This window comes from Hyaena hyaena, unplaced genomic scaffold, assembly GCF_003009895.1.
Source record: "Hyaena hyaena isolate Hyena2069 unplaced genomic scaffold, ASM300989v1 scaffold_355, whole genome shotgun sequence".
NCBI lineage: Eukaryota > Metazoa > Chordata > Mammalia > Carnivora > Hyaenidae > Hyaena > Hyaena hyaena.
The window spans coordinates 1,614,805-1,686,893 of NW_024080986.1; the positions used below are offsets into that span (position 1 = coordinate 1,614,805).

At 38.3% G+C, this 72,089-nt stretch overlaps 1 long non-coding RNA gene across 1 annotated transcript; it reads left to right on the forward strand.

Annotated features, from left to right (window-relative positions):
* The first annotated feature begins 18,191 nt into the window (after window positions 1-18,191).
* Window positions 18,192-56,126, forward strand: LOC120243736. Its single transcript, XR_005531382.1, has 4 exons — window positions 18,192-18,391; window positions 18,491-18,658; window positions 26,290-26,292; window positions 55,122-56,126. It is a non-coding gene; the product is annotated as an uncharacterized LOC120243736 (long non-coding RNA).
* Window positions 56,127-72,089: the final 15,963 nt, after the last annotated feature.

Below are 72,089 nucleotides of genomic sequence, written 5' to 3' on the forward strand. Positions count from 1 at the left end.
TTTCCTCTTTATAGTATAATATTTCAGCTGACATTATGATAGTAATCAGTGATGGGGTTATTAAGTAGAAGTAGTGCTAATTTCAGCAGAAAGCAGAACAGTAAGAAGTTACTAAAATGCTAAGAAGCGTTTTGATTTTAATGTCATTCTGTGTCAGAATACCATCATGAAGAGCACAGGGTTAAAACAGGCTGTGGAGTCAAACAGCCTGGGTTCAAGTCCGTCTCTACTGTATCCTAGCCCCCAGACTACCGGAAGTTGCTCGCTTGCCCTTTGTGCCGTTCAGTTTTCTGTAAAGTGGGGGTAATACAGTATTCCTGTCATTGTTATCATATAATCATATGCGGGAATTTTGTATTGTAAGCAATATAAAAATCTATGTTAAAAAAACAACTTTTGGCAGGGCGCCCGGGTGGCTCAATCTGTTAAGCCTTGGACTCTTAATTTCGGCTCAGGTTATGGTCTCACAGTTCTTGTCCAAGCCCCAAGTCGGGCGCTGTGCTGACAGCGTGGAGCCTTCTTGGGATTCTCTCTCTCCTTCCCCCTCCCCCCTTTCTCTCAAGATCAATAAAATCAATAAAGCAATAAATAAACATTTCCTAAAAAGAGCTTTTTACCAAGAGACTTCCAGTTTCTGTCTTTTAAGTAGCAGTTTTCTGGTACATGTAAAATATTCTCTGATTTATGCACATCTTGACTTAGGCACATTTCGGAAAACCTAGCATCTGACTTTTGTCCTCTCTTTTGTCCCATCCAAAAGCCTTAGCTCAGAGCTGGGAGTCCCTAATGGGAGACCCCGTCACTGTGGCAGAAAGGTGGGCTTTGGAAGGGGAAGTTCTTCAGTTCCTTTCTGTTGTCTCCTGGGGACTCAACACGGGAACAGAGTTACTCCACAGAGGGTGCAGATGGAACTGTAAGGTAGACGTGGGTAGACATTTGGGAACTTGAGTAGTGCCTGGAGAAATTCAACCAATCTCCTATTCTCTGATAGAAACATGATGTGGATGTATTATAAGGTAGAATTCGAAATTCACATAAAGACTTTAAAGTAATTTGGTGTTTGAGGTGGGCATAGTATAAAGTGTAAAATGTAGACGTATTTCTCCCTGACATTATGGTACCGCAAGGAAATTATAGAGAAAGACCGTTGGCTCTATATTCCCAAGATCCACAGCAACCCGACTCCACAACGTTCTTAGCTTCATCAGGCTCTTGTGAGACTCATCTTAAGTAAATAGTCATTGACTACTTTTTCATCAGAAAAATAAGTTTTTGCTTTTTTTTTAATTTTTATTTATTTTTTTTATTTTTTTTTACGAATAGTTTATTGTCAAATTAGTTTCCACATAACACTCAGTGCTCATCCCCATAAGTGTCCTCCTCTATGCCCATCCCCCAGTTTTTGCTTTTTATCAATTGTGTTTTTAAAGCTAACCTGGTCAACTGAATTGTTATTAATTACTGGTGTTTATGCTAGTTAATTTAGTGGTTATAATATTATATATGTGTATATTATATATATATATCTATATATCTGATTTTCTCATTCTCTTACTCCTCTTCCTCCTTGTTTTTTAAAACTAAACCAAGAATTAACATTATTCTGGTATTTATGGGAAACAATTTGTCATCTAAGACTATATTAGGTAGCTTTTGCCTTTCAATATGTAATTCATGAATTTTAGGCAAATAGATATATTAAAGAAGAAAATTTTTCTATTTGAGAAGCTACACAATTTTAATTAGACAACAAAATAATTTTCTTAAGTTTAATCTTTTTGAGGTAGAAAAAGAAAATAAAAACTGGCAAATGGGTCGACACCTTGAACTTAATACCTTGGATTATATTTTCACAACAAAAAATTTTTATTACTTTTGAATTACTTTATTACTTTATGGAGCTATTTTTAAACAGCTTGGAGTCTTGACTTTTAAATCTATATAAAAAAAGAGTTGATTTTAGTGAATATACTTTGACTAAAGCAGGGATTAGCAAACTATCGCCTTCAGGCCAAACCTGGTACATGGCTTGTTTGAGTACAGTATAAGAGTTAAAAATGGCTTTTAAATTTTAAAGTCTTGTAAGAAAAACACGGGACAATACACTACACAGACTGGATGTGGTCCACAAAGCCCAAGGTATTTATTATCTGGCTTTTTACAAAAGTTTGCTGACCCCCAAGTCTAAAGGATTACATGATATATTGTCTTTAACTCCTATTAATGCTGTCTTAGTCCTTTTCCAGGGCTCACTGTTGTTTGATTGTCCAGCCTCAAGGAGTAAGGCTTGCGTTAACACACATGATATCTCAGTCCCCATAGAAAAGCTATGGCTTTTCCTGATTATTCCATAGCTTAAGACAGTAACATCTTAAATTCAATCTCTGACCTTTATGCTAACTAGAATTAACCTTCCCAAATCTTAAGTAGAATCTTGTTTTCTGGCTGCAGTTATTCAAGAATTAATCTCATTAGTAGGTGGTAAAGGAAAGTAAGAAGACTAAAGTTTGGAATACTAACCAGTCTTCAAATTATATAAACACAGGTTGTAAAGAAATCCTCTTTTTAGTGAGAAGGAAGACAGAAACTCAGGGGTTAACCAGATAAAGGAAAAGTGCTTTTGCTTTTAAAATGGAGGTAAAGAAAGACAATCCAATGTTCTGGGAAATTGTAACCTGCTACTTGTATTGCTTTTTTTCCTAAGTAGAAATATACGTGTGAAAAACACCATCATCTTCCTTCAGGAAAACAGAAAACCAGTTCTCAATTACACACTCTCTCTTTTTTGTGACCCATGGTGATTTACCCCTCACAGTCCAGAACATGGGCTCCTGCTGACATTCTGGCCCCAGATATCTGACCTTAGTTTGTACCATTTCATGCATAGAATTCCTTCCATTCACCGAAAAATGGCAAACAATCTAGTTCAGAGCAAAAGCAGTAACTAAAGAAAATGCGATCTAGAGTGAGGAGATTTTGAAACAAATAATAATAATAATTAAAAAAGGGACAGATTAATATTGTAAACTGTTATCAGATACCCATCAGTTCTATGAATTATTTCTGGAAGTTTTCTGAGAATTTCTTTGTTTGTTTAAAAAAAAACCCTAAAAATAATCTTATGTATATGTACTGTTACATATTAAGTTTTATCCGGTTATTGGTTAAACCTCAGTTTATTCCATTTACAATTCTCCCCACTGCCCAATTAGATTCTCATTTTGACATTGGGTCTTAATGCGGAAATGAAGAAACAAAGAATTAGATTAACAGTTTTTATAGAGACAGGCAGAATTTGGGCAGGTTCCCTGAAATTCCCTTCAGACTTTGTGGGAATGGTACAATCAACCACAAAGTCATTCCTGGAATATTTCCTCTTGTTCAGCTTTGAGAGATTTTTGGTTGTCACATGGCCTTGGAGAAATGCACGGTCTTGTTTCCTTGCTAAAGGGCCTCTTCCCATGGTGCTGGCTATCGTTCTATGCTGACCTTTGATGGAGGGTGACATCCACTTCCTGACTGCCAGCTAGCAACATCCTCGATCCTTCAAGAAAGCAAATCCCAGGGAATGGATAACCAGGCAAAGGAAGTCAGGAAGAAAGGAAGAGACTATAACAAAATGAAAAAAAAAATGCAATTTTGGTAACTTCGTCTCCCATTTATTACCAGATACATTTTCAGATATGAACATTGCTAAAGAATGAATGATTAGCAAATCAGCCATTCTTTTTCTTTAACGCACAGTGCCACATAACAATGGGCAAAGCGTTGGACCTGGAACCAAGAGATTTGGATCTGAACTATTTAGTAGTTGTTTAAATAATAGTACATCTGCCTGAAGACATATGGGGTAGCCTGTTCTCTTTCAAATTTAAGCTCACCCTTCTTTATCCTCTTCAGACATTGATGGGAAATTGGAAGTTTTGAAGTGTGGGAGAGGGAGAAGTTATGTCATCCAAATTTTGCCTCTTGACTACACGTTTGAGCATGTGTGTGTGTGCACACAGATACAGACAGACAGACACACACACACAGCTCTGGCAGCCCCTCCAATATTATCTTCTCACTACTGTGTTTAGAATAACACCTGCATCATGGAATGTCTTCCGTGGTTGTTGGCTTATTATTACTGTTTACGTACAAAAATGTTCTAGCCCTAATTTGGGAAGGCTGCAACGCCCCTTGTCTTTCTGATGAGATTTACAATAAATATGCCAGAGATCCTTATTTTAAAACCTGTTTAACTTCAGTTATTCCATCATTCTCTAAATCTATTTGAATACCAAAGTCCCCTTCCGCAGATACCTCAGATATCATCTTGTAGAAGTGGGGTTCTATAGAAGATATTTTAGAAAATGCTGGCCTAGTGGGACATCTCTGGAATCCTCAGCCGGAACTGAGCTTAACCCTAGAACTACCTCTTTACTTGTCGTATGACCTGAGTGTGCTTCTAAGCTTCAGTGAATCTCTTTTTGATTTCTCTGTAACATGGTTGGTTACTATACAGAGATACTTTAGGGCGACCCTCGGTGAGTCATGCCCTTGTACAATCTCCTCTTGAATAAGACTGGCATCTAACCAATACAAAACAGCAAAGATGGTGAGTTGTTGCTCTCCCGATTATGTTTCCTCGTGTGAAGAAACATCGTTTGTCTGAGCAGACTGGAGAGAGGCTGTTCTGCTGACCTTGAAGGAGTAAGCTGCTACCATGTGAACAGTCAAGAGAGGATCGTGTGGCTCGGTACAGTGGGCAATTCAAAGGCTCTGGGACTCCATGATACAACAGCAGGAACATGAATCCTGCTAGCACTTCGGAGTTCCTGGCAACTCTGGGGGCCCACCTGGTTAACACGCTCATGGGGGCCCACCTGGTTAACACCGACATCTCAGAGAAGCAGGGCTGACAGATTTTGAAGGAAGAGCATGCTGGCTTTTTCTCTTAGGTTCACCAACAGAATACTCACTCTTCCTCCCAAGCAGGGGCTTGAACAGGGCCAGAAATGGGGGGAAGCCAGTGCAGGGTCAGAGTCTATCTTGATGTAAATAAAATTTTGATATTTTGTTCATTATAGGGTTATTTTTTTTACATTCATTTCAAAAAATTTTTTAAATATTGCATTAAAACATTTTTTTGATTATTGAGTTTTTTGGCACCTTCCTAGATTTTGTACCTGAGGTGAGTGACTCACTAGCGTCATCCTAGTTCCAACCCTGCAGGAAGCTCACAGGATAACATTTACGAAGGCTTTTCTAGATAGAAATATAGGGGACAGAGGATATATTTCTACATGACTAAATATTTAGTAGCTTCTTCAGCCATACCTTATTGTAATTGTGCTAAGTTACTCAAATAGTCTCAGAAACTTGTATTTCTTTAGTCAATATGTTGGATTTCTGTTGTCAGGAAAGGAAAAACAAAATGAGTGTCAGGGGTGCTGGGAAGTGATTATAATATTCAGTGAAGCAACCAAATAAGGTTGGTTCTAACGGTCTTCTGAACCAAGTTGTTCTTTGAAACAAATACTTGCCGTGCCTTGATTTTTCTTTAATTAAGATGCAGAAAATATCTGGTTACATAAAAAAAATATGAAAAATGTAAACACAGATTTGGATTTGTGGAGCTTACTGCATGAACGTATCCAACTAAGTCTTGAAGTTATTATGTCCATCAGAAGGATTGCCTGTTCTTTGACAAGTGTGAACCTGCCTTTGGAATTCACAACACATTCCAGGAAAATCATATTCTAACCGGTTTGTTGTTTACCCCAAAGAGGCTATTTTTGCACCTCGTTTTTCAACTGTTTAGTTTGTTTACATTGAAGCAAAATATTCTCACACAGGAAGAGACTAGATACTCTTTCTCAGTGGAGAAAGGCTTCTCTTCCCAGGGTCAGGAACTTCATGTCTTCAGATTTAATTATCGTGAGATTGTAGACCAGTCCTCCAGGTTACATGTCTGTGTCTCTCACCTTTCCAAGGGCACAGTGCCACTAGACAAACCACTAGATAGGCAGAGGATGGAGTCTAAGTTGAATAGCCTTGTTAACTTGTTCTGATACTGCTACAGAGATTCTCATTAGAACTCATTTTTGGTGCATTTTAGAGAGCTTGGTTCAAAAGGTGGAATAGTCTAGCATCAAAATCCTTACCCAATTAAGTGTGACAACATCTTAAATTCTCCCAGCCAGACCTGTAATGGAGAGCCTTTTACATTTAGACAAGATCTAAGCAAGTCATTGGACCAAGCTCATCAATTTCGTAATTTTGTAAGCTTTGACACATCAAAAACATTATTTCTGATTTATAGCTTACCTTTAAGGAAGGTCTAATATCATGGCCATTGGGCACATTTCAGTCAATTACCAAAGCTTAACAATTGAAAATAATTTTTCTTTTTTTTTTTTTTTTACAAATAGTTTATTGTCAAATTAGTTTCCACATAACACTCAGTGCTCATCCCCACAATGAAAATAATTTTTCTATGTCTCTACCTTTGGATGGCTTTCACTAACCGTGCACCTATACCTGTGTTCTTTAATGTGGTAGCTGTTAGCCACAGGTGACTACTGAGGGTTTTCAGTGACTATTCCTCTGAATGGAGATGTACCATAGGTATAAAATACACATGAGATTTCAAAGACAGTGGAAATGATGATGTTTTGGCTATAAAGGACTAGATAAATATATATTATAAAAATTGACTCTCCCTGTTTCTTTTTACTTTCTTAAGTGGTGCCACTAGAAAATTAAAATTCACATATGTAGCTCACATTCTATTTCTATTAGACTGTGCTTATCTAGATGTCATGGAAGTGAACGTCATGGAGGGAGACTTCAGAATACTTTGTGCATTTACACTTCCTTTGAAGTACTCCAGAAACAGCATTCATTTACACAAAACCCCTGTGAGGTGGATAGAAAAATGCCTCTTACTAGCATTTCAAGGAAAATAACTTCAAAGGAAATTGTCATCATGACTATGATTCATAAGTAAGAGAAAACTTTTGAGTTCATGCTTCAGAGAATAAAGCATTCAGGGTCAGCTGTTTTCCTCACTACCAACTCTTTCTCAGGTCCAACTGAAACCAGAAAAATCTTAGGGTGGGCGTGGGGAGTGGTGTGGATTTGGGCTGTTATGTGTAGGTAGTAATTTTCACAGAAATACCTGGCAGCGAGTAGGTTTTTAGGAAATGTTTGTTACATTGACAAAAGGGGACTCATGAATTTAGATTAAATGCCTCATGTTACCAAATTACAACTGGCTGCATGGAAAGCTGTGGTGAGACATGGCAATTGAATACCTTGTTGCAGTACCAATCATTCCTGTCCCTCTGTGGTGTGGTGAGGCTGGGTCCAGTGCCAGCCACACAGTATAAGGTCACTGGGCAAATGGCAGGCATGTGGAGTCCGCAAATAGTATAGAGAAGTAAAGTTCTGAGAGACTAGAAAGGGTGAGAGGTCAGAAGTCTCCATACATCAAGAAAGCATTAAAAATGCATGTTGGACAGGAATTCAAAGTGTTTCAAACAGATGAGCTTAGATTAGTGAGAGAACGGCACCCAGAGGTCAGTGGAGGTACAATATTGAATCTGACAGAAGAGTAGGTAATGGTGCTATCGGTTAAACCCTGTGAAGAAAAACTTAGTTCAGCCAAGTGTCTCTGATCTACTTCCTGCCTGAGCAGTGACTGGTTCCGGGTCATATGTAGGTCTGAATGTTTCAGTGCCAATAGAGGCTAATGTCACCTGATTGCAGATGGGATGATTTAGCAGCTGAATGTAGGTTCCAATAAAGTTTTTAAGGGTTTGGAGTTTTGCCCTTTAAAATGTGAGCAAGCTCCTTTAGTTGCTCAGTGTGGCTCTGGATGGGAGGGAAAGGGCCAGAAATGAGGGCCTTTGATACTCTCATGGCTCTTTTCATGACTGATAAAGCAAAACTCAGTTCTTGGGTGGCTCATTCAGTTAGGCATCTCATTTTGGCTCAGGTCATGATCTCATGGCTTGTGAGTTCAAGCCCCGCATCAGGCTCTGTGCTGACAGCTCAGAGCCTGGATCCTGCTTCAGATTCTGTGTTTCCCTCTCTCTTTGCCCCTCCCCCTCTTACAGTCTGTCTCTCTGTCTCTCTCTCTCAAAAAAAAAAATTTAAAAAAAGGAAAACTCTCTTTTTCCAACATTACCACAAATACAAGTCACAAGCTACTAAATGATCTAGATGTATAGTTAAACACTCCCCTTTCCTTTTCTGTTTTTAATTTTTTTAAATGTTTATTTATTTTTGAGAGAGGTGGAGTATGAGCAGGGGAGGGGAATAGAGAGGCTGATCTGAAGCAGGCTCCAGGCTCTGAGCTGTCATCACAGAGGCTGATATAGGGCTCGACCACTTGAACCACGAGATCATGACCTGAGCCAAAGTCAGATGCTTAACTGATTGGGCCACCCAGGTGCCCCAATACCCTACTTTTCTTTGTCTTCTTTGCCTACTTGGAGAAACAGAAACAAAATTAAATGGCATATAGGAAATTATTGTATGTAAGGACTCTCTGCTTTCACTGTAATAGTCTACCAAATAAGCTTACTTGAAATGAACTTATCTCAAAATGGTTGTAGGATATCAAACTTGAAAGCTGATCTTTTTAACCTTGATCAATATCAATGTATAGATGAGGCTCAGGAGTGTAAATGTCTTTACACTCTTGTGATAGTAATCTGGGTTGAAATAATGGCTTTGGTGATGTATTGATATTTTTTTAAGATTTCATTTTTTTAAATGTTTTATTTATTTTTGAGAGAGAGATAGAGACAATGTGAGCAGGGGAGGATCAGAGAGAGAGGGAGTCACAGAATCCGAAGACAAGCTCCAGGCTCTGAGCTAGCTGTCAGCACAGAGCCCAATGTGGGGCTTGAACCCACAAACCTTGAGATCATGACTTGAGCTGAAGTTGGATGCTCAACCGACTGAGCCACCCAAGTGCCCCTGGTGATGAATTGATTTTGAACAAATGGCAAAATTAGTAGTTTAAGTAGCAGTTGCCTAAGAGATGTAATCACTCTGTTGCTCTGGAGGAACTAATGGGATCTTTGTGCTATTATTGGTTTGAAATCAAAATGGTGACCCTATGCAAGCTAACAGTCGGGCTGACACCATCATTAATAATTTAGTGATGGAGTCCAAATAATAAGTGCAATCAATGTCTTGTTTTCTCCAAGATTCTGAATCATACTTTTCCCCTAAATAGCTGCTGGACACAACTGGTCTTTCTTAAAAGGTACCCTTGTCTTTACCTCCTTACCAGCGATGTGGTGAGTTATAAAAATAGATAACAGCTCTCAGATCTGACAATTTAATACTTTTCTTCAGTACTGGATTTACTTAGAAAGTGGACATCTTCAAATTCTTGGTTATGGAACATCTGAATAAGCACAAATACTTCCACAACCCATAATTGCCAGTTTGGACCAAAAAAAAAAAAAAAGCATGGCTTTTTGTGGATTAAAGACTTAGATTTCAAGTGACTCCCCCCTACCCCCATCTCCCACTACCAAATCCAGCAGTCTTATAAATACAACATAAATTTGCATGCACTGTAATTACTGTGGTCAATTATGCTACAGCAAGCACATAGTTTTTCCTCAAACATTTTCATAAGCAAGGAAGAAATTGCCTTTATGACTCATTTTTAGAGATGGGCCAACAAATTTGGGTCATGTGAGAGCTGACTTGCTTTTTTTTTTTTTGCCTGCACACTTAAGATGTGTTCATGTTTAGGGGAATCTAACTAAATCAACTTTCTATTACTTTGATTGGGTCCAGATGAAAAGTAACTAGAAAATAGGTCAGAGTTTTTAAATCCTGAGGATATCTTTATAATAAGCAGACCCCTCGCTTACGAAGTAGTTTATGACTATATACCTTCTCATGCAATGCAATTATTTAAAAGAAAAAAACAGCTCAATGGGAGTATAATTTACATACCACAACATTCACCCATCGTAAGTACACAACTCAAAGATTTTTGTGAATTTATATAGCAGTGCAACCATTACTGTATTTCGATTTTATTTTTTAGATGTTTTTTAATTAAAATTTTTTTCTTTTGCATTTATTTAGTTTTGAGAGACAGATTGAGACAGAGCATGAGCAGGGGAGGGGCAGAGAGAGAGAATCTGAAGAGACAGAGCCGAAGTCGGACGCTCAACTGACTTAGCCACCCAGGCGCCCCCGTATTTCAGTTTTAGAACATTTCCATCACCCCTGAAATTTCCCTTGTGCACTTTATAAGGCCTTCCTGCTTCTACATCCAGCTCCCAGCAACCATTGATTTGCATTTTCTCTCTACAAATTTTCTTTTTCTGGACATTTCATATACATGAATTAAACAGTAATTATGCCTCTCGTGTCTTACTTTGTTTTTGGGATTCATCTAGGTGCTAGCATGTATCAGTTATACTATCCTTTGATTGCTGAATAATATTCTATTTATGGATATGTCACATTTAGGAAATCCATTTGCCAGCTGATGAACATTTAAACTGTTTCCAGTTTAGGGCCATTATTAATAACGCTACTATGCACATTCATTGATATGTCTTTGTGTGGACATATGCTTTCATTTGTCTTACATAGATTCCTGAAAATTGAATTGCTTTGTTGTATAGTAAGTTTATGTTTAAATTTTTAAGAAACTATAGAATATTTTCCAAAGGATCCATGCCATTTTACATTTCCACCAACAATATATGAGAGTTCCCATTCCTCCACACCATCGTCAATACTTGGTATTGTATTGCCTGTCTTTTTGATTATAGTGATGTTAGTAGATGTAAAGTGGGATGTCATTATGATTTCAATTTGCATTTTCCTAATAACAAATGATGTTTAACATCTTTTCATGTGCTTACTCAACTATTTGCATATCTTCTTTGGTGACAAGACTTAAAATATTTTGCCCCTTTTGGTTTTTTTACATTTATTTATTGTTGAGAGAGAGAGAGCACGAGCAGGGGAAGGGCAGAGAGAGACACACACACACAGAATCTGAAACAGGCTCCAGGCTTTGAGCTGTCAGCACAGAGCCTGACACAGGGCTCGAACCCGTGAACCATGAGATCATGACCTGAGTGGAAGCCAGACACTTAACCAAGTGAGCCACCCAGGTGCTCCATTTTGTCCACTTTTAAATTGGAATGTTTGTCTTATTACTGAGTTATAAGTGCTTTTTACATATTTGGGTACAAGTCCTTTATCAAACACATGATTTGCAAATATTTTCTTCTGGTCTGTGGCTTGCCTTTTTATTTTCAAAAATGAGGTGCAAATGTTTTTAACTTTGATAAGGTAAAAATAATCTAAACTTTAATGAAGTTCCGTTTATCAGGTTAGCAGCTTAAAATTATTCATGGACTCTCCATGAACCACAAGGGCATAGTCAAGAATCCATAGCACAACATACAAAATCGTAGAAAGACATACAAAGTCAGATCTGACTTCTGTGCATCCCTGCATGGCTTTAGTCCTTGACCTGATTTTGTCTGTCATTCCATGTTTTAATCAGAATGTTATCTCCTGCACTCTCTTAATTGACCATTTCATTTCTGCTCCCTGTGCTTTTACTCAGGTTGTTTCTTCTACTCAGAACAACATCTCATATCCCTTTCCCTCTGTGGCTAAATTGTTCTTTTTCTAACTCTTTTATAACTAAGATCCTCAGGAAAACCTCCCCTATTCTCCCCTCCCAGGCTGGGTTGTGTGCTCTTCCTAAGTGCCTGCTTCAGTCTTCACCTATTTCAGTCTCAGTATATCTCACATTATTCTGTAATTTTTACTATGTTGTCTTTCTTATCCATGAATAAAGTGGTTTAGATAGGGGCTAGTTTTTAGATAAAGGGTTAGTTTTTCTTTGTATTTGTAGTGCCTAGCATAACTATAGTCTTATGATAAGTGCTTAATAAATATAGATTCAATATATGCCGTGTTTTGAAAATTCATTAAGAGTCTGCCTTTCAAGAAAGCAGATCTGTTTAGTGGATTATAACCAACCAGAGATAAGCATTCATCAAACCTACATGTTCAGAGAAATAAGATTATCAGGATTCCAAATTCAGTATCAAACCATTTATTCAGTTTATATTCTGTAAAGACACTGAACTATCTGGTTTGCAAGAGTTTTCTCTAACTCACAACATCCTCATGTAAGAGAGGTAACTGTTGATGTCCCTGTTTTATAGGAAAGAAAACTCAGACTAAGTGCCTTGACTGAGACCACTTAGCCATTTGTAATGGGAAAGAGAGCAGGTCATTATACACTTAGCATGATAAGAAATCATGGCTTCAGAGAATACACTTAATAAAAATAAATGTTCAATGAACATTCTAGGAGCTATGAATTTAGAAGGAAAAGAGGAAACAACATTTTTGTAGTCACAGAATTTATAATCTAGGTGGTCATGCTATTTCTATTAAAACAATGGATGCTATTCTAACCAACATGTTAAGAGAGAAAAATTCTGAACTTTCAAGTCACTTGAGATGGTAAAGACAGGAAACGATAAAAATTGGAGTCATACAGTCTTGAGAATGCTTATTTTATCCTTCATTTTTCTTTTCTAAGTGGGAGTTGAGAAACAAACAGATTTTCATATACACAGCAGTTTGCCAGCAACATAGACATCATACCTAGCCCTGGCTCTGGCCCTGGAATGGCCAACTCCTTGGCCATGATATTTGTCAGAGAGACCAAGCAATGCCTATGTGTACAGTGCCATGTTTAGGAAAGAGTCAGGAGAGAAAAGAAAATTGGAAAAGGTGGAAAGGAGGTAGGAAAATTGAAAAGGCAGTGGGGATGAGAAGGAACAAGGACACAGTCAATGTCAAGAGCAACAACCGTGGGTCCTCTCTGCATCTTGAGGATGGGGCCCTGCCCATATTGGTAATTATTATATGACATGGGACCTAGCACAATGCCTATCCCTTGGTTGGTGTTTACTAAATGTATTAGAAATATGACTTATTGGGGCACCTGGGTGGCTCAGTCGGTTGAGCGTCCGACTTCGGCTCAGGTCATGATCTAACGGTTTGTGGGTTCAAGCCCCACATCGGACTCTGTGCTGACAGCTAGCTCAGAGCCTGGAGTCTGTTTCAGATTCTGTGTCTCCCTCTCTCTCTGACCCTCCCCTTCTCATGCTGTGTCTCTCTCAGAAATGAATAAAACATTAAGAAAAAGAAATATGACTTATTGAAATACATCTGTTCATTAAATCAAAAAACGTTTGTTGATCGCTCTGATATCCTAACCATAGTGTGAGGTCTTGGTCCCTGCCCTCAAGGGATACACACAATATTTAGGGAAAGAAACAAAATCAAATTATTGAAAAGAAAGTATGATAAGTACTATGACAGAGAGGTGAATAAAGTGCTATGAAAATACCAGAAAGAGATACTTGCTGTGTCTCAGAATTAGGGGAAAGCTTCGTGGAAAGTCTGACATTTGAGCTAGGAAGGTTATATAAGGCATGGTCTGGAGCAACTGGCCTGTTCGGGATACAATGGGAATGTCACAGTGGCTGGGGAGAAAACACATGGACAGAAGAGACTGGGGACATGGGAAATTTACAAGGTCAGGCTAACCGTTTTAATTATCGTCTGAGGCATCCGGCAGGCAGTGGGGGGACCCATTAACTCACCCTCTGCTTTGCCATCTGAGCTATCTTTTTAAAAGTATGTTTTAGGGGCGCCTGGGTGGCTTAGTCGGTTAAGCGTCCGACTTTCGCTTAGGTCATGATCTCGCGGTTCGTGGGTTCGAGCCCCGCGTCGGGCTCTGTGCTGACTGCTAGCTCAGAGCCTGGAGCCTGTTTCAGTCTGTGACTCCCTCTCTCTCTGACCCTCCCCTGCTCACGCTGTCTCTCTCTCTCCTAGAAATAAAATAAAACATTAAAAAAAAATTTAAAAAAAAAAAGTATGTTTTATGATGTTAATACCCCTCTCAAAGCCACAAAGTCACTCAGCCACCCCAAAGTATTATGTAATATGGGTTTCCACATGTTGATGAGGCCTCCAGATAGACATGAACATGAAAGTCATATTGTGGAAGCACTAGTCCACATAAGTCATTGAACTTTCATGGCCTTGGCCCTACTTCCTGGTATTCATGCCCTGGTATAATCCTCACTTATACTGAGTTAGTATAGGTCTATGTGTCAAATGGAACATACAGGAAATGATGGTATGCCACTTCTAAGGCTAGGTCCTAAAATATATTGGGGCATCAGCTATTTTGTTTCCTCTTCATTTATTTGCTCTGGGGAAAGCCAGTCACTATGTCATAAGGATCCTCCAGTAGCCTACGGATTGGCCCCATGTGGCAAGGAACTAGGCCTCCTGGTAATAGCCATGTGAGTGAGCCATCTTGGAGACAAACTCTTCATCTTCAGTCAAGCCTTCCAATGGCTTCAACCCCAGCAGGAATCCTGACGGACTTCTGAGTCAGAGCCAGCAGTCAAGCCACTCCCAAATACCAGACCCATAAAAAGTTTTAGGTAATAAATGTTTGTTGGCTTAAACCACTGAATTTTAGGATGATTCTTTAGGCAGCAGTGGGTAATTCATACATCATTGATCATATCAAGTCAGAGTTAAAAGGGACTCCAGCGATTAAGTAGGGCAAGCACTGATAATTGGGTTTACCATTTCCCATGAGGCTGGAGGAGATTTGATCAGAGCTGGCACATGTTGAGACCTCTTTACTATCCCTGATTCCAAGAGATGCAGGGCTTGGTCCAAGCTTGCATATCTAATTAATGATAAGAACTCCATCCCTTGATTGTAAGTCCAGATCTTTGCCATTATAGTGTGCTACCATTCATAAAAGTGACTTAATTTAACCTTTTTAGTTTTTAGAAGACACCCACCCACTTGCTGAAGATCAGTCACTCAGCTTGTTAAGGATTACTCATCTGGGAAGAAGGTACTATAGTGTTTAAGGAAGTGGAAGATAGTTTGAATGTGGCAGGCTAGATAATGGGCCCTCGGAGATACCCAGGCCCTAATTCTTAGAATCTACACATGCCACCTCATATGGTAAAAGTGATTTTGCAGATGTAGTTAAGTTGAGGATCTTGAGATGGGGAGATTATCCTGGATTATCTGGGCAGAATAGAATCTAAATGTAATCACAACTGTCCTCATAGGTGGGAAGCAGGGAGCAATTTGATAAAGAAAAGGAGAAGGCAATGTGCTGCAGGATTAGAAGAGAAAAGATGATATGATGCAGGGCCATGAGCCAAGGAATGAGACCAACATCCTTCCTGGAAAAGACAAAGAAATAGATTCTCCCCCAGAGCCTCCAGAAGGAGCCAGTCCAGATAACCCTTTGATTTTAGCCCACTGGGGCTGATTTCACATTTCTGACCTCCAGAACTGTAAAACAATCAATTTATGTTCTAATCCATCTCCTAGGCTTGTTAGTTTGTGCATGAGCATCTTTCAAAGACTCTGTTTTGTCCTCTGAAAAATGGGAATAATAAAATATCTATTTCACAGAGTAACTGTTAGATTTTGATCATTCATATAAAATGCTCAGGACAGGACTTGGCTCATGAAAAGTTCTTTATAAAGTTGGCCACTGATTTGGTCTAGACAGGAAGATTGCAACACTTTTTGCCTCCTTTTGAAAATGCAAGTAGAGTACTAAGTAGCTCTTGGGATACAGAATGGATTGAATATTTATTAACTGTTCTGATGTCACTACCCTATCAGGCCCTCTGGCCCTATGCTGGCCTTATTTCCTTCATCCTCCCGATTTTCTTTTCTCAAGAGTTGACTGTAAGATATGGAAAAGGCAAATAGATGGAAGGACTGGAAAATAACCCATGAATGAGAGAACTAAAGACAATTTTGAAAAGATTTCTTTGCCTATTATTTGCTTTCAGGCAAAGCCACACAAAACAGGTGAAAAGTTATCCTGCTTGTAAAGCTCTCTGGAGAGAGAGCGCCCACAAGCTTTGCGAGTAATTTCCCTTGGTGCAGATGAAGGCTGTTCTTGATTTTCAAAGCAGACTGCACTGAGGTCTGTAATTCTCCTTTATAAAAAGAAATAGAATGGTTTTGTTTTTGAGAACTGCTTAATACACAATGCTACCTAAAAGGGTCTGTTGTGAAAGAGGCTGTGTGTCAGTTACCTGGTCATGTCTCTGGTTCGGTTTCGGGACCACTGAAGGTAAGACACAGTAAAGCTGTGCAGAGCTTTTCTTCTCATCCTGGATTACATTTCAAAATTTCACGAATTAGAAAGAGAACATATAATAAATATATTCATTTACATTCTTCATCCCTACACCTCCATTTTCTGTAGACACTTGTATTTTCTATTTTTTTTGTGGATTTGGCATTTGTTTTCTGTTGTTTATATGTGCTGATTACATTTGCATAGATAAATTGCTCTGTGGTTTCTACCATGAGCCCTAGAGGGCAGGAACAGCTTCTATACAATTCTCTTATATGGTGCTTGGGGGAACTCCTTGTGCCCCAGGGCTGTATTGTGATGATAGAGATGACACTATACAACAAAGGCAAAGGAACACTTTTCTTTTTCTTTTATGTATGTATGTATGTATGTATTTTCAAAGAAACATTAAAAAATTGTTTTTTAAGTTTACTTATTTTGAGAGAGAGAGAGAATGAGAATGAGCGAGGTAGGGGCAGAGACAGAAGAAGACAGAATTCTGTCCATGGAGAGCACGACTTGGGGCTCGATCCCACGTACTGTGAGATGATGACCTGAGCAGAGTCAGAATCAGATACATAACTGACTGAACCACCCAGGCGCCCCTCAAAGGAATATATTTTTTTAAGCTAGGGTCTTGTGTTGTTGGTCGTTAGTGGGTGGCTCTCCATTTACAGAGTAAAGAACTGAGGAAGAAGTGCTGTATCATCATGACAAGCAACTATAATTAAATGGCCGAGGTCAGTGATTTTTCTAAAGCCCTACAAAATCCTAGCCCTGTTAGAGATGGCCATGGAAACAAATGAATCTGTTCACTGACCTGGCCTCTAATGCCAGACTAAGGTTTACCCGAAGGATGAAAGACCAAGTTCTCTTCTATCTCTGAACATGTCTCAACCCTGGAGATCTTCCATCTCTGTCGTTGAATCCCAAGTTCGCCCACCCACACGGTGAGCAGCTCATTGGAGGGGAGTACATTTTCCCCACTTCAGCCTGGATTGGCTGATGCTTGGTGAGCTAACAAGGTGTGGTACCTGGTACAGGAGCAGAGTCAGTCTGAAGTCAGCTGACTAGGATGTCCTTCTCTCCGATGCAGACTCAACTACCTAAACAGGTAACGGAGCCAGACATCTCTTAACTGAAGTGGCCTTGTTTAGCCAACAGAGATTGGCAGCTGAGGTGGCAGTAGGAGGTTTACTGCCTCACAGGTGCCATCTGATGGTGGCAGTTGAACAGAACCTTAGTAGGTCCTTCGTGACAGCTTTGTAAGATACTGACTAGAAGCCATGCACAAATTACTTTTTCATAGTTAAACATTTTTTAAATCTTTATTTTTGAGAGAGAGAGAGAGAGAGAGAGGATGAGTGGGGGAGGAGCAGAGAAAAAGGGAGATACAGAATCCAAAGCAGGCTGATGTGGGGCTCGAACCCACAAACTGTGAGAGATCGTGATCTGAACTGAAGTCGGATGCCTAACCGACTGAGCCACCCAGGCGCCCCTCTTTTTCTTATTTAGATGCTCTCATTGTATGAGGAAAGGTGAGGAATGAACAAAGGCACATCCAGAGGGTGATGCTCAACCTCTCCCCAGATAAGAAGCTCACATCAGCCTTTTGCTTTTGTGGGGAATCAAAATTTAACATATAATCTAAAAGTCCTCCCGGCTTATGGAACTCAGTTCACAGGTTCTGGGAGAGAAGATGAAACTTTCATTTATCTTTACCCTATACATGGAGACATACTGTTTGGCATAACTGCTTAAACCAAAAGCTCATAGATTTTGATGCATTTTTATCTGCTTACACAAGATCAACTCCCACCGTAAGCACTGAATTCTGTTTACAGCAGAAGGGCAGGATCCGTGGGTAGTATAACCAGAGTGCTCCATGCTCTTTTTTTTCCCTTTTCTCAGAGACTCCAGAAGAATGTGCCTTTGCACCGCCTCACTAGCATCCCTAAATCATGATTAATTTAAAGCTCTTTCTCTCCTTAGTTAGGCCTGACACATGCGACTGCTTTTCTGTCACATCGATTTTTCTGTTCCTGCAGATTCAAAGCCAGGGTTGAGTCCTCCTAACAGGGCGAGTTCTCTGACAAGGAAATTTTGCAAGCGAATTTTACAGCTGGAGTCAAGCCTGGCAGTGAGGGCCAGAGGGGAACTGTCGCAATCCGCTGGGTAAGTATGCATTTAATAGTGTTTATCCAAGCAAGTTTGTGATTTCTTCACTCTCTCCAACAAATATGTTATTTGTAATACCTATCTTCTCTAATCTAGGTGTTTGAAAAATGCCTCTAATGTGTGTGGGCTAGACTACATTTTGTTTTTCTGTGGGTATGCTCACTTAACAAGGACAGTCTTTGAGGAACTATCAAAAACTGCTTGTCATCTTTCCAAATCATCTCTCTCTGCAGTGACCATGACTTAATCCTGAAGGAAAACAAGGTAATCTTTTCAAATAAACATTCTCAACGATGTTTAGAGAGAACCCAGTTGCTAGTACACAGGACCCTCCCGGTGACTGAAAAGTTATATTGAAGGAGTCCAATTACAGTAAGTTGGAGTGTTTGTAAGCAGTTGGTATTTTCAGACAATTAACAATAATAAGCTAACTTGCAAGCAAAGATGTGTGTGTGTGTGTGTGTGTGTGTGTGTGTGTGTGTGTTGGAAGAGTCACTTAGGATCTTGTTCCCTGGTGCTGCTGGTGGAAAGTGAGGCTCAAAGTGGTTAACCACTTGCAGTAGGTAAGGGAGTTGGTGAGGAACATCAGAATATTTAGAACCTAAGCCCATTAGCTTTCTAGGTGCTAACTTGCTTCTGGTCAGAGTAATGAAGGGATGAGGGAACATTCGATCATGAAGTAAAAAGGGAGTCCTGAAGCCACAGCCATTGGCTGTATGCAGCTTAGTAGTATGCTATTCCTTGTCTTGAGGAACTTGGCGTGAAATAAAAGGAGGAAATGTTGAGTATGGATTGAATAAACAAAACTTACTTGGATGATAGAATTAATTAAATCAATACAGACCAGGGACACGGAGTTTATTGTATTACTGACAACATTATTTTATTACAATTTTCATTTTTTTGCCAGTCTTTTCTCATCTGGTCTCTGGGCTCTTGAAGGGCCTTCGGGCCTGAAGTCCTAGGACATAATGTTGATCCTGGCACCACTGAGGGCAGGAAGAGGTGAATGAATAAATTTAGTTTTGAATTTAGTATTTTTATCTCCTATTGTTTGTGGGCTTGATGTTATCAAATTTATCATTTGTTATTTAAGATGCCCATACATTCAAAGCTTCTTTTGAAATATGTCCCCACTTATACATGACATAAGTACATCATTACCTTGTTAAAAAACCTTATAGCCATGCCATGCAGCAGAAATGCAATGTGACATACCTGTGCAATTTTAAATTTTCTAATAGCCACTGTAAAAAAGTACAAAGAATACTATGTTTTATTTAACTTAACATATCTACAGCATTACCATCTCAACAAGTAAATTAATATTATTAATGAACAAAATTGCTAATGAGATACCTTACATTCTTTTTTTTCACAGTAAGTTTTTGAAATCGAGTGTGCATCTTACACTTCAAAGGCATCTTGGTTCAGATCTACTTTTTAAAAAAAAAAATTTTAATGACTATTTATTTTTGAGAAAGAGAAAGACAGAGCACAAGCTGGGGAGGGGCAGAGAGAGAGGGAGACACAGTATCCTAAGCAGGCTCCAAGCTCTGAGCTGTCAACACAGAGCCTACTGTGGGACTTAAACTCATGACTGTGAGATCATGACTTGAACCAAAGTCAGACATTTAACTGACTGAGCTATCCTGGTGCCCCGAAACTAGAACAGACTTAACTAATAAGTTAAAAAAATACAGGAGTGCAAATCTACTTGGAATTCTTCAGGCTCATAAGAGACATGATCAGAGACTATTTTTCTTTTACATAGCCTTCTTAAGCAACAGGGGTGGGGATGTGCGTGTGTGAGCACGTGCATATGAATAGGTATGAGTGTGTGTGTGTGTGTGTGTGTGTGTGTGTGTGTTCTTTCTTATGCAGCCTAGGAACCTGGAGTATCTTTGTGACAAAGGGGTTGAAAGCAGTGAAATAGCTGCATGCTGGCAATAGCCTATGAATTAGTGGGGATTAAAAAAATTTTTTTATGTTTATTTTTTAGAGAGACAGAGCATGAGCAGGTGAGGGGCAGAGAGAGGGAGACACAGAATCCGAAGCAAGCTCCAGGCTCTGAATGGTCAGCACAGAGCCCGATGCGGGGCTCGAACCCACGAACCATGAGATCATAACCTGAGCCGAAGTCAGACACTTAACTGACTGAGACACCCAGGTGCCCCAGTGGGGATTTTTTAAAGGAAGCAGTGGAGATCTGCTGATTTTCCCTCTCCTGTCTCTTTCTCGCTAGCTCTTAGAACTTTGCCTCTGCTCATGCTTGCGGGTGTTTTGCTCCACTGTAGTGACCTTCATGATGGATCATAAGTCTCATTCTAGGTATTGGAACAATCTATAAAATTCATGAGATCTCCAACCTGTGGGCTAGGGACCCTCGGGAGATTGTAGCCTTGTAAGGTCAGGCATTTGAAAATCCATCCATCCATAGATCTCTTTTTAATCAATGAATAGTAAAAGTGAAATCCTTAGCATGTGGAAGGATAACACTTTTTGACAGCTCCAGGAGAAGACTGAGTAGGCATTCAATAGATATCATCACTACTATGTAACTTGACACAGTTAAATGCCTTATGTGAAGCATTTAACATATGGCATAATATTTAGACTTCATTATTATCTTTGTTGTTTTATAGTAGAAAAACAAATATATATATATACATCTTATTCACTATTCATTTAATAAATTTATTATTTTTTATTTTTTTGATGTTTATTTATTTTTGAGAGAGAGAGGGGGACAGACCATGAGTGAGGGAGGATCAGAGAAAGAGGGAAACACAGAATCTGAAGCAGGCTCCAGGCTCTGAGCTGTCAGCACAGAGCCCGATGCGGGTCTTGAACCCACAAACCAGGAGATCATGACCTGAGCCCAAGTCTGAGACACTCAACTGACTGAGCCACCCAGGCACCCCCAACAAATTTAGTTTTTAAACTATTATGTTCTCAATGAATTTAACATGTGGTAGAGAAAATAAACTTACAAATATATGACTACAAAACCATGCATGACTAAATAAAGAACTAAGAGATGCCACCGCAGAGGAGAGGACGGAAGCCCCTGAGGGCAGAAGTGGGGAGGAATCGAGAAGGGACTTTGAGACAGTCAGAGGAGCTCCCCACAAGCTTGGTGCCCGATGCCTGACACAGTGAAATTCATCTGCTCTATTTCAAATTTCTTTACCTTTTTCCATTTTTCTTTATCTCCCTCCAGATGAGAGTTCCATTATTTCACGATGACAAATGTTACTTCGGTTTTCTGCATCATAGTGACATAAGTGACATAGGGTCATATTCCCAGGGGTGTAGGATTGAGACCCACATCAGGCTCCTTGCTGAGTGTGGAGTCTGCTTCAGATTTTCTCTCTCTCTCTCAAAAAAAAAAAAGTATTTGAGGCTGGAGTTTCCTTACCTGTGAAGTAAGGCAGAATGACCAATTCATCCAGAATAGTATCCCTTTCAAAGTTCAGACACTACAAAGCCTTCAGATAGTGTATTCTGTTTCTGCATTTATGGGCCTTCTGTCAAGATTCATTTCCTGGAAACCACAGTTGAGAATCAAGGTATTGCAGGCAGGCACCAGCCAGTCTACAATGGGAAAATTCCATCTCATTCTATTTATCTATCTATCTATCTATCTATTTATTTATTTATAAATGCTTATTTAGTTTGGGGGGAGGGGCTGAGAGAGGGGGAGAGAGAGAATTCCAAGCAGGCTCTGCACCATCAGCACAGAGCCTGAGGCAGAACTCAATCCCACGAACAGGAAGATCATGACCTGAGCTGAAGTCAAGAGTGAGATGCTTAACAGACTGAGCCACCCAGGTCCCCGTCACCTCATTTTATTTTTACAGAAGTCAAAAGATCATCCCATCAGCTGTAGGATTTCTTCACTTAAATATAGCCTAGGACAGACTGGTGATGATTTGGCAAATCAGAGTACTGATGGCAAAAGAGTTTTAGCAAATGGCTCAGTCTAGCTTACTAGATTTACAAACACAGGACAGTGAGTTTCATCCAATATATAATAAATATCCTGAACTCTCCCTGTCCAGAAGCAAAAAAAAATTTTTTTAAAAAATTAAACATTTTCATATGGATGTAATTTGGAAGCAGATCATCTTAACCTTAGAATTTGGACTTTTCAAGAAATCAGCTTTCTTGTTATAATTAATTTGACTATGCCTGGGAATGCATTTGTATATGTACTTATGAAGTCAGGTAGAGGGGGAAAGAGAGAGAGAGAGACAAAGCATGGGGGGAGATGGTTGTGCTCAGAATGTAGTGTAGGTCTACAGCTTAAAGATCGAAATCATCTTTAAGATTACATGAGAAAATGAGAGGTTAGAAATGGAATAAGTATTTATTGACCCCACTGGTGCACTTAACCTCTGACACTGGAATTTTTTGGTTTCAAAACAGTTTTTAATCTTAGTTTCATTTTTTTATGTAAATGAAAATATCTCATTATGCTCTATGAACACATGTGGCAATTAATACACACTGTATCTCACATTCACCTTAATATCCTTGGAAGATTCTATTTGCCTTTTACAAAATGAATGTTTTGTAACCTCACTGCAGGTTGAAATTGGTATTTTACTTCTCTGCAGGTGAGCATGTGACAGTTTTGCTACATGGTAACTCAATAGAAAGGTCGTATATTGGCGATTACCATGCTCTTCCAGATTTTACATTCATTTTCTTTTTTGAGAGACAGAGAGCACAAGTGAGTGAGAGGCAGAGAGAGAGAGAGAGAGTGAGGGAGAGAGAGAGAAGCAGGCTCACCCCAAGAGGGGCTCAGCTCACCAGCTACGAGATCATGACCTGAGACGAAGTCAGATGCTTAACTGACTGAGCCCCCCAGGTGCCCCAGAATTGTAATGTTTCTTAAAAGGACATGGCTGCAAGATTAAACCCAAAATACTTACTATGGTGCATCTGCAGGGTCATCCTATTCATAATATCAGAATCACAGATCTCGTGACACTCATCCAAGGCCACCCCATCCAACATCAGTGTTTACTAATTATTGGGTAACACTGGAGTGAAAATTGCTGAGATTTCCCACCTAACCTCTTATACTTTAAAAGTAGCCAGCAGGCCTTCATACTGCATCGTGGCTGGCATGTAAAGGCCAGTAGAAGTTGTCACCCAGCATTAACAGAAACTGTCACCAACAACTTCCTGTTTAGTGTGACCGTAACTCCTGCTGCCACTATTATCATGACCATTTATTACACATTCATAGCCTTTGCCATATCAGCAGCAGGTGTATCTCTAAGTCTGACATTCTCTCCATCTCATCTACCCTTTGTGTCCCTTTTTGTCTCACTGTCCCCACAGCTTTGGTTTCACTTGTTCAACCTGTGACTGTTGCTTCAAGGGAGACCATTTTTATGTAAAGCCGAGCAAACTAAACTTGCAAAACTGTTCTGCTATACATTTTAGCCTCTCCCTGCTTGGAATTTATATATTAACAGCATGCAAAGTCTTTGAAACCGAGCGTTGGCACAAAGCTGCATCCAGACCGTGGTACACTGGGCTGTTGAATTTCCACACCCGTGTCACCTCCTTGTCACCTACCTCACAATGCAGTAGGTAACCTACAGCCAAAATTTTAGGTTTCTTTCTTCCTTCATCTAAAGTAAAATACCAGACTAGTGTGTGAAATAACGTGGCTCGGAGGTATGGTAGTGTGACCCATGGGGTTAGTGGCTGTGGAGATCCGACAGCAGATGTTTTAGGACGTTTGCCTCTTCTACTTTCTGTTTGTTCTCTCTTGAATTCTTTCTGCCCACCAGCACATCATTTCTGCCAAGCCAGAGAAGCTCTGACGTTTGGCCCAAAGAAAGGCCGTGCTGTGTAGCTCACTCATCTGGAGGCTGGTATAGAGGGACAAGTCAAGCTTGCCCTGAGTTCGGCTCTGTCAAGTCCCTGCCCCCACTGTCCAACAACAAACCCTGACCCATTTCTTAAGCAACATGGCAAGAGAGAGCAGGGAACCCTCCTTTGTTTGTTTTTCATTCATTCATTTGAGGTAAAGTACAGTCTACCTCTTAGCTGCGAAGCACGGGGGTCTCCATGAGCGTGTGAAGGAATATAGCATCTGGTTCCTGTTCTGTCTGTTACTTCCAGGATACTCCCCACCCCCATTCCCTGACTTACAATCTAATAGTTAACTGCAGAAGGGCCTTCCTCCTTTGGAAATCTCTACTGAATTATAAAAACTGGGGGAATTGGAACTTAGGAACTTTTCTAGATTTGCTTTCTTTTTCTCCCCTAAGCACACCTCACGAAGCAACTGACCTGTACCATTCATTTACCATCACCTGAACCTAACCTGCCCTCGACAGCCTGCAAAACTCATTGAATCCTTGCCTTCTGCACCCAGCACCCTGTGCTGCCCCCATCACTGGGATACACATCTTTCTTTTTCAAATCATATTTCAAATATGTCTTCCTTTCCTCTGGGTAAACTCCTCTTTTGCCTGTGGACCCAGTGAAAATGACAGAGAAAAGAATCAACTTTGAAATCTAAAGGATCTCTGCTCTTGGACTCGACTACTTACTAATTATGTCTTACTGGAAAAGTTACTGGGATTCTCTGAGCCTCAGCTTCCTCATCTGTGAAACAGAGATGATACTACTGCAAAAGAGTTATGGCTTTTTGATGGAGGTAGATAACATAAATGACCCAGCTCGGTATCTGGCACTTGGCACTCCCCAAATGTTAGTGAATATCCCTTCTCAGAAACCTCCACTGTTACATTCCTATTTAGATAGCTGTTTGCAGGATTATGTGTTTGACTCCAAGTGACTTAAGAATAGACATGGTGGCGTATTCATGTGGGGCTCCCTTCAGCCTTGCACCGTGCTTTGTACCTAACAGATGCTCAGACACCTTGGATACACCAATGTGTCACTGTAAAAATATAAATGATCATCGATCTGTGAAGAGCCAGGCACAGTGGGTGAAAAGCAGGTCGGGGTACAAAGCCCAGTTCCTTTAAAGCCTTTGCTGAGCTTTGCAGGGTTCTTAAGGGTAAGGTAGTTGCAGGGAGAAAGTGATCATCTCTGTGTGCAGGCTCAAAAAATTCAGGGCCCCAAGGTGACCTCTTCCCAGGATAACGGGCAAGATGAATCAGGAGAAGAGAGAACAGAGATGGGGCCAGCTGTTCTCAGATCTTAAGACATCCCAAACAGGAGGGAGAGACTCGGTTTTTCCAGATTAATCTTTGGTGATTTATTCTTCAGACATCATTTCAAAGGAGCATTTTAAAGTAAATTAATTGACTTCCCATGACCTTTTACCTGACTTGTATCATCAAAAGAAACTAGATCTTGAAACTGAAAAAAAAATGCTTGATTTATTTTTTGTGACTTACAAACTACCGCAAAATGGCAAGTTTTTAAAATTCTAAATATCCCCCCCCCCCCGCCATTTACGCAGTACGTTGAAGCAGCTCAAGTTTGGAACATCCCAATTTTAGCAAATGAGTTTGAGTGAGTGAGTGAGTGAGTGAGGGGTGTTGTATGTGTGGGTAAATGATAAATGTATAATCTGAGACACACAAAAATGAGAAAGTATTGGCTGTTTTTAAAACAGTCATTTCCCCTTTCAACCGTACTGACTTGATGATATTCTTGAGTTCCCCTCTCTCCAACAATACTTGAGTATTGTTCTCACTGTCTTTAAATAGTGAGTAAATTCTTGAGTAAATTCTCACTAGTAGAAGCTGGTGGCCTTTGAAGTGCGGGTAGCAGTCAGTCTATCAGGGAGTTGCAAGATCAATTTAGTGGGGTTTTCTTTTTTTGACTAAAGGAGTAGAGTAGTATAGAGAGTAAAATAGAAAAGAAAATATCTGAATGCATCACATAGGAAGGATGTATTTTATTTTGTTAAACATTCATTTGCATTTTATATATGAATCATGAAATGTGTTTATGCATGTGGTGAGTTGGGATGTACATGTAATTTTCAGTGTGGACATATCTGTGATGTGATGGTGATGAAGCTCTGGCCAATGAAATGTCAAGGGAGGTCTGGTGGGAAGGGCTGGGTACAGATGGGATCTGGGGAAAGAGTATTCACTTGAATCATGGTACAGCGTAGAGCTACTGTCTTTTCTCTTATCGGATATTGTTGTACCTGTACGTGCTTTCTAGAACTGTGGTACCATCTTGCAACCATAAAGGGAATTCATATGAGATCATGTTGAATTTAGCAAAATGGAGGGAAGGTGGAAGAAATCTGGGTCTTAGGTTTATTGTTAAACTGTGATATTAAATACTTCTGGAACTATTCCAGCTCTGGACTTGTTACATGAGATAATAAATCCCCTTACTGTTTAAACCACTTGAGTTAGTATTTTGTTACTCATAGCTGAAAGAACCCCAAAGGATAAAGAAAGCTTATGTTAGGAAGTGCAAGTAAATCAAACACTGATAGATTGGTCTGGCAGTGGGAAAGCTTGAATAGGTAGAGGGGATCAAAACATGAAGGATGTTGAGTTTCAGGTCCAAGCATTGTTATGGAGACAGTACAGTCTTGTGGTCATGAATACAGACTCAGGAGTAGATTGTCTGAGCTCAAACCTGTGTCCTACTTATTAGCTGGGTTACATGGGGAAAGTAATTTTTTAAAATATTTATTTATTTTTAAGAGAAAGAGAGAGAGAAGGAGAGAGAGCAAGCAGGGGAAGGACACAAAGAGAGAGGGAGAGAGAGAGAATCCCAAGCAAGCTCCTTACATCAGTGCAGAGCCCAATGTGGGGCTCAAATTCACAAACCATGAGATTATTACCTGAGTGAAAATCAAGAGCCAGTCACTTAATTGACTGAGCCACCTAGGCACCCTAGGGAAGTAACTGTTTTGAGCAGTGTGTTGGAATATTTATTAATCTGGTGCCATTGTCCAGAGTGGATTGGAAGTCAGAAGAAATTGGAGGTGGTGGAACTAGAGAGAAGATTGTGGTGAACCATGAGGGTGTGGTTTGGAGGTGGAAAGAAAACCCATAGGAAGGAGGCGTAAGCAGGTGGACTTGACAAACTGGCTATGGGAGACAGGCCTTGGGAAGGACTCAAGTCTGGTATTGATTTCAGTGCTGGAATTCTCCAGCGGGAAAGGGATGTGTGTGGTGCGGTGGGACTCAGGAGTGGGCAGGGGGTAACTTCCCATGATCCCCTTTACGGGATGGTGCTGTATGCACTTACTATTTCCTCATCTCAAGCCCATTTTATGGAAGGTGTGCTGAAGTTACAAGAAGTTAAGAAGCTTTTCCTATGATATAGTAAATGGCAAAGCCTAGATTTAATCCCAGGTCATTTTTACTTTCAATCTCTTGAGAGTCATATGAAATAGCGAAGTCATTAGGAAGAGAACAGGTTTTAGTGAGAAGACAGAATTTAATAGATCCATAATACAGATAAGTAAATAAAGGAAGGATGGTGAATAGGACTCGAAGACAGATATTTTTTAACTGATGTGTTTTTTTTCTAATTGAAAAAAATAAAAAGTCAGGTGAGAAAACAAAGACAACAGAGAAGCAGGAGGAATGGTTGTGAGGACAATGAGAACAGCATAGAGGCAATGAGTCCCATCAGGGAGTGTACAGTGGGAGATGTCCCCACCCAACCTGGGTGTCACTGCTTGAGGAAAGAAGGGAGTGAGGGCTGAGAAAAGAGCACCAGATACAATAGTAAGTGGCTTCCTGGTGACTTTCAATCAAGAAATCCCAATAAGCTTGACAAACATATATGCTAGATTATAGAATATCGGAGTGAGTGGAGAGAGACTATGGACCATTAATGGAAAGTTGCAATGGAAAGTAAAGATTTGACATGAAAGGGAAGATAGTCTCTTGTTTAAAGTAAAAAAAGAAGGAGATGGTGATGGAAATAAGCTGATGATACTTTAGAAACGGAGACTAACTGACGAAACAGGAATCTATAGAAATCTAGACGGAAGGAGGGAGGGAGGAAAAGCAACAGAAGAAGAGGAAAAGGAGTCATTGTCCCCAGAAAGTAGGAAGGATTTTTTTTTTGAGAGAAAGAATGGAAGCAATCTGTGTATCAACTGTTTTGTAATTTAAAAGAGGTAAATATGAGTATAAGAACTAGGTATTAGTATTCAGGGAGCAGGAGAAATTACAGGCTGTGACTTTATCCTGCAACACATAATGCCTTCAGGAGATGGTGAGGAGAAAATAGACACTTTGCAGGGGATGTGGAATTTGCAACCAATTCAAGAAAATGGTACAGGGACATAGTGAATGCACACTGAAGTGATGTCGGTGTTCACCCTCTGGAGCAGATTCTGAGTGGTGCTGTCATTGGAAAGGGCTTAGAATGCTAGTCATGGCTCTGCTGTTATTAGTTGGAAAGTCTTTTTTATTGTATTTTATTTATTTTTTATTTTATTTTATTTTTTAAAATTTATTTAAAGAGAGTGAGAGAGAGAGAGCTAGAGGGGCAGAGAGAGAGGGGGAGACAGTAAGTCTCATGTAGGCTCCCACTGTCAGCATTCAGGGCTCCAACGCATGAACCATGAGATCAGGACCTGAGCCAAAATCAAGAGCCAGACACTTAACCGACTCAGTCACTCAGGAACCCCTGGAAAGTCTTCTTTAAAAAAAATATTTATCTTCTCAGAGCTAGAACAAAAAATCCTAAAATTTGTATGGAACCACAAAAGACCCCGAATAGCCAAAGTAATGTTGAAAAAGAAAACCAAGGAGGGAGGCATCACAATCTTGGACTTTAGCCTGCACTACAAAGCTATAATCATCAAAACTGTATGGTATAAACACAAAAACAGACACAAAGACCAATAGAATAGAATAGAGAACCCTGAACTGAACCCACAAATGTATGTTCAACTAATATTTGACAAAGTAGGAAAGAGTATCTGATGGAAAAAAGACAATCTCTTTATCAAATAGTGCTGGGAGAACTGGACAGCAACATGCAGAAGAATGAAAGAAATAACTTTCTTATACCATACACAAAAATAAACTCAAAGTAGATGAAAGAACTAAATGTAAGATAGGAAACCATCAAAGCCCTAGAGAAAACAGGCAACAATCTCTCTGACCTCAGTGCAGCAGCTCCTTACTGATACATCTCTGAAGGCAAGGGAAATAAAAGCAAGAATGAACTATTGGGTCCTCATCAAGATTTATCTCATCAAGATAAAAACTTTCTGCACTGCAAAGGAAACAATAAACAAAGTTGAAAGGCAACCGATGGAATGGGAGAAGATATTTGTAAATTACATACGGGATAAAGAGTTAGTATCCAAAATCTACAAAGAACTCAACCCCCCAAAAACAAATAATCCAGTGAATAAATGGGCAGACGACATGAATAGACACTTTTCCAAAGAAGACATACAGATGGCTAGCAGGCACATAAAAAGATGTTCAACATCACTCATCATCAGGGAAATACAAATCAAAATCACATTGGATACCACCGCACATCAGTCAGAATGGGTAAAAATAACAACTCAGGAAACAACAGATGTTGGCGAGGATGTGGAGAAACGGGAACCCTCTTGCACTGTTGGTGGGAATGCAAACTGGTGCAGCCGTTCTGGAAAACAGTATAGAAGTTCCTCAAAAAATTAAAAATAGAATTACCCTATGACCAGCACTAGCACTACTAGGAATTTATCCAAAGGACATAGAAGTGCTGATTCATAGGGGAACATGTACCCCAATGTTTATAGCAGCACTACTAACAAAAGCCAAATTATGGAAAGAGTCCAAATGTCCATCAACTGATGAATGGATAAAGATGATGTGCTTTATGTACACAATGGAATACTACTTGGCAATGAGAAAGAATGAAATCTTGCCATTTGCAACAACATGGGTGGAACTGGAGGGCATTATGCTGAGTGAAATAAGTCAGTCAGAGAAAGACAGATATCATATGTTTTCACTCATATGTGGAACTTGAGAAACTTAATAGAAGACCATGGGGGAAGGGAAGGGAAAAAAAAAGTTACAGAGAGGAAGAGAAGCAAACCTTAAGAGACTCTTAAATACTGAGAACAAATTGAGGGTTGATGGTGGGGAGGAGAGGGGAAAATGGGTGATGGGCATTGAGGAGGGCACTTGTTGGGATGAGCACTGGGTGTTGTATGTAAGCGATGAATCCTGGGAATCTACTCCAGAAGCCAAGAGCACACTGTATACACTGTATGTTAGCTAACTTGACAATAAATTATATTAAAAAAAATAAATAAAGCACTTTTTAAAGAATAAAAAATTAAATATTTATCCATACACTCACTCATCCATTCATTCTTCAGTTTATTTTATTTTTATATTAGAACACATTGCCTATAGCTCTTTACTGTTTTATTGTGGAAATTCATCAGGAAGACAGAAATGATGAAGATGAAGATGAAGATGAAGATGAAGATGGCGAAAAATGACAGCAAGAGGAATAGCAATAGCATCTGATAATTATTTGACTCTTCCTATGGTGGGCCACATAGTATTCTAGCTTTCTATGTGCATTAACTTATTTAACCCTCCCATCAGTTCGGTGACTTTATTAAAATTGCCCCCCGGCTTATAGAAGAAACACAGATAGAGTGAATTTAGTGGCTTAAATTTAACAACTAAGAAGCGACGAACCAGGATTTAGCCCAAGTACCCAGGCTCCAGAGAAAGAATTGTGCAAATATAAAGCCTTATCTTTTGCCAAATATCAATACAAAAGAACCAAAGTATTACATTCTTAGAACAGGCTAAGCAATTTTCAACAAGGGACATTTTTTAAATTAATGAATTTATCTTGATTACTTAAGGTATCTGTTTTCCTAATCCCGTTAGCTCTTGATAATGTTGTGTTGCCACGGTTTTGTTTGTTTTTCCACTTAGAAAACAGCACATCCCATCTTCATGTGGTTTCCTAAGGAAGATAAGCCTCTGATGTTGTTTTGTGGTTTTTATACGTAGAAGCAGCAGCAGCATTGCTCTTGGAAGAACGGTCTCCTGTGATGGATGGCTCCTACATGCCAGCTATGGCAGATGCCGTCTCAAGTTCCCTGGCTGACCATGAAGCGCTTGGTGTATCAGGCAAACATGACAGCATTGAAAGGAACACAGCTTTGTAAAAGCTAGAGAAAATTCTTTACCATATCGTAGAAAGGTGGCATAAAATCTTAAATGGATTTCCTCAGACTGTCACTTTAATAACTCCAGCCTCAAGTAGTCATTGAGCAAGATTCTAAGCAAATTGTGTTGGGTGAGTGATATTTTATACCGAGAGCTGAGTAGCACCAACAGACTCCAGACTGCTAGTCGAGCCTTACGAGGCTGTTCCAAGCAGCCCACCGTGCCTGGTAGGAAATTATTTTGTTTAATACTGCCACAGCTGTGGAAGCTTATTTGTAATATCTTCAAACTCAATTGGCTGCAGTTTGGAATTGCTATAGCTTACCTGGGAATTCGATCAAAAGGAAAGGTTAGGAAGTTAAGTGGGGGTCACATACTCTGTTGGCATCACGAAGAAAGCCCCCGAAACAGAGCTTAATCGCGGTATTGCACGTGACTCCCTCAGGGACCGTGTTAGGGGCCCTGCTGCAGGGACACCCACCCGGCAGATTTGGAACTGGCCACGAGAGAGTCAACAAATGCTAAGCTGGCGCTCTGGATTCGTGCGTTTTGTAACTCACATTAAGGTGCTGTGGGGGAAGATTTGCTTCTCCGTTTCCATACATGCCAACACTCACAGCCACATCCCGGAACTCTACAGGGGGAGCAAGAGCATTTTGGGACTCAGGAAAAGTGCACTTTCTCTTTCTGGCCTTGCTCATATGTTTATGAGGGAAGCTTCAGTAACAAAAAGCTATTGATTCAGAGCCACAGGAACTGGAGGGTCAATAGTAAAAATCATGTAGAATCCAGGCAACGAGGCCCGGTGTTGACATGGGCCCGCACAGCAGTCTCAGAGAAGGGTTAGACACCTCGCGCTGTGTCTTCAGTGATATGACCATTTAGGTCCAACTGCAAGCAAGCTGATTGCAACCTCAAAGGGCCTCACTGGTCTGCAAACAAGGCCTGACCCTTCAGGGGGTCAACGCTACCTCCTGCTCAGGTGCTAGCTTGATTCTATAGCACATTTGTTGAAAATCCATTTCCACACCTTCTTCCTAGGGTTTACTCCACAGTTTTGTCCAAAATATATATATGTATATATTTTACATCAGACTTGAAAAAGAGAAAAAAGCATCTCCAATGTTAGAAAGGCTGTAAACATACAAAGGATTTGATCCTAGCTCAGTCAGGTGTTACTCAAAATTGGTGGGAGTTCTGTGGGCTTCCTCCTTTTGATATTCCAGGGGTTCTGCAGACTTTTCTTAGATGGTAGATTTCCTTAGATGTTAGCTAATTTTATATATGGAATTTGCTTAGGAATACCATGTGTTTTTATGCTCAGAAATTCAGGCTAAGCTTGGCTTATAATGTATTTGTGTATAATGTATCTGCACTCTATTCTTGCCCCCACCCTCACTCCCCTACAAAAGATTTGGGCCCAAAGAGTTGAAGTTGTGCCTAAAAGCTCCAACTTTCACCTCGTCTCCATACAGAATATGCAAGAACATACTTCCAGGCTGGATAGACTTTAGATTGTTTGAAGCCTAAAATGGATCTTCTAAAATTTTCTAGACTTACTTTTTGTTAGCAGAAAATCTGAAGTAAACACATACTCATACAACAACCTGTATCAATTCTTCCCATTTCAGTACTTCTGCTTTTCAGCATTATTACTATTCTATTTTAAGTTCCTTTTGATGACAGAGGCTTCTCTTGGTTATCAATGTCTCCTTGATTTTTAAAAAAGTATTAATCCGATTGGGGCACTTCTCTGCTTAAAACTATTTGTTGACTTCTCATTACACTGGGTAAAAACACTCATTCTGTTCATGGGTCTACAAACCTCCATGGCATAGACTTTGCCTCATTGGAGGCTTCAGCCCTGGTCGCTCGCTCTCCATTCAGACTGGCCCATTCTGCAAGCTCTTTCCCATTGTAGGCTCCTCACACATGCTTGTTCCTCAATCTGAAATGCTCTTTTGCAGAGATGACTTCCTTTTCTTTGAATGCTGCACCTTTAGCTATTGTCTTCCCCAATTATCTTATTTAACTAGATGCTTTCCTCTCTTCCACAAGCCGCATCTCCATTTCCATATTCAGGAACAATTTTGTTTCCTTAGAAATGCTTACTATAGCGCATCTATTTTCTTGTTGACTGCCTACCTTCTGCACTTAGCCATGAGCTCTATGAGGTCAGGAACCACACGCCTATGATATTCCTGGAGCTTAACAGAGTCCATGCGCACAGTAGGTTTTCAACAACCAGTCATTGAATGAAGATGTGCCTGGGGTGGGGGGTACATGATGATGAATATGCTACATATTTGCCATCTTCAATGTAGCAGGATAGAAAGACAAAATTGAAAAAGTGACTTGAATCCAGATTATAGAAGCGCTCAATATTCTATTCTGCAGTAGGTCACCATCAGTAAAGCATTTTAAAGCAGGGGACTAATGTCACCTGGCCTATAATTTAGATAGATTGATCTGTCAAAAATCATAGCAGGTTTGGTTGTAGTAGAATTGGCCTTGAGGAGACCAACCTCAAGGAGAGGACTGATACTGGGGGAGGGGCTTGAGATCCAGAGTAGTGTTGACTAAACACTTTGATAAACTAAAGCAGGTGGATGAGAGAAAACTCTGCCTTTTGGTGGCTAATTCACTCAAAGAACATGTTTTGGGAAGGTGGTTAGGGAAAGTGGAATAAACAGTTATTGCCTATCCCAACTCTCCATCATGAGGGGTTACTTTCAAGTACACAACCTGATGTAGTTTGGCATCATTTGGTACTTTTGTTCTATACGGGTCTTCCAGTTACATGTGGGGTAAGAAAGTTAAGCCGTTGTTTTGTTGTTGTTGTTGTCTTTCAGGCCTTTATATCTTTAAGTCCAGAGCCATGTTAATTGAGATGCATTTGATTTTGTAACGCTTTTTTATGGAGTATCGTGGGGAAAGAGGGCCAGGCTGCATTTCTTTGGGAAAAAACGATCTCAATTGGTGGAATAAGATTTTGAATTGGGACTTCCTAGGCTTGGGCCCTGGCTCTGTCTTGCACCAGCTGACTACAATTGGACAACTCATTTAACCATTCAGAGCTCCATTTTCTAATCCACAAAATGAAAATGAATCATATCCTAACTCACAGTAAATGCTTTAAGACTATAAGCTACTCCACAAACCCCAGGCACTGGGATTCACAAACACTGTGTGTCTCCATCTAGCTGCATGTCAATATTTTAAGTTCTGTTTATCCAGAAATTAGTGGAAGCAGATATACAGATATGAAGGATAGAGGAGGAAGAGAACACATCAATCAAGCTAGTGTGTCCAGATGATGGAAGACCAGTGGTGCAGGGTTCATGGGCTGCACACTTTCCTTTACAGGTAAAATCTTCAGGAAATTATCAGCACCAGTCACGAAATTATCAAGTATTGCAATGTGTACAACTTTTTTTCCTTCCCTTTAGTGAATGTGTAAGAGTGTGATGGGTAGGGAAGGAGGGATAGGGTTTTCCTGTCAATCTGTCACTGCTATTGAATACACTATTATCATTGTAAGACAGTGGTATCTGAACTCTGTTTGGCCCGGGACTCTTTAGAGTCTCTGATGAGACGGATACACTCTAGAAGAATTCCCATGTACATATTCACCTCCAGTTTTGCTTATAACCTATCTAGAGAAGTGGCCATTCGTGGAACCCCAGTTAAGATACTTGGTCGTAAGACAGCAATTGAATTTTCTGTTATTATTTCAGTCTGTTTTCTATTTTGTTTTGCTTTGTTCTGTTTTAATTTAATTTTCAGTGGGATTGTTCCCCTGGCACATAAGCCGTCATGGATGTCTAGCTGAAGTTAGGAACTTCCTCAGTCTTTAACTTTTTTAGTCCTTTCAGTAATCCTACTGGGTATTGGGGTTTGTTGTTGTTTGTGTAACATTGGTGAAATGACCAACCCAAATATTTGGGATTGCCCATGAGTGACCCTGGGGAACTTGAGTATAGATTCTATCAGGAGACCATTAGCTACTTGAAACCTTTATTACAGAGCAAAATGTACCCTTTGGTCAAGGCTGCCCTTTTCTATCAGGTGTACCCTTGGAAAGATCCACATAGCGCAAAGGAAGAAATATTATTCGTAGAGTACTCTCACTGCTGGGGTATCTTACAATATGGCAGACCACCATTAAACCCAAAGACTTTGTGTGTGTATATATATTTTAAAAAAGTACAAACAGTTCTGCTACTCAGATATTCAAGTTGGAAAAATAGCAACAACAAAATGCCTACGTTTTATTGAGATCAGACAGATTTCTCCAAGATTTGCTTTTATAGGTCATTAGAATTTCTATCCTTGCCTAGAAAAGAGATGTAAATATCTATAGTTGGTTTGGTACTTCTTACAATAATAGATGTTTAACTCTGATAACACCTATAATCAATGCCCAGAAAACAATCTGTTTCTGGAACATCAAAAAGTGCACAGGTATTCTTTAAATAAGCTAAGCGTGTAAATCGTTGAAATTTTAGAAGTGAGGGATTCTGTGTTTTTGATTAATGCTGATATTTGAAGCAACTTTACAGAAGTGGTATATACATGAAACAGCAGATTTATTTGGGTAAGATCAAAGTAGTTAGCAATAAAGTCCTCTGAGATGCTCTGAGTAAAGACACTACAGAGGCATAAAATATCATTATTATGATCATCATCAGCATTAATAGCTAGCCCAGTACTTAATGATTTTCTTCAAGTTGCTTATCGGTATTATTGGCATTAAGTTTTCAGTCTTGGTTGCAATTAGGGCATTACAAATTGCTGATTTGTGTTAACTCTGGGAATAAAAAGAAAACAAACCAACTGAGTACCACCAAACCAGAAAACCCTCAAGAGGAGCAAGTTTTTCATGCCTCAAGGATACTTTCATATTTATTTCTAAATGTACCATTTCATATAAATTAACTTCGCAGAAAGGAAAGTTGGTCATATCAGAGAAAAACAGAAACTGTGCTAGGTCTCATAATGCAAGATAACTCTAGGTAGTTATGGGTAATGACCATAGTCCAGGCTGCATTAAATTTGAATTTCAGTAAATCGTGTCAATAGAAATGACATTATCTTGTTCAAAGTCAGAAAACCCAGTGACTCTGAAATTGGTTTTTTGGAATGGGTCCACATGGTTAGTTAATGTGATTTGATACTATCTGGGTGGTGTTCTGGAAAGCAAACTAGCTTTTTTTGCGAAGCAAAGCCAGATTCCAAATACTCACATAGTTCTTTCACTGCATATTGATATTTGGTTCTACTTTCAATCCTTTGTGGATTGAAATGACATAGACATTTTGAATGATGACCTGTTTAGATAAAGGGATAGTTTCCTTAAAGAATGATTACACCACCAAGAGAAACATCCAAGTTGGAACAAAAAGGAAATGATCAGCAATATAAAACCCTTAAGGAATACGACTTTTAAAGGAAAATTTTTAGTCACAAAAAAAAGAGAGAAAGAAATTCTATTAGTTACAAACTGATAAAAAAAATCTGTTACAAGAAGTACAAAATACAGAAAACGTTACAAGTGTTACAATGAACTCCCTTGTTATCAGGTTTTGGATGGACAATTTTACTACTTAAAAACCGAATTACAAGTCTTGGCAACTGGGACCCGCTCAGGGGAAACACAAAATTCTTGACAAGTGGAGAGTGTTGATAAACTAAAATTTCAAATTAAACAGTATTTTGAGGAGTCCGGGTGGCTCAGTGGGTTAAGCCTCTGATTCTTGGTTTCAGCTCAGGTCATGATCTCATGGTTCATGAGTTCATGCTTCACATCAGGATCTGCACTGACTCTCTCTCACTTCCTCTCTCTGCTCCTCCCATACACGTTCTCTCTTTCTCTGAAAATAAGTAAATAAACTTTAAAAGTTAAGCAACATTTTAAGGAGGAAAATATTTCTAAAATTATTTATAAAAACTTTAAAAAATAAGCTCCCCCCCCAATTCTATCTTAGAAAATAAAGTCAGTACAATCAAGAGTTTCCTTGATAATTGGAATGTGCAAAATATAAGGATCATTATTTTAAAAATAAATTTAAGGTTCAAGACAACATACCTATAACAGGATTTTTTTCAAATTGGAATATTCTGTTTTCTTGTGTGTACAAATTCTATGAGAACATTTTTGTATGTGTGTGTATGTTTTCACTTCACTGAATTAAATAATGTATATGTATTGTAGGCCAGATCACCTAAAGACTGCTATATAGTTTCAGGGTCTCTGTTCCTGATACCAATGCTGAAAGATCATCTAAGGACTTAGTATTTAATTCTTAATGTTCTTTGTCCAGTCTAATGTCAAAACAGCATTTGTGTCAAACTAGTCATTAAGATGAATTTCTTTTCCAGCTTTGTAAGTATTTTTTTAAATTAAGTTTTTTATTTATTTTGAGAGAGAGACAGAGAGACAGAGAGACAGAGTGAGAAAACATGAGCAGGAGACCAGAAGAGAGAGAGGGAGAGAGAGAGAATCCCAAGCAGGCTCTGCACCATCAGCACAGAAACCCACAAACCCTGAGACCATGACCTGAGCCAAAACCAAGAGTTGGATGCTTAACTGACTGAGCTACCATGGTGCCCCTCTTTTGGCAATTTTAATTACAGAAATGTTCTTAAAATAGTTAAGAAATTGAAATTTTGATTGGACACCATAAAAGTGAAATTGAGCACTCATTGTTACAGAGTAGTGAAGAAAATAATAGGAGTGGACTCATTACATGAATACACTGTTTTGGGTATATGGGGGCAAACTGATACCATGGAATGCCAGGCAAAAGATGGTTCTACCATAATTGGTGACAGAGAAGGAATGGGAGTTTTGGGCTGTCCTTTGGCTCACAAGATAGATGTTCAAGTGAAAAGAGCAGCAGAAGCAGTCAGCACCGTATTCAAAAGGTTCACACTGTGAAGAAAAGTCCATCATGGATCTTTCTTGTTAGTGTATGACAAGGAAACTTGGGAAAGTTCAAGAGCAATAAATGCGGAAGCAAATATAAGCAAAAGATTTAAAAATTCATTGATATTATTTTTTTTTACTGAATTTATTTTGGCATTCACTGTTGAATTTTATTGATGGTGGATTAATGGTAAAGGTAAATTCATCATCAGAATTTTCCCTTTTGAAGTTGACTCTACAATACTGAAGCTTGAGGAAGACTAATAGTTCAACCTAATTTAGACTCACTCATGAACAATCTGTCAAAGGTGTTTGAAATAAACAAGCAACCTTGATACCAGCTTCTTTTTTTCCTTCCTTCATTCCTTTTTCCTTGGCTTGGTCATTCCTTCCTCCCTACTTCCCTCCTTTCTTCCCTCTTTCTCCATATTCCTCTCTCCTCATCTCTTTTCTTTCTTTCTCTTTCCCACCGCTTTGTCCTGAAGCTGAGAAGAGCAAGATAACACCCAGCTGCAAATTCTGGATAATCAAGATGTTATTCTTATTTTTTTTAAGGTTTTATTTATTTCTGAGAGAGAGAGAGAGAGAGAAAGAGAGAAAGAGACAGGGTAAGCAGGGGAGGGTCAGAGAGAGAGAATCCGAAGCAGGCTCCAGGCGCTGAGCTATCAGCACAAAGCCCAACACGGAGCTTGAACCCACGAACTGCGAGATCATGACCTGAGCTGAAGTCAGATGCTTAACCGACTAAGCCACCCAGGTGCCCCAAGATGTTATTTTTCAAACGGAGATTATTTCTAACACAAATGTAAAATATATTTTATTTTTCTTGGGGTGATTAATTATTAAGAATGACTTGAGTTTCAGGACATATGGGCTACTTTTGCTTTTCTAACTGATTTACTCAGATTCTGTTCATGTAAAGACTCAGAAAGTTGATATAAAATTAGAATTCATTACTCTTCAGGGGCACCTGGGTGGCCCAGTCGGTAAAGCATCCAACTTTGGCTCAGGTCATGATCTGGTGTTCTGTGAGTTAAAGCCTTGCCTCGGGGTTTTGCTGACAGCTCAGAGCCTGGAGCCTATTTCTGATTCTGTCTCCCTCTCTCTCTCTGCCCTCCCCCCCACCCTCAAAAATAAATAAATGTTAAAAAATATAAAAAGTTCAGTTCAGCAAATAATATTTGGGAGCACATTATGCACAAGACACTACCCTGAGCCCCGGGGGTAAAAAGATAAGTTGGATGTTATTTCACTGCTGGGAAGCCTAGAGCCCTGTGTGGAACACTAGCAGGGAAAGGGGAAGGTGAAAGTATTTTCCACATTTTCAAACATATATTTGTGTATTTTGTGCTAATCTTCTATTGTTTTTCTGCTACATTTTATAAAATTTTTCTGGCATTTTTTCGTAACTAAAGTTTTGAGCTTATGAAAGAGATATTTTTAATGTACTGATTTCACAATGCAAGAGGAGAGGCATCATTAGTACGCATATTTTTCTGCAAGATGAAAATATCCTCAGGCTGGGACTAGTGGCTAATAGTGAAAGTAAAATAAGTAAAAAGTGAAACACTGATGAAAGAGGGCTGAACCTCACATAGACACATTAGGGAGTGTTGAATGACAAATGATAACAGTGTTGCGTAGATTTCACTGACAGTGGCAGGGGGTAGAAATGAGAAGCCCAGCTAGCCATGGGTGGGGTGAGTCATTAAGGAGATTTTCCTGGAACTTGCTTTTAATCTTTCCATTAAAAATAAATACATAAACCCAAAGAGTGCAGATTTAAAAGAGAGAGAAAGAGAGAGTGATAGAGAGAAACTATAAACCTTACAATAACTTGGTCCTTAATTACTCTGCTTTGATTTTTTTAAAATGCTCAGTATGAATGGAATATTATGTAAGTCATGCTTAAGAAAACAGGACACATGACTTAGTAAAACAGCTATTCGGAGTCAACAAAACAAAACAAAACAAATGAACAATCAAAAAAATTACCTTCCTGCTATGTCTACTTATGCAATAACATGTGAATAAGGGCAAGAATATTTGGGAAGAGGGCAGTAAATGACAGTAGTGAGCCAAGAACGTCCTCTTTAGACCTGAGTTCATAAAATATGTCTTCATGGGTGCTAGTATCATGGAGAAGAAGTCTGTGATCAAATACGTTTGAAGAACATTGGAATAAATAAAGCTAAACAGACTTGCTTACTAGGATTCACTTGAGGCTTTAATATGCTGATGTGCCCTGTAACTGCTCAGGAGGGGGCTATGGTACCAACATCCCCAAATGCACTCAACTCTGAAATACTTTTATTAATTGATTAATTTATATTTATGTATTTTTGAGAGAGAGAGAAACAGAATATGAGGCGGGGAGGGGCAGAGAGAGAGAGGGAGACACAGAATCCAAAGCAGGCCGTGAGCCCAGAGCCTGATGCCGGCTAGAACTCACAAACTGCAAGATCATCATGAACTGAGCTGAAGTCGGGAGCTTAGCTGACTGAGACACTCAGGTGCCCTTATGGAATACTTTTTAAAGGGCTCACAAGGGAAAGAGGTCCTTGGGACAGTTTTAGAAAATCCTGTGTTAGTACTGAGCATGTGGAAAACCCATTTTCTGCTCTCCATTTTAAAAGAAAAGAAATGATGCCAAATTAATGATCTACTGCATCTAACACGGAGTTAGTATGTTGTCTTGATACGTGTTGTCTCATTTATCCTGATTGTTGAAATGTGTGATTACTCTTCCCCTGTCGTGTACCCTCCCCTCTTCCCAACTGGTAGATTAGGAAACTGAGGAACTGAGAGGATAAATATAGGGCCCTTGTAAGCTGGTAAGATTTAAGCAGGGATTAGAATTTATAGTTTTTTTAAAGCTTGAATTTTGGAAAACTTGAATTACAACTGAAATAAGTTAAACAAGAAACAGACTGAATCCCAGGATCGACTCAGGATTGCTGAATTCAAGGGGTGCCTACATGTGAAGCTCTAATATCACAAGTGATAGAGAAGATGTGGCCCCTTCTTAGGAACTGAAAATTTGGTGGGAAAGGCAGACCCATGAACAAGTAATTTCAATGCAATATGGTAAGTCATTGAAAGAGGAACACACATCTCTTTGCTTTTGTTCATGGTATTATCTCTCCTCGAAGCACAGTAAACCAGAGCCCTCATCCACACCCTTTCACACACATATCAGATGTTTTAAGATTGAATTCCAATGCATGTTCCCTGGGGAACATTTTCTAGGGAGGCTGCCTCCTTCCTACTTTGAATTCATTGTTCTCTTCATTGTGTTCCCATAGCACTTTTCCTTTCCTCCATCAAAGTTTGATTTTCGAAGTGTGATTTGAGCTATATCTGTCTGTTCATCTTCCTTGTAGATTGGGAACTTGTTGAGGATGAAGGTGTCTTAGACATCCTTATAATCACCAGTATCTTAAACAGTGCTTTGCTTGAATGTAGCACACTCTCAACAAATTTTTTTTCATTATTTTGTTGTCTTGGAAGTAGCTTTTTAAGAAGTTTTTAATGTTTATTTTATTTTTTGAGAGAAAGAGAGAATGAGTGGAGGAGGGGCAGAGAGAGAGAGAGAGAGAGGAAGACAGAATCAAAAGCAGGATTCAGGCTCTGAGCTGTCAGCACAGAATCCATGTGGAGCTCGAACCTATGAACTGTGAGATCTGTGAGACCATGACCTGAGCTGAAGTCAGATGCTCAACCAACCATGCCACCCGGGTGCCCCTGAAATAACTTTTTAAAGTTAAATTTTACCATTGTATAAAATTCATTGATAGCTTAAACTGGAGCATCGAGAAAATTTTTAGAGGCAAAAAAGAGTAGAATATTCTTCCTACATAATTTAATTTAATTTAGTTTATTATTTTATTTTGTATTTTTTTTCTACCTCCCTCTGTTTTCTCATTAAGTCATTGAATATGAGGACAAGTAAGAAGAAATAGGGCATGGACTATCTAGCCCATTATGAAACCCACAAAAATTCTCATGAACTCCAGCTCGATTGCCAGGCAATTTTAGCAGTTACAGAAAGAAAATTGTAGACTAAAAGGAAGCCCCTTGCAGAGTCTTTAGGACAAGTCCCTTTTGAAATCTTGAATTGTGGACAACTCCCAGGGATGTTTAAGTCAAGCCTGGGAAAAATAAGATTATTTTAATCAGTAATAATTAAATCACTAAGAATAAAGACATTTATTTCAATCAAATCCTGTCCAGACATTATGGACTTTGCAAGAGATTTAAATGTATGAAAGGTCCTTTCTTACCTGTTTTGAAATTAGTTAATTATTTAAAGGGAAAAAAAAAGAGTTGAAGTGGGGAATCCTAACAATAATACACATGCCTCCTACATAATCAGGGTGATGGGAAGCCTATTTATTTGGGGTTCACAAGTGATCACACTTACAAAATACAAAACAAGTTTAAAAATGTAAATGTGTTGCCTCATGGTTTTATCCTTTAAAAATAGGGGATGTGAACAAGTAGATGTCTCAGAGAAAGTACAGGAATAAACACAGAACTCGTTTTCTTTCAAAGAAAACATTTAGGGACTAGAAAGGTTTGTCAAACCTTTTGGATTTACTTAAGCCAGATTTTAAATCTAGGTAATCTCCAAGAGAATTATTTAAAGCAGGAGTGAGCACATTTTTTCTGTGAAGAGTCAGCCAGTAGATACAGGCTTTGTCGGCACCATGGTCTTTATAGCAAACTATTTAACTCTGCCATTGCAGGGCAAACACAGCCATAGATCATGCATAAATGAATGCACCTGGCTGTATGTAATAAAACTTTATTTACGAAAGCAGGCAGTGGGCCTGATCCAAAGCACCGATACTGCCATACATCAACATTACTTGTGGGATGTTATTGAATGTAGGGATAGACATCTTTGGTTTTGGATGCCCAGAACAGCAGTCCCCTTCTTCTGAGAAATGCTTACCGCACCCTCACACTGCGATGTAGGAGTTTGGGCTTGTATTCTCTCGTTTGATCGAGAATCATCTTTTCCTGAGTCAATTCTTTCTTTCACTGAGTCAATAAATTTGCATTTGGCCTATGCTGATGTGAGCTCTATTTCTGTTTCTTGCTGCCGTGGAGGGTCTTGCCCATACAGATGAGTAGGCACCAACTTCTAGAGCTGGAGATGAGATGGAAAGAGCCAGGTGAATAGCAATTACTTCTTGGTTTCACTGGTTACACCAAGGTAAAGACCTCAGACATCTTCCTGGGGGGAGGTTTGCACAGCTGGTGAAAGCAGAGATTCTCCCAGATAGAAGTGGTTGTAGATGAGGAATCATCTTTCCCTTGTCAAATCCCCCCAAAGAGCTTGCCAGGTAATACCACTCTCAGGGAGCTTTCTGGCATGCTTGCCCAATGTATAGACCACAGGTTGTAAACCTGATCACTTCTCCGTGCTGTGCTGGAATTTACACTGGCTTGGCTACCCTCCAAGTGTCATAAACATTCTAATCTCTCTGGAAAGCTTTTGTAAAGAAGAATATTTTGCTTCACATAGTAGTCACTGGTCCTCTTGCACAATCCTGAACAGCACAGTCTTTGGGAAATTTTCAGCAAAAATGAGCAGGGACCACCTCAGATCGTCCTGTTTCTTCTCGTCCCTTGAATCATTGTCTGCTCTGACTTGCTGCGAGTCCTTCCAGTCCTCTCTCCTCTGGCAGGTGTATTTCTATTTAAAGCTAAGCTTTGAGTAATTGCAACTGCTCCGTGATTTCAGGAGAATACTGTACCTGCATTATCATGAGGTGGACCTCCCAGTAGGGTATTCTTGGTCAACATCCACCCATTCTTTTTTAATGTTTATTTTTTTAATGTTTTATTTATTTTTGAGAGAGAGAGAGAGAGAGAGAGACAGCATGATCAGGGGAGGGTCAGAGAGAGAGGGAGACACAAGCCAGGCTTCAGGCTCTGAACTGGCTGTCAGCACAGAGCCTGATGTGGGCTCAAACCCATGAGCCATGAGATCATGACCCGAGCTGAAGTCAAAGGCCTTACTGACTGAGCCACCCAGGCGCCCCAACATCTACCCATTCCTAAAGCACACTGTGAGTTTATGAAAACAGTTCTGTGGCTTATCAAACTGCAGTTAAGTTGATGTTGACTGTTTTGCTAGGCATCTCACTGAAAACAAAACCTGGGGGCTGATGGCATAGCAACAAATGACTAATACCCATCCAACACGAGGGTAACTAAAGGCAAGTCAATTACAAGCTGGAAAGAGCTCTAATTATTTGTAGGTCCTCGTGTATGATTATTTAAACTTGAAAGTTAATGAGATCTGTCGATACTGACTGGGTTAGTTGTAAAAAAAAAAAAAAAAGATGACATCTGCTTCATTGAACCTGAATATGAATTGTGTCATAATAGATGATGACTTATTAAGTGACGTCCAGTGAGTATTAAGGTAGGCTTTTTTTGATCCTTGATTTGATCCTTCCAACAATCCTTTGAGACAGATGCTGACCTCATCTTGCATTGAGGAAAACTAAGGGTTATTGAAAGGTCAGATAACACGTTCTTGGTCACACCAGTGACAAACGATGCAGCCGGAACCAAAGTCTGTGGAAGGACCAGAAGCAATCCTTATTACCTGACAAAAATGGATCCTCAACTTACTGACATTTTAGGTGCGACTAGGGTTATTTTGTTCTCATGAATTTTGCATCTTTGCTGAAGGCACTTGCAAATCCACAACACAGAGTTTATCTGAGAATCCTAATCAACGGTTTATCCTCTAGCAAAGTAGATTTTAATCAGGAGCAATTTCCTATACCCCCTCCCTCCCAGGGACATTTGGAAATGTCTGGGGACATTTTTGGTTGTCACTGCTCAGTGGGGCTGCTACTGGCATCTTGTGGATAGAGGCCAGGGTGGCAGATTGCTGCTCAACATCCTACGATGTACGGGACAGTCTTCTCTCAACAAAGAATTAGCCTCCTCAAATGTCAATAGTGCCAGTTTGAACAACTCCAGCCTAAATGCTCTGGAAAGTAATAACAAACCCTTGCAAACACTGAGAACATAGACAAGCAGTGTTATACATCTCAACTCCACAGAGAACTTTGTCGTATCTCCAGCAGCGCTCACTTATCAGCCTCTTTAGTACATGTCTTCAGCAGGACTGATCTGGGATGTCACTGAATATTATAGAAATGCTAAACTGATATTCAAGCGGTGCCCTAATGTTTCAGAGAAGAGAACTTTGGCACCCTTGTTCCTTGTTTCTTACTCTATGTCCCTCAACACCCATGTTCTTTTTTTTTTCACTCTTAAACTGAACACTTTTTCCAAACGATGGCAACTTCTAAAACTATGCCTCTTCTTTCAAAAAAAAAAAAGCATTTGGTTGTTTGAGTGCTTCATGTAGCTAGTGTTCCAAATACAGGGATTTTCACATTTGTTTCTCATCATTTTTGACAATTAGCCTCCCTTATTTCGATAAACATCTCACTCTTAAAGAGTAGCCGTTAAGTAGCATTTATCTTTTCCTGGGTGGAGTAAAGATTTCCCATGAACATGCACTTCACATTTTTCTTTGCAAAATGTTTTTCCACATGTTTAACTCTGCTGGAAAACCTACAGGGTAGACAAAAAAAAAAAAAAAAAAGATGTTTTAAGAGTTGAAAGTGTTCTCTAAGGCCTTCTGCTAATTCTTTAGTTTCCACATTAAGGAAAGTCTTCGGCCTCTGAAAACAGTCCTGACTTAACACTGGGGATAGGGCTTCTCTTCAACACAGGCTAATAACATTCTTGTTAGTAATTATCCAGGAAATAGAAAAGTCTAACCTATTTCTGTACAAACTTGAGTTTGATAGCCTCCCACTATATCAAGTGTCAGAAATTAAAGAAAAAATAAGAAAAAAGTTAAAATAATAACTATAAATTTAATTAGAAACAAATAAACGATGGCTGGTGCATGGTTCCTTTTAGCGACTGATAAATTTAATTAAATAACATAATTTCTGAGTCCTGGAAAAACGTGGAAATGGCTGGTTAGTTTAATTGTGTTTTAAAGGTCATGTCTGGGATCACCCCTGGAGATTATGAAATTACCATTTTAGGGGCACTCTGACACTGGTGTCTGAGAGACTGTTTCTAAAGCAGAAGGAAACTGGCTTACCCAGACACAAAGTACTTGTGATCCACATGAAGACAATGAAATCTACCCACTTCTTCCTAACATCACCAAAATCAGACAAAAACATGACATTGAGTCTTTCTACTTCCTAGGTCTTCACCGTTCCCATCTGAGAGTGATGTTTTATCTATATTCCTTTTCAAAAGAAAGGAATTCCAACATTCAAAATATTGTTAACTTGATCTAATTATGAATGTGCACACAGATTAATACTTGCCTAGGGCCTTTTCCCCGGAGTTGGCCCTGACAATAACAAATGAAGGAAATGCCTTTAAACTTATAAATTTAGGAGATTGGTTTAGACTGAGAGATAATCTTTGGCCCCATTGCCCGGACACCTGAGAAACAAGGTTCCTGTATTTACTTTTTTTCCTCACTAAATCAAGGTTGTAGGTACATGTGTAAGGGTATGTGTATCTATAAAATATACAATAATTATGTGGCTTATAGGCAAACTCAGGCAAGAGGTATAATACGAACCATGGCTGGACGTGTCATTTATTCATTCTCCAAAGAACTTTTCATTGAAAACTGATTGTTAACTTTCTCTTTTTGTAAAACTCTTACTGCTGCTTTTCCTCCTCCTTCTCTTCCTCCTCTATTCCCTTCCTCTCCTCCCCTCGTCCTTCTCCTTTCCTTTCTTCCCCTCCTTTCCCCATCCCTTCCTCTTCCTCCTCTTTCTTCTTCTTCTTCTTCTTCTTCTTCTTCTTCTTCTTCTTCTTCTTCTTCTTCCTCTTCCTCTTCCTCTTCCTCTTCTTCTTCTCCTCTTCCTCCTTCCCCTTCTTGTTCTTCTTTATCCTCTACCTCTTTCCCCTTGTTTTTGTTCTTGTTAATCTTCTTCATCCTCTTCCTCTTCTTCTTCCATTCATCTGCATTCAAACTGAGAAGATTTCAGGATAGATCTAATCCTTACCTCCATCACAGTGTGAATTTTTTGAAGAGGCATTTTATAGTCTGGATTTCTTGGTTTGTGATTTTATTGGCTTGCACAGTAGGCTGCTCCTCCCTGGAGAAATTAAGTCTTCAGACTTCTGGTTGGCAAAGTCTTTGAGTCCCTCTGCTGTGCTCCCCTTGGGGGATGGAAATGTCTCAGGTTGGTCTACAATGACTTCTCTCACTGAGCAATGTACTACTGTTCCAGGGGAAACTGCCAGTTGGCAACCAGACATGAGTGGTCTGGACAATTAGCAGGCTTCTGTTCAGTTCTTGGTCTTATTGACTGCAAAGCAAGCATGTCACTCGGATGAGATAGGAATTCAGGCATGTGAAGTAACTGGCCAGGATCCAGTGACAACACCAAAGATGACTGGGGGCAGTGCTTTAGTTCCCTACCCCAATCTCCATAACATACCCTCCAAGCATACCGAATGGTTAACAATCTAAATCAAAACATTTGCATGCAGAAACAGTGAACTTGTTCTGCATGCAAATTCAAGACAAACATGTAGTCCTCTCTTCCAAAATGGATTTTTGCCTGTAAGCCCTTTTTATAGAGTAATTCTGAAACTACTCAGGACAAGAGCTGAGAAGGGAATATTTTCCAGATTAAAAAAGGAAAAAGAATTGTGGTTGTTAAGCTTGTTCGCTGATATCTCCTTAGTCATAGTCAGCTTCCTTGGATTATGTAGCTCCTGAACAAAAATGTTTCTGAACAAAAAAAAATGTATAGAAGTCTTACCGTTTTGAGGGTTATAAGAAGCTGAGCAAACATTCTGACTAGAGGCGTCTTGGATAACTAGAAGAGACATTTAGGATTAAACTAGATTATTAACAGATGGTCGGTGAGCATGTAGAAAAAGAAGCCGTGATTGTTCAGAAATTCCATGGGTTCATTGAAAACCACTTGTACCAAAGAAATACCATTTCCTATTTAAATGAGCTTTGTTGAGTAGTAGATGAAAAAAAAAAAAAAGCTACAGGTACAGTGCTTTGTTTCAGTAGGACATTTGATAGAGTTTCCATTGAGGTGGTTATTGTATAATAAAACAGTCATTGGATTGACTATCAGAAAACTGACCTGCCCTCTTATTTATCAATTCTATAAGCTTTCATAAGTCACATAGCTTTTCTGTAGCTACATTTCTTCATCTCTAAAATAAGCACATTTATTTATGTATTTTCAATCTCATTCCAAAATCACTGGTTTCTTGGGGAAAAAAAACACTGACTTGGATGAAACTTTATTGAGATAGATTCACAGTAAGACTTTTTAAAAAAACTAGGCTTATGTCAATTATACCTCAATTAAAACCTTATAGTAATTAGGGTCAAAGGCCTTTGGTCAATAGATCAATATCAACACTATATAAAGGTCCTAGTAGGTGCCCCACACGACTAAATTCTACCCTACTCCACATATTATCAATACATGTTGTGGAAATATAGAAGTGTTTATTCTAAATGCTTTACATAAGTATGGGAGGATAGTTTCCAATTATAGAATCAAATCATCAAAATATTTTACATCTGTAAAACTGAGCTAAAACACAATACCAGGTTTATTGTGCATAAACATATTATTATGGGCAGACATAATCATTAAATTATAAATTATCACTAACATTATTACAAGATGGGAAGTGACTATAATAGCAGTTCAAGAAAAAAGCACTGAGGAATTTAATCGACTCTATGCCAAATGAGAGAAAAGTTCAGATGAGTTTTGGTTCCTTTCTTCCTCCACTTGTGCAAGTATTTCACTTATTTCAATTAAATAAGCATTCACTGAATTTTCTCGGTCTCTGACCTTGCAGGACTCACACTTAGTTGGGAGGAATTATGCTACTAATTATGGATAGTGCTATCCATGTTGTAATAAAGATATGCAAAATGAGCTATTAGAGCTGAGAAAAGGACAGGAGTGAGACTTTTTGCAGGTGTATGTATGTACGTTTGGGTGTAAATGTACCTGTGTAGGACAGTGGAAGCTATAGAGGCATGTTATGCTGAGTTGGGTTATGGGGAATTAATTGGAGTTACCTAGTTGGACAACATGGGGAAAGACATCTCAGATAAAGGAGATAATGGCATGAAAGTGAAGGCACATTTTAGGAGTATTACAAGTTTTATATGGTCAAAGCATAGATTTGTGTTTTGTATCCAAGGCGGGGTACAAAAAGCTTTTAATATAACAAAATGTTTAAACTTCATCTTGTAGATGGTGAGGAAGTCATCACAGATTTTAAACTGGTGGCATCACTGGATTTATGTTTGATAAAAACAACTCTAGGGGCTCTGTTTGCTGGACTGACCGAAGCAGGGAAACATGTTAAGAAGTAGGTTAGTTGAGAGTCTTTGGTTGTAAGGCATAGAAATCGAACTTGATGTAGTTTGAACATAATAGAGAATTGATTGGATCCTGTACCCAAGGGTATATGTAAACTGGCCTTCACAATGACTCTATAAGAATCAGTGCCCTGAGTGCTGGTTGAATTTTCTATCTCTTGGTTTTACTTCTCTGTATGTCAGCTTCCTTCTCTCGGAACATTCTTCATTAGGCTTAATCTGTGACTATAGGCAGCTGTCTTGCCAGACAGTTTCAAAAATCTTGTGTAAGGGCTTTGTTGGCTGGGTCTGGGTCATGTGCTCACCCATGGAAAAATCAGTGAGGCCACGGGTTGGGCTGCTGACAGTTTTGGGGCTCACCTGCCTATCTAATACCTAGTTCCAACTTCTTAATTGATAACAGAACCTTGAGTTTGTTAGGGATGTAGCGAGCCCAACATCATGCAATTGATCATCATTAGTTTAAGCTAAGTATTACAATCTCGTTCTGTGTTTTTTCTTTTTTCTTTTTGTCACTGGAGATATTCTTAAAACCTACTTCATCCCAATGAGATTCCTGTATTGTACGAGTTTCTAAAAACCTATTGGCTCTCTTGATGAAAGGGATTGGACTGGATAGCATTTTCCTTTTGCTTTTCTTCTTGCCCCTAGAATAGATATAATGCTTTGAGCCATAGTAGCCAACTAGTGACCATGAATTGCAATGTATATGGAAATGTCAGGGGAATTGCGAAGACTATAGGTTATTTTTGAGCCCCTATAACTAATGTGAGCAACTACCTACCTCCAGGATTCTCATTATGTGAGAAAAACAAACTCTATTTGCTTACACTACTATTGAACAATTTTGGTTTCTTGCAGTCAAATGCCTTTTTTTTTTTAATGTTTTATTTATTTCTGAGAGAGAGAGAGGCAGCATGAGCAGGGGAGGGTCAGAGAGAGAGGGAGACAAAGAATCTGAAGCAGGCTCCAGGCTCTGAGCTAGCTGTCAGCACAGAGCCTGACGCGGGGCTGGAACCCACAAACCGTGAGATCATGACCTGAGCTGAAGTCGGGTGCTTAACTGACTAAGCCACCCAGGTGCCCCATCAAATGCCTTTCCAAGTGTTATGCAGTACTTCTAGTCAAATACTGTGGCCATGGAGGTAAGGTCAAGCAAGAAATTGATAGCAACTATTCAGAACACATATACAATAGGATGGGACCTATTTACCCCAAAGGAGAGAGCGGTTATGTCATAGAAATAGTCACTGTGGCAATCACTGCAAATGTGGCAGAAGCCCCAATCTGAATTTGCTACAAGGATAGTTGGAAGAATGACTGCCTTAACTCAACCATAGGATCTGAACAAGGACAGAAGAAATGGGGCTGGAGAGAAAAGGGAGTTTATGAGAAGCATGCACAAGGGAAAATCAAAGGGACTTAATACATTGTAGGTGTCTGGTGGGTTAGCATTAAAGAATACATGTAAGTAGAGGACAGTGATGACTAAAAGCTATAAACATTTTTGTCAGCAGTGATAGATACAAAGTATCTAATTTAAGGAATGTTAAACAATCTGCCATCTCTCTCTCTTTCATTGTTATCTGTCATCTAGCTAGCTAGATATCAAGTTAATTATCCCTCCTCTGAATCTCACTTTTAACAAGATAGAAGTAGTTCACAAAGAAGTGTACATTATTGCAAGATAAAGTAACTGCAAGATAAATAAAATTTGAAGCAAAGGGGAAGTGGACACAGAACAATATAAGGAACTATGTACAAAATGTGCCTGACATGAGGTTCTCTACATATGCTTGGGTAGCAGTAGGAAGAGTTGAATAAGGTATGGTGAGGAAGAACTCCTGAATAATGACTTATATATTCTATCAACTAGCTAGGATAAGAAATCTTATGATCGACATAAAGTCCATGTAATCAAAGCACACTAGATACCTAGAAGAAGTGCCACGATTCCTTATATGTAACCAGAGAGAGGGGTTTCTCCCAGGCCTCCCCAGAAAGGCCTTCATGCCAATATACTGACTGTAAATCTGGGGACAGATGTTATAGAAGTGTTTATTAGAATACTCCTCAGTGTGGGATGATGGCACAATATCAAGCACAGTTCCATATAAGCTGACCTTTGGGTTTGGAGTCAGATAGACCAACAGTTCTGTGCTATTCTGTAAGGGTCAAGTGTGTCTGAGAAGCTATGTTCAGTCCTGGGACACATTTTATAGAAGAAAATGATCATTTACACAGGACCCTGTGCATACTATATTCTTTAGAGGTGTGCTTGCTGAATTAATAAGTATTTGAATGAATGCTTGTCAGGAAAGTTTATATTTCACTGGTGTAAGAGAAGCTGTTCTTTTTCTTTTTTTCCTCCCTCCCCCATGCCATTGTATGTCAGTTGTCTATCTTTAGGTGAAACCGTGAGTTCCACGTGAGCAGGAATTTTGTCTTGTTTGTAGCCCCAATCAGGTAGAGCATCTGGCATAGAAAGTCTGATAATAGTTTATTGAAGAAATAAATGACTGATACTTACAGAGCTGTGTCTGGGAGAGAAACTGGATTGATCTATAATTTTATCTCAGTATACTTTTATCTCAGGCTAAGGCAGAGACATAAAATAATCCTAGAGTATTGAGGCAAGATATTTCTCAGGGGAAAACCACCAGGAAGAAATGTTTAAAGGGCATTTGTGTTTATTTTTGTGGCATATAGAACTCCCTTCTCTCTGGTGCAGCAGATAGGGCTCAGCAGCCTATATTCCCTCCCAGCCTTTCATACTATCATTAAGGCAGCTGCACTGTTGAACTTCTTGTGATGCTGTCTGCTTGTGTACTGGGGTAGAGGATGTTTATTTGGTGCTGGTGTTAGAAGGGAAGGCACACATCCAATTTCCTTGTCACCTTTGATTACTGATCCTTCAGGGGGAAGATTTTATGAAAAGTAAGAAAAAATTGCATTTTCCATATCCTTCAATTTCCAAATCCTTCAATATATTCTCCATCTTTAGAGAAAGCACATACTTGTGTTTGAAAGCCAAGGCTCTGAACTGTAGGATCGGAGTTCAAATTTTGGCTTCACCCCTTTTATGTATCGTGCAGCACTGGATCAACTACATAACTACTTGTGCCCCAGTTTTTTCATCATTGAAGGAGAAATATTAATGATAATGGTAATGCCTATGTCAGAGAGGTGTTTGAAGGATTAAATAAGTTAATTCACATTAAGCAGTTTGGAGTAACTGTCACATAGTACTCAAGAGATATTAGCTGATATTATTATTGTTCACTGATGCTTTCTTGTTGATGGTTTTTGTCATGTTTCATATGAAAATATTTATAGTTAAAAATAAAATTGAGGTGCCTGGGTAGCTCAGTTGGTTAAGCGGCTGAATTTGGCTCAGGTCATGATCTCATAGTTCGTGGGTTCAAGCTGCTCATTGGGCTCTGTGCTGACAGCTGGGATCCTGGAGGCTGCTTTGGATTGTGTATCTCCCTCTTTCTCTGGTACCCTCTCCACTCCTGCTATGTCTCTCTGTCTCTCTATCTCTCTCTCAAAAGTAAATAAACATTAAAAAAATCTTTAAAAAAATCAAATCAAAATATCATCACATATCTAGTATGCTCAAAATATTATTAGACTATATAGGGAATATTAACATTGCCCTTTAAGACTTTATGATCTACTTGCTGAGGCAAAGTACAGAACTCACAAGAAATAGGAACATGTACAAATAGGAGTAGGGACATGTACAACAATGCAAATAATACCACATGATGGTAACTTACCATTTGGCAAATCGTATACATATTTGAATGAATTTGTGAAAAAAGTTGGTAACATTTTTTATTTTGATATTTCTTTATGATATATCCTGGGAGAGAGGGCAACTTAAAAGAAAATGCAAATGCGGGGCGCCAGGGTAACTTAACTGGTTAAGCCCCTCACTTTGGCTCAGTCCATGATCTCATGGTTCGTGAGTTCGAGCCCCACATAGAGCTCTCTGCTGTCAGCACAGAACCTGCTTCAGATCTTCTCCCTGCCTCTTCCCCTTCCCTGCTTGCACTCTCTACCTCTGTCTCTCTCAAAGTAAATAAATAAACTTAAAAAAAAAAGAAAATACAAATGTGAAAAGCAGAACAGGCAGAGATTAGGGTAGTCCTAAAGTCTCCAAAGTTATGAAAAATTACAGATGATGCGGGCCATTAATAAATAAGTAAAACACAAAGCAGGCTTCCAGCATTTGTGAAGAATTACTCTTGGAAACAGATAGGATGAAAATGTGGTATGAGTTTATGAGGAGTTTATGTATGTATCTGATCCTGGGCCAGGAACAGATTCCAAGCATATCCACTGAGTTGGTTGCACATGTGAAAGTCCTGGAAGACTCCGCCATAATTCTATTTCCCCAAGTTGCTCAGCCTCTGACTGAAATGTTCTTGGAAACATAAATATGCAGAACACTGAAGAAATCAGAACGGCGTATATGATTGCTTTTCTACAGAGAGATGGTTTAATCTTTGTAGCAAATGGGGTCAGGATTCCTTAAGATTTGTTCACCATATTCTGATTAAAATTTTAATAATATTGAGAATAATTTACCTCTCCACTAAAGCAATTTAATAGCTCCCAACTTACACAAAATTACAGTTTGTTTTATTCACAAAGGAAACAGAAAGAACATGGAAAGTACGACGCATTAAGAGAGTTAAACTGGAAAAGCCTAACCACAAAATTCCAAGTATTTTAATAGATATTCTTGGTTTTCCCTGGGTTTTAGGGAAAAATTTGCTACTTTTGCAATTGAAATCACATTGGTTTGTAAAGGCTAGTCTAGTTAGAATCAGGGGTTCACGAAATCTTTAGGTGAGAGGACACTTTTGAAATTCCACTACTCGGAAATCTTTCCTACTGATCGTTGTTAACACAATTTCCTAGCTGAGTCCTTCCAGTGATAAGTACCTTGTTAGTGCACAAGTCAGTCCATTCTATTGTTGAAAACATCTGATGGCAAAACAAGGTTCTTCTTTATATAATTCAAACACCATTCACCTTTTCAGCCTCTGAAAATTTGCAAGATTATGTTTCCATTAAAACCCAAATTATGCTGACTTTGAGTCCCTATGGGCCCTTGTAAGAAATTGAGTTTATTTTTTAGAACGCTTCTCAGGTTTTTTTTTCTTTTTTTCTTTTTCATTCCTCCAGGATGTTTCACATGTGACCTCAGCTCCAGCCCAGTTCTTCACTCTGCTTCTATTATCAGTCAGCCATGCTACTGGCTCGAACCCAGATGCTCCTCATAAGGTGGACATTTCTCTGCTGGACACAGCTGGCTGTTACTGGTGGTCACCAGTTTGGAGCTACAATTCTTCCTTGGGTTTTCCATACCTGGTGGAGAACAAAATTTTCCTGTGATTCTCTGTAGCACCAGGTGTAACTTTCATCAAGATTTATCAAAGACTTGGGATTATTAGCTATATGTTTGCCCTTGAAGAAGGTGAACCACGGAGCTCTCACAAAGCACACTCTATATAGCCCCTGGTTTTCTTCTTGGGGCAAGCACAGTTCACGGCTCTAGTGAACTTGCGGCCTAAGACTCACTAGGTCAAGGCAGAGAAAGACATTTACCCTCACACCAAGCTCATGTCTACATAATTCTATCCCCAAACCTACTTTTTTTCTAGGTAATTATTCTCTGAGATGCAAGAGTAATTATGTTAATATGTAACGACCCAATGTCAGTAATTTCCTGAAGTGTGGGTTTTTCAGTTTCAGGAAATGTTACGTAAAGGCCCTTCTATCAGGATGGGTTCTTGCAGGAACTAACAGAACACAACTGTGGTTACCTTCAACAGAAAAGAAAGTTGTTGGAAGGAGGGTAGGTGGCTCCCAGATTCAGGTTTAGGGGACAGACAGTGACCTGCAGTGGTTAAGTCCAATTGCAGCTGGGATCTGGCTAAGAAGGTGCCCCTGGCACAGCCACCTCTGGACACTTGTGTAGGCCGTCACTGCCAGACTCTCTATTCCTTTTACCTTTAGACCTGAAATTAACATTGTGTAATAGAAACTTCCACAACAATAAAAGTGTATCTTTACTGTCAACAAGTAGCCACTAGCCACATATGGCTATTGAGCATTTGAAATGTACCTGAAGAACTGAATATTTACTCTGATTTAATTTTAATTAAAATTAATTTTAATTAAAATGCATTTGAGGAACCTGGGTGGCTCAGTCAGTTAAGTGCCCGACTTCGGGTCAGATCATGATCTTGAGGTTTGTAAGTTCAAGCCCCGCATCAGGCTCTGTGCTGACAGCTCAGAGCCTGGCGTCTGCTTCAGATTCTGTGTCTCCTCTCTCTACCCTTCCCCTGATCATGCTCTGTCTCTCACTCTCTCTCAAAAATAAATAAACATTAAAAAAAATTTTTTTAATGAATTTAAGGAGCACCTGTGTAGCTCGATAGGTTAAACGTCTGACTCTTGATTTCAGCTCAGGTCATGATCTCACGTTTTGTGAGTTCGAGCTCCAAATTGGGGTCTAGGCTGATAGTGCAGAGCCTCCTTGGGATTCTCTCTCTCCTTCTCTCTGTCTCCCCCTGCCCCTCCTCCCCTCAAATAAATACACATTTAAAAATATAGAATAAAATGAATTTAAATAGCCACATGTGACTATTAGTTACCATATTGGATTGCACAGCTCTAATCTATCTGAGCCTATTATTTTGGAATTGTCAGTCAAATTTTCCCAGGAACCAATTTTCCAGGTGTAAAAAGTGCCACTCATATTTCTATCCCCTGGTTTCTAGATCCTTATATTTAGCCTATGTAGAAATGACACAATATAGAACAGTATGGAGTGCCGTCTCCAAAAGCATTGTCCATCAACTACCATACTAGAATGGCTTCAATGGATCCTTCCATCATTTGTCAAGGCCAGGAACACCTAGTGATGGGGTAATGATAAGAGTAGTGGATTGATTCAAGTCCATAGGGTCTCAGTTACGTATTATGACTCTAAAGCCAGGATTTCTAGATTAGAATTCTGGATCCTCCATTTACCAGCTCAGTGACCTTAAGTAAGTTATTTAATTAAGATATTTGTGCCTCAGTTTCCTTGTGAATCTGGTGAGAGCACCTAACTCTAACGGTAGATAGATAAATTCGTCGAAAGCACTGGTGAGCACCTGGTACATTGTAAGCTGTCAATGACTATTGGCTATTATTGTCATCGATGCTACAGAAACACAAATGATTTGCAATAAAAGATCCAGTGGATACTACTAGTCCATTTTCCAATGAAAGTATGAATGGGTATGTCTACCAAAGTACTATGAGTCAGAACATAACCCCAAAAAGGTAAAGATGCCAAAAGACTTTGTGAACTCTGGTGGCCTTACTCCTAGGAGGCAATACTTAACCCCTCAGATAGTTGAGGATCGAGACTGCATTGTAAAATATTTCCTTCTAAAAACAAGCAGCAAAATATTTAATGATGAAACTTTTACTCTGTATGTTGAAAGATTAAAAAAAATTAGTCTGCAGATTTAGGGTAGAGAACGTGGAAACACACACAATGAAAGAAACAATGCCAGTGAGACTAATCTGTGCTGACTCCGAGAAACACATTAGTGGCTTCAGGAATTATTCCTCTCATTATATTGAGGGTTTTTATTTTTATAAAAACAGAAACCAAAAATGCAGAAAAGAACTCCAGCACTCAGATTAATACATGGAGCATTGCAATGGTGAAAGAAACTATGCTTGCCTTGTGTTTAGACATTTATTTCAGTCTTGAACTCTGCTTAGACCTCACTGTGGGCCTTCAACAACTTGCATTTGGCAGCACAGAATTTTGTCTCAGGCAAGCTTTTTCTTTTGCCTTTGCAAAAAGGAAGAAAGAGAAAAAAATATTCAATAGTCCTAATCTCTCAAATTTCCTTTCTTTCTAAAAAAGACTTCAAAAAAATAGAAGGGATCTTGCTTTACTTTTGTGTGTGTCTAGAAGGCATTGTATTATCTATCCAGCACAATTTTCCATCTGGTTTTTAAAAAAATTATTTTATTTTAGTTTTTTTTTTACCATGTATGTTACAGGCAGCAAATGAAAGAGTGATACACTATGACTTATTCTGCAGAAAAAAAACCAACCTGGAGATTCTACTTCTTCATATGAGATCAATGAAATGCCCCCATATGCATGTGTATATAAATTTTGCAAGGCTTTTACACATGTGTTTCTCAAATGCCACTAGCTCATAGAGAATAACAAATACCTGACTCTTCTAGAAACCAAATCAATAAGACATGGAATCTTCATCAGTCGAGAGCCAAGTACTTTGAAGTATTCATACATAGCAGCTGGAAGAAACATACCATTGCTACACTTAAACCTAAACACGTGTACCGCATGATATTACTACTAAATTAGATATATTAAGGTTCACAATTTCCTGGATGCAACTGTATGTATTTCTGCAATTTCTAGGGTGATAGAAAGTAAAAAAAAGGAGGATATGTAACTAATGCTTTTGTTGTTGTTTTTCTGTAATTGATTTTCTAAAAGAACATGACTGTATATTTTAAAATAGGATGTATGTTTTGAGTTGACTTTATGATAGTGGAGATGAGTTTTCCTCAGTACACGTATCTCATGGTTCTATGAATAATAGCACACATTGATGAGACAGCTGGCCAAGGTGAGAAGGATTTCTATTCATGTAAAGGGAACATGGCCATGTGACAATGAGCTTATGAAAAGTTCACACCATCCTCATGTTATGCCCAACCATATGAATAAATCTGAATGTGGAATAATTACACTTACTTGTGTCTTTCATGATCCTCTTTTGAGATGAGAAAAATCCAGAAAAACCTAATTTTATACACAGAATTTTTTACTTTGAAATAGTGACTTCTAGAGCCAATAAAGAATGCTTAATGGGATCAATTTATCCTTCTCCAGGAGGGCAAAGAGTAAAGGGAGTTAGTGGAAAAAAAACTAAGAAGATTTCGGTTATCTATCTTCTTCCACTGAGCAGTGTTGAAGTCCCTTCCCATCCTGCTTTGTGTTAAAGACATTGGGTTTCTTATGTCATTAGGGTACCTTTAAGAGATGCTGGGCAATGCAGTAAGACCATAGCAACTGATGGCTCTTTCCTAGATTTCTCTAGACATAAATCCTGAACATAAAACTCCCAAAAAAAGGAATCCCCTGTGAATCTGCTTCTTCAATTTACCTACAAATCTCTTCTTCCCTCCCCTGTCCCATTTCTCACAAATACTACATTACTAGAACAGTCCCTTGTTACTAAGGAAAGGATTGGGATATAATTCAAATGAATTAACATTCTTTGATCAATGAGAAAGAAAATCTCAGAGATTAATGAAGACCTTGGGGGCCATTTTCTCTTGTTTTGGAAATAAATTAATAAGGATACATTATCAAGGAGAATTATATAAGCATATATTCTATTAAAACACAAGGGACCTGATACAAATCCAACCAAAAGCACATCTTCTAAGTGTACAGCAAGCTTGGGGGCTGGAGGACAAGTCTCAATCACTTTCCAAAGCACACAATCAGAGGCTCTTTATAAGATATATTTATGCAATGCTTTAACAATTATTTGGAGAGCAAAAGTTTTAGCTGGTGAGGTGGCTATTTCCTTTATAAAACCACAAAGAGATTGTTTTGCTTGAATGTCCAATTGACTAATTTCTCTTCTTTTTTATAACTCAAGTTTTCATATACAAGTGTAAACAAATAAAAATACAGGCCACACAATCTGGTATATTATTGATGTCCCACTTGAATGTGATTAATTTTGGCAATCATGTTGTAATCTAATCACACTGATGTCTTAACCTAGAGGTTTTTGTTTGTTAGTTTGTTTTCAAACATGGACCTTTAATATCAGGTTTAGCCATTACTTATTCTTGAATAGGAACAAAATACAAGTAGTCCTTCAAAACACAGTTCTGACCTACCCTAGGAATATCCTTGTACTCCAAAGAAAAGTATGGTCAAAATATTAAATCCATTCTTTACAAGGTCACTTGGGGTTTATGTTCTCTCTATCTTTTTCTCCCATGAAAATCTCTGATGCCTGATGCCTCATGCTGAGGACCAGTGGATCAAAGTTGCAGTTCAAGCCCTGAAAGAATTTTTATTAAAATGGACAACAGATGTGAACAATGAAAAGAAATAGATCAAAGATGTGAACTCCATTCGTGAGCCTATTTGCAAACACAAAGCATGTAGGTTTTTGTTATTTTTAACTTTCATCAATGCAACCTTTTGAGTAGAGAAGGAAATAGTACCAAGAAAATAAAATAAAGAAGGGAGTGGACAGTTATAGAATAGAAAGAGTTGTATCTTTGGAATGGAATGGGATTTAAAAAAAAGCAATTCCACACACATTTTTGAGCACCTTATTTATGTAGGCCCTGGTGGGGACGCTGAAAGTACAGATAAAACAACACACCATGATCACCACTTTGGGAAACAGAGTAAAGAAAGAATTTGGAAAAATCTAAATCACAAAATTAATATAAGAGAAATAAGAGAATTTGAGAGGATACAAAGTCAAATTAGCTATTATATATGTTGATGCAACCTACTGATATCCTTTCCAAAATATTTCAATTGTTTTTATAATTAAAGAAGGATCTGAGCCATGGTTAGCTGTTACATAAGAATTTAAATAATTTGGAAACAACACAAGCAATTGTTGGCTCTTAGGATTTACTCTACCCTTGTGCTGGAGAGTCTGAAACAGTTCTGCAGAAGTAGCGGAGGCCACAGACTGAATTTGGAGCATATGATTTTCAGTACTTTGCTGGATTGCTGCCTATGGTTAGTCATTTCCTACAACTTTCAACTTCACCACACTTCTCATTTCTTACTGAGTGATTAACATTCACATCACAACCCACAATGCCTTTCATTTGCTATTTGGCATTCCCACCCCCAAGTAAATACTCACAAATTAGCACTGCTTAGTCCAGCTTTCACAATTCTTTGGGTGCAATTTTAAGGCTTCTTTTGAAAAGACGGAGTGGTTGTTGAATACTTGCTTATAAAGCTTTCATTTTTCTAATGAAGTGTGAAGGTCAATGACAACTGTCAACTAAGTATCAGTAGAGTAACAAAGAATGAATAAGGTAACTGTCCCTAATTGTTTTCTGATGGTTATTAAGCAGATATCAAGAAACTTTTACCTGAGGTAGTGGAAGAAAATGGGAAAGGTATTGGCTTTGTCCTTACATTAAAACTTGCTTTTTATTTTAAGAAACATCAGCTAGAGCAACTAAAAATGTTAACTACTTATTTAAGACCTTGAAAATGTTTTAAGGTCTATGGAACAATTGCACAAGTCTTTTTTAAAAAAAAATTTTTATAGTTTATTTTTTTATTTTTGAGACAGAGGGAGACAGAGCATGAGCAGGGTAGGAGCAGAGAGAGAGGGAGACAGAATCTGAAACAGGCTCCAGGCTCTGAGCTGCCAGCACAGAACCCTATGCGGGGCTCGAACCCAGGAACCACGAGATCATGACCTGAGACGAAGTCGGATGCTTAACTGACTGAGCCACCCAGGCGCCCCTACAAGTCTCTTTTTTGATAAGGACAATTGTGTAAGCAAAAAGACTGACCTCAAACTTTCTTGGACAATGATCTCAAATGGTGGGGTCACCCAAATCCAGTCCAAAAACTATTCCAGACTTTAAATCAGAAAACAAATAAATTGTTTCTAAATATTTAAGTAACATATAAATTACAGTTAGCCTATTGTATGAGTCAATAAAGTTGTATTTTTATGTGTTAATATCTTTTTTATGGTGGACATTGACATCAATTTTATTTAGTGAAGAGTACTGCCTTAGGTTAATTGATTGCAAAGTTTGCTGCTAAAGATTTACTTGCCCAAAGTATAACCATAAAATGAAAGATATATTTATTTTTGATTTCTCTTATTCTGAGTAGATAGATCAAGTAAAAGCGGAGACACCTAAACAAATGAAAGATACACTATAAAAGCATGACTCCTGATTTAAATTTGTTTCTATAAAAAAAGTAAGTTCCATTTTGAAATAACCTGCATTTTTTTGAAATAGCTTCCAGAAATATATTGTATTAAAAGTATGTTTGCACCTTTAAGTAATGTAACTTCATCGGTAAACACATTAATTAACTGGAAAGGGTAACATTCAGTTTCCTATCCTGATGAAATAGAAAAGGACACAAAGTAAAAGCAAATCAATAACACTTCAGAGTGATTAAATTATTTTTACAGTGAGTAAATGGATTCATGGGCAAAGTGAATTTTAAAAGGAGAGTCAGAACACGAGAAGCAGACAGTTATCTAAGGTACATAGGCTTATGGACAGAAGTTAGAATGGAAATCCAACCTAATAACATAGTGATTTTGATTGATGATAATGAAGAAGGGAGCAAATAAGACCATATTTAAATGAAAAATAGATTTTAAAAAGGCCAATGTTTCTTTATCTAGTAACTTTCAACTTGGATCTCCACATTATATTTTTAATTTTTGTCTGCTTGTTTGTTTAATTATTTGAGTACAGTTGACACACAATGTCACATTAGTTTCAGGTGTACAAAATAGTGACTTAACCAGTCTATAGCTTATGCTGCGCTCACCACAAGCATAGCGACCATGTGTCACTATACATTGCTATTACAATACCATTGACTCTATTCCTTACATTTCCATCTCCATGACTTATTCATTCCATAACTGGAAGCCTATACCCCCTTCACCCATTTTGCCCATCCCCACCCCTTCCCCCCACTCAGCATCCTTCAGTTTGTTCTCTGTATTTATTGGTTTTTATTTATTAAAGTTTTGTAAATGTTTCTTTATTTTTGAGAGACACAGAGAGATTCACAGTGTGAGCAAGGGAAGGGTAGAGAAAGAGGGAGACACAGAATCCAAAGCAGGCTCCAAGCTCTGAGCTGTCAGCACAGAGTCCGGTGTGGGGCTTGAACTCATGAACCGTGAGGTCATGATCTGAGCCGAAGTTGGACTCGTAACAGACTGAGCCACCCAGGAGCCCCTGTATTTATTTGTTTTTAAATGCTATCTGCCTACACGTCATAAAATTGTCTAAAGTCACAGATTACACTTCTGTTCTTTCCATCCTCTTGGCCTGATGAGTAAGTATAGCAATAGATATGACCTAGTTTGAAGGAGAGCTGTAGCATTCTGGAATAATACCTGACTGGATAATTTTTGAGAAATTAAGGACTTGTGATCATAGTTACAAAGGAGACTTTAGAGTGACAAGAAACATGAGAAGACCTTAAGAAAAAGCTGATAGGCAATGGCTGAGAGTTCCACAGTAGACTGGATAATAATGAAATGTGGTGGTTTTGTGCTTGACTCCCCTAGGTTCATAAATGAAACAAAGCACACATAAGGAAACAAACTGCTTTATCTCTCAGGGGACATCATGGGTCCAGTTCCAGGTTCGTAAAGGGCACTTCCTTCCCCTGCATTTCCATCTTGTGTCATGACCTGTCTTGTAATGGACCCTTCAGAAGCACTGAAGTTTTCATTGTGCCCTCACTCCTCCCACCCATTCCCCCAGCACACACCTGTGCCGTGCTATTCCTTAAGATATTCTCTTTCTGTGCAAAAAATACCCATATTTTATTGCTACTCATTCATCTCTTAATACACGTAGTTCAGAGGTTACCTTCCCTAGGAAGACTTCCTTCATCTTCTGTTTGAATTTAATTGCATCTCTGGATACTCTAAGTAAAATCTTGTACAATTACCTATATATAAAAATATTATCTATTTCCTTGTTTTGCTCCTTAAGTAGATGTTTAGCATCTCCAGTATAGGAATGTGCTTTAACCACCTCCACCTGATAGAAGGGCGCAGTGCTCAGTATATCCCTAGTGAAATAAACCTAACAAAAGTGAGAAGCAGACTAGATCAGTGCTGGTCAAATCCGGTACCATCTTGTAAATGGTGTGACGGATGCTTTGCAATGAGATATATACAAAAATTGAGAGTAGGCATTTAGGAACTTTTACCGCAATACGTATTGTTGTGATATTCAAGCTCCTGACATGTCTTAAGGAACAGGGTACAGGCCTGTTAGCCACTGTCACACTTACGTGGTGAGTCACAATGTGGCATGAGGTACAGAATAATCATGGACAGCTAGAATGCATTACAGCATGTGATATTTTCAGGTTAGGGAACTGTAACCCAAAAATGTATAGGTAAGAAGAAAAACATAAGAATTTGTTTATTCTTATAACTTGTAATTTTCCATCATTATCTTTTAATAAAATCAAATTTATATTTAATATTATTAGTTAAACAACAGACATAAAATAGATTACTTATTTGTATTTCTAATTAATATGTTGTAAAATAAGGCTCATTGGATTATTTTTGGTTAATAGCTATTATGGATATAAAAGTAAACAAAATGGTGGTGAGGTGACAATGATTCCAAAAATATGAAGAAGAAAGAAGTTTGTCTGCTTTTACTTAGGATTATGATCCTTCCTATAAAAGTTCTACTCTGTAGCCATTAATTGACAGCAGTGTGCTAAAATCACAGTTGGTTATTAACTAAGAGGTACTGGCTAATGAAGTGAAAGCACCATTAAAAGTTCAGAGTCATTTACATACAAATCACAAACCACAGGTTTAAAAAAAATGCTAACAGTGAGACTATTAAATTCAAAATCTGACAGAAGCAGATGTTTCATATTTTACATATAAATATTAGCAATTTTCAGTCTTTTTGTAAAGCTGCACTTTGGACTGATAAGAATAAGAAATCAGCCAATTGCTGAAGCACTAGTGAAAAGTTGGATCAAAGAAGCTTTGCTAGGAAACACTGAAAAGTCTGCAGAGAAGTATGGTTATGCATCAGTTTAGTGACATTAGAGTTCGAATTTTTCAGGAACTGTTTGGCTCTATGGAAGACTCATGCAAAAAATAAACAAAACAATCAGGATTTTTTTTATGGCACTTTACTTGACAAATGCACATATATTATTGACATAGCAATTCTGTTCATATATGTGTAATCTGAACATGATGATGCCTCAGAAGAATTATTTTTTTGACCTGGCTGACAGTGAATGCTAGCTCTGAACTGTATAAAAGTAAGAAAACTATAACCATTACCCTATCAACAAATTTGGTTTGGGGTTTGACTTCTGTGCAGGAGCCTGGTCTGATGGTGTGTGATGTGGTCTGATGCCAGCTGAGGAATGTTCTGGAGTACTTATCTAGCTTGAGGAGCTTGGGTTAGAATGCAAGCATTGTACTGCTTTCCTCCTCAAGGAAGGCTTTCTATTAAAATAAAAAGACACCAACACTAGGTAGTGCCCCTAGCAATGTAGTAAAATTGTGCATTATGGGGAGCCTGATGCATTAAATTAGAGATTGTTCTCTCTATTATGAGATAATATGGAAACTGATTATCAACTACCATTATTGCATGCGGAGGCGAGAGGGTGAAAATTTCTGTCAAGAGGATTTAAAGTACATTCTTTGCGCATCTGCAGAATAAGAAGCAGTTTGGTCTCAACTGTTTAAAGGTGGGAATTGGTCAGCTAGACTTTCCTGTCTTTCTAATATATTTGTTTTTGTTTTTTGAACGATCTTAATAATTGCATACATGCAAGGAAGGTATGCAACCTGTTTTGCAATGGCTGATGAAATTGAGAAGCAAAAATAAAAGTTAGAAGCTTGAAAGACTGTTATAATATATTGCATAATGAAACAATTTTAAAGTGGGTGACAGTCTTGATATCGTACATTTGTGAAGTTACTACCAAACACCTTATAAATTTGATAGACTCTTATTTTGTCTGTGTCTACAATAGAAAAATCATACTTGTGACAGTTTGTGTGCCTTTATGTCTTTTATTTCATTATTGGAGTAATTTGTTTTTATTATATTTTACAAAAATATAGGTTGTAAAGAAATCACTAATAAAAAAACAATTCATTCACCACAGAGAGAATGAGAAAACTGCTCTAGATCTGTGCTTCTCAAAGTGTAATGTGCATATAAATCATCTCAGAATCTTGTTAAAATCCAGATTCTGACTCATCGGATCTAGGACAGGGCCAGAGATTTTGTGTTTCTAATAGCTCATGAGTGATGCTAACGTTGCTGGCCTGAGGGCTACAGTTTGAATAGCCAGTCTCCAGTTATCAGCTCCTGTCATTCATTAAAAAAATTTTTTTAAAACGTTTATTCATTTTTAAGAGACAGAGCGTGAACAGGGGAGGAGCAGAGAGAGAGGGAGACACAGAATCAGAAGCAGGCTCCAGGCTCTGAGCTGTTAGCACAGAGCCCGATGCAGGGCTTGAACTCACAAACTGTGAGATTATGACCTGAGCTGAAGTAGGACATCCAACCCACTAAGCCACCCAAGAGACCCTCTTGTCATTCTTTAGACAGAATTTTTAGTACTTGAAGTCACTACGTGCTTATTTTATGGAAAAACAGTCTTTAATTACTGATAAGTGGTTTAAAGAGCACAGAGGGGGCGCCTGTGTGACTCACACGGTTAAGTGACCAACTCTTGATTTTGACTTGGGTCAGGATCCCACAGTTCGTGGGATTGAGTCCTGCCTCTGGCTCAGCACTGACAGCATGGAGCCTGCTTAGTATTCTCTCTCTTCCTCTCTCTCGGCCCCTCCCCCATCCACACTTTATCTCATGCTCTCTCTCTCTCTCTCTCTCTCAAAAATAAATAAATAAAATTAGAGCACATAGAAGTACCCAGTAACCTCACAGGGACAAGGCAATCTCTCTGTAGTGACCACTGTGGACAGGATTTGTTCCAACTACATGTCGCTGTGCCTTCTTATGAGTTCTGACGAGAGGATGTTGGTTGGTCTGAGTGGTGAGTAATCTCAACGATGGCTTTGAGAAAAACGAGGCCAGTGTCACTTTGCAATTTATCAGCAATAGTCCTCTGGGCACGTAAGTCATGATACTTTTAAGTGAAGATATCTGGCTTTTTAATAGAACATTTTCCCTGATGTTTTGATGTGGTTCAAGTCAATGGGTAAGCGTTCTTCCACTTGTATTTCCACTAAAGTTATATTTTTCTATAGATCCATTGATTTTAAAATTATAAGTATCAGTACAAAATGTGGAAATTTAAGATCCTCTTTTTTTTATGTGTGCTTATGTTTTTTGAGGCTAATGTATGATAAAAGCCAGAAACATAATTAGTTCTTTATGACAGTAATTTCACCTAATAAGTATGCATGAGACTCTGATGTTGAACTAACATAAATATGTCTCTTCAGTTCTAGATAGTTTGCAGGCCATTCGATGTCTATATTAAGAATGTTCAGTTAAATAGAAAAATACAGCCAAGAACATTTGAGGTGAAATGAAATGAAAGCAGAAGTCTGCTGTGCAAAATCTGCAAATCGATGATTTAAGAATAGTGTTTATTGATTGCAAACACAGTACATGCAGAGCTAAGTGAGTAGATTATGACTTTATATGTAACCAGAAAAAATAAATGCAAATATAAAAGTTATCCCAACAAACTTCATTCTGATTCTGCAAAAGAAATACACTTTCTCAATGTTACACCAACTTTTGTGTGTTATCTTGTTCTATAAAACATGTCACTATCATGCCACCTTCATACTGATTTCCAGTAGTGCTTCTTTTAAAAATAAAATTGAGATGGCAAACTCAAGATAAATATTATACACGTGCAGGAAAACACTAATTATTTAAAAAAATCTCAGTCTCACTTAGAATATTTGATGAAAAAAATATTGATACCATGAAGTAGAAGGTTTTCTTTTTACTTATCTTTCCCAAAGAGCTTTCTTCGCTTTTGTATATATCATGAAGCTAAACTTAAATGCACTTATGAGTGAATTATGGTACATTACAGTAATTACCAACTCTCAAAGCAAATTTAAGAGTAAATGATGGCATGAAAATTCATTTAAGTATGCAGAAGCATTGAAAAAAGCTTACTTGATTTATAGAAATTATGTACTGTCATTTGAAGAGGACTTTTAAAATAATAATGATAATGTTAAAGAGTTTTTAGTACCTTTATTTATCTGTTAACTATAAAATGCATCAAGAATCCCCATTCAACAATGTAACACTTATCAAAATTTCCAGGATAAACACATGGCATTATTTTTCCAGCTCTGTGAAGATGTCATTTGAAGTTTTCTTTTATTTTCCAAAATGTTTAATATAACTCCCTTTTTAGTTCACATCATTTCCTGTTCTTTCCAATGACAGTAAAATCTGATTAATCTCAAAAGGAGAGTACTTTCTGACAACCAACTGTCACAGATTCGTGTTGGGAATTAGAGAAAAGAAAGAGTTTGCAAATAAAGAAACTAAAACAACCAACCTTTTGCCTAAGTCAGATATATTCATAAGGAGTTTTCAAAAAGAGGCCAGAGAAAAATTTTGCATTTCTGAGCAGATGAAGAGAATATCTTTTAAAACTTTTACTTTCTGATGATCTGAAGTGATATAAAGCAAATAAAATCCAAGAATATTACACTAATTTTGGTTTAAGATTTTAAAATCTCTAAAGAAAAGAATAATTTGTTGGATTAAGTGAATAATAATAAGAGATTATTTTCAAATAACCAACTGTACACTATCTTTGCGTGTGTTTGTTCTTTCATACAGTTGAGTAATCACATCCCTTATTTTTAGGTACCTATAGATATTTTTAATATTAAAATACACCTTTCAGAGATCTCTATTTTTATCAGGATTTGTTTTTACATACATATTTTATTCTTTTAAAAAATTTTAATTCTAGTGTAGGTAACATATGGTGTTATATTAGTTTCAGGTGTACAATATAGTGATTCAACAATTCTATACATGACTCAGTGGTCGTCATAATAAGTGTACTTTTAATCCCCATCACCTATTTCACCAATTCCCCCCCTCACCTCCCCTCACCATCAGTTTGTTCTCTACATTTAAGAATCTGTTTTTTGGTTGGTCTTTTTTTGTTTGTTTTGTTTCTTAAATTCCACATATGAGCAAAATCATATGATATTTGTTTTTCTTATTGACTGAGTTATTTCACCTAGCATTATACCCTCTAGATCAATCCATCAATGACAAGATTTCATTCTTTTTTATGAGTGTGTAATATACTATTGCATATATATATATTGCATATATATAATATATATAGTAATATTCTATTGCATATATATATACTATATATATATATATACCACTACTTTGCCCACTCATCTGTGAGTGCAGTGGACACTTGGGCTACTTCTATAACTTGGCTATTGTCAATAACACTGCAATAAACATAGGGATCCATATATCTTTTTGAAATAGTTTTTGTATTCTTTGGGTAAATACCAAGTAGTGGAATTACTGGATGACATGTTAATTCTGTTTTTAATTTTTGAGGAATCTCCATGCTGGTTGCCACAGTGGCTGCACTAGTTTGCATCCCCACCAATAGTGCACAGGGGTTTCCTTTTCTCCACATCCTTGCCAACACTTGTTGTTTCTTGGGTTTTTTATTTTAACCCTCTGACAGGTATGAGGTGTTATCTAACTGTGGTTTTGATTTGCATTTCTCTGATGATGAGGGATGTTGAACATCTTTTCATATGTCTGTTGGCCACCTGAATGTCTTCCACACATTTTTAAATCATATTATTTGGGGGGTTTTGGTGTTGAGTTGTAAAAGTCCCTTATAGATTTTTGACTACTAACCTTGTATCAGATATGTCATTTGCAAATATCTTCTCCCATCCAGTAAGCTGCCTTTTAATTTTGTTGATTGTTTCCTTCACTGTGCAGAAGTTTTTTTTTTATCTTGATGAAGTCCCAATAGCTTATTTTTGCTTTTATTTCCCTAGCCTCAGAAGACATATCTAGAAAAATGTTGTTACTGCTGATGCTCTCAGAGAAATTACTGTCTGTGCTCTCTTCTAGGATTTTTATGGTTTCAGATCTCTCATTTAAGTCCTTAATCCGTTTTGAGTTTATTTTTGGTTATGGTGAAAGAAAGAGGTCCAGTTTAATTCTTTTGCATGAAGCTGTCCAGTTTTCCCAACACTATTTGTTGAAGAGACTGTCTCTTTTCCCATTACATACTCTTGTGTCTTTGTTGAAGGTGAGTTTTGTCCAAGAAAGTGTGGATTTATTTCTGGGTTCTCTATTCTGTTCCATTGATCTATGGGTCTATGTCTGTGGCAGTACCATACTGTTTTGATTACTACACCTTTGTAGTATATCTTAGAATTTAGAATTGTGATACCTCCAGTTTTCTTCGTTTTTAAGATTGCTTTAGCTACTTAAGGTCTTTTGTGATTTATCAGAATTTATTCCTAACTTCCGAAAAGAATTGCTTTTCTTTATAGTTATTCGATTCAGGTTGTTATGCCTATATCAATTTACATCTTTTAGGATCCACTGTTGGATTCTTAAGTCATTGAAATGCAATCACTTTTTTAAGGAAATGATGAGGTATCTTTGTAAGACTGCTGTTCTTTCGTGAAAAAGCTTGGTGATGTTTTCCTTTGATTCTTTTTCCAATCTGACCTTAAAGCCTCCATTCCTACTAACCTAATGCCTTGGGGGTTATAATTGCTTTGAAAAATACAATAGAGGAGAAAAGGACCATGGAATAATTAAGATAGATAATAGCATGGAGAAATAAATGTCTCCTATGAAATTTGACCATGCCAAGAAATGTTTTATTCACCAGTTAACTGACTTTTCCTATATCAAGTGTCCAAAAGTGGAAACTGAAGTTAACTGAGAATTGGATTTTAGATATACATACTGTGAAAATAATTTTTATGCCCTGACTTTCTGCTAGCTTCATGATTTTTAATAGTATCTTTTCCTATTGGGAATAATTCAGGCCTACTGTTTAAGAGTGTTTGCCATAAAACATGTACTAAAGAAATAAATTGGGCTATTACAATTTTTCTCCATGATATAATTTTAACCTACCTTGGTATGTGTACTTATTTTAAATGAAATAATAAACATGGATAGGCATTGTCTTAATCTGAGACTCCATATCCATTGTTGGAAAACATTTACATTGTTAAACAGACCTCCCCCAACACTGGAGAAACAAGACAAGAATAAAATCATATATTAGATAATACATCATACATCTAAATATTTAAAAGATTTAAACTCAGGTATCAAACTTCTAATTAAATTTGTTCAACCCCCTTACTTTTTCAAATATTCTTTCATACCAAAAAAGAATTTGTGCAAAGATATGGTTTTTATATATGTTGAAAGTTGAGGAGATCTGAAAGACAACAAAATTTAATCACTTTTGCACATGTTTAAATATTTTATTTATGAATCATGTTTTTTGAAAAGTAATAATATAAATACATAAGTTACTTATTTCAGAACATTCTGTTCTAATTATATTGCTATAATGAAAATTCATAAGTTATTTTTGTGTGTTGACAGTAATGATATAAAGAATTAGAAGTATACACATTGAATACATCTCAGTCAAGATGTAAATTAAAGTAAATGTAAAGTATTAAAAGTAGTTTTTGTATATGATTTTAAGAAAGTAAATTTTTCTTCTAAAATATTAAATTTGTATAATTAAAATTAGACACAAATACATTTTAACTTTACATATATCAAATGTACTAATAAATTATTTAAATATTTAAAGTTTTATTGTGAAAATTTATTTTAAAAAGTTAATTGAAACTCGTTAAATATTTATTTGTTAAAATATTCTAGCATTCAGTACCCAACTGGTTTCCAATGTAAAGAGACAATATTATGCCTTAGGCATGTTATCAGACCACATGTACACAAAGTTATGGGTAATAGGAATTGTTTAATATTGCTAAATTGTTGCAAAAGTTACTGCATGCAACTTCTGTGTATAGTAATTTAATCTGGAAGTACCTTGGCACCACAAATTGGGACACAAAGAGAAATACAAAGGGTGCTGTCAGCACTACCAGGAAATAATATTTCATTCTGCAAATATTCATTGCATACATGCTGAGAGGAAGGATTTGGTAAGTTCATTCATTTGTCCTTTTTTCTTACTTAATGTGCTTGCCTCCAAATCTTCTCTGCACTCTGAAGCAGTGTGTATCTCCAATGGCACACTTT